The sequence below is a fragment of the Vipera ursinii genome, assembly GCF_947247035.1.
Source record: "Vipera ursinii genome assembly, chromosome: 10".
In the NCBI taxonomy this organism is placed as follows: Eukaryota; Metazoa; Chordata; class Lepidosauria; order Squamata; family Viperidae; genus Vipera; species Vipera ursinii.
Genome location: NC_139520.1, coordinates 20,864,721 through 20,935,151, shown reverse-complemented (window position 1 = coordinate 20,935,151; position 70,431 = coordinate 20,864,721). Strand labels below are relative to the sequence as shown.

The 70,431-nt window shown below is 44.7% G+C and overlaps 4 protein-coding genes across 8 annotated transcripts in view; 3 read left to right on the top strand and 1 right to left on the bottom strand.

The window, feature by feature from the left end:
* Nucleotides 1-7,566, top strand: part of FOXF1 (forkhead box F1) — a gene marked incomplete at its 5' end in the record, with an annotated part of 8,745 nt that extends 1,179 nt beyond the window's left edge. Inside the window, one exon of the mRNA XM_083370813.1 lies at nt 7,160-7,566. Coding sequence (XP_083226939.1) covers nt 7,160-7,317 — 158 coding nt within the window. The 3' untranslated portion in view covers nt 7,318-7,566. The remainder of the gene's footprint in view (nt 1-7,159) is intronic.
* Nucleotides 7,567-16,308: 8,742 nt separating this feature from the next.
* MTHFSD (methenyltetrahydrofolate synthetase domain containing) lies at nt 16,309-49,287 on the bottom strand. 5 transcript variants are annotated; one of them, XM_083370554.1, is made up of 10 exons: nt 48,455-48,540; nt 28,863-28,940; nt 25,617-25,895; nt 24,758-24,861; nt 23,786-23,899; nt 22,741-22,854; nt 21,613-21,703; nt 21,211-21,323; nt 20,042-20,167; nt 16,309-18,627 (listed from the first exon to the last, which is right to left on the bottom strand). In XM_083370554.1, the coding sequence occupies exons 3-10, from the start codon at nt 25,693-25,695 to the stop codon at nt 18,130-18,132; spliced, it is 1,239 nt and encodes a 412-aa protein (XP_083226680.1). In that variant the 5' UTR covers nt 25,696-25,895; nt 28,863-28,940; nt 48,455-48,540; the 3' UTR covers nt 16,309-18,129. The 5 variants fall into 5 exon arrangements, with proteins under 5 accessions (XP_083226680.1, XP_083226678.1, XP_083226682.1 ...); XM_083370552.1 differs by lacking the exon at nt 23,786-23,899 and adding an exon at nt 23,645-23,758; XM_083370556.1 differs by having other exon boundaries at nt 24,758-24,858.
* On the top strand, nt 29,504-33,539 carry FOXC2 (forkhead box C2). Its single transcript, XM_083370881.1, has one exon. The coding sequence runs from the start codon at nt 30,269-30,271 to the stop codon at nt 31,907-31,909; it is 1,641 nt and encodes a 546-aa protein (XP_083227007.1). The 5' UTR covers nt 29,504-30,268; the 3' UTR covers nt 31,910-33,539.
* On the top strand, nt 48,053-50,221 carry FOXL1 (forkhead box L1; the record flags this gene model as incomplete). Its single annotated transcript, XM_083370570.1, has 1 exon — nt 48,053-50,221. The coding sequence occupies one exon, from the start codon at nt 48,053-48,055 to the stop codon at nt 49,202-49,204; it is 1,152 nt and encodes a 383-aa protein (XP_083226696.1). The 3' UTR covers nt 49,205-50,221.
* Between the last annotated feature and the right edge of the window lie 20,210 nt (nt 50,222-70,431).

The window sequence follows — 70,431 nt, the reverse complement described above, 5'->3', positions numbered from 1 at the left end:
CTGCTCAGAATCATCTTTCTTTCTTTCTTTCTTTCTTTCTTTCTTTCTTTCTTTCTTTCTTTCTTTCTTTCTTTCTTTCTTTCTTTCTTTCTTTCTTTCTTTCTTTCTTTCTTTCTTTCTTTCTTTCTTTCTTTCTTTCTTTCTTTCTTTCTTTCTTTCTTTCTTTCTTCCTTCCTTCCTTCCTTTCCTTTCCTTTCCTTTCCTTTCCTTTCCTTTCCTTTCCTTTCCTTTCCTTTCCTTTCCTTTCCTTTCCTGAGACGGGCGGGCGGGCCCAAGCTTTGGAGGGGGGGGGGGGGAAAGCGGGTTCAAGGCTCCGGGAAAGTGGGAAGCCAGCGGCCCGAAGAGCGAGGCGATTTCACCGCCGAGCTGAAGGCAAAGCGAGTCGTGGGGTGGGGGGTGGGGGGGTCTAGCGAGCGGGCGGTGGGAGAAAGAAAAAGAGAAGGGACGCGGGTGGTCGTGCGAGGAGTCTCGCAGGCCCGAGGAGGTTGGGGGGGGGGGCGCGAGGCTAGGAAGGCGAGAACCGCTCCGAGCAATTCCGGGTTGTGCCTCTCTTAGGGAATAGCTCTGGCCGCGGGGCAGCAACCTTAATTACTGCTGGCGCGGATCCCTTCCCTGCCTTTCCCCAGCCGTGGGCCAAAAGGTTGCCGTCTCTTCCGCGTGGGAAGAGGGGAAAAATGGCCAGTGAGGCCTCCGCGAGAGGGTGACGGGATGGGGGGATTCCTAGAAGGACGCCTCGTCTCGGAGGGGCCTCATGAAAAAGCGACTCTTTAGAAACGAAGTTGAAGGGGGGAGAAGAAAGAGGGTCGCGGGGGGGGGGGAAAGGGGAAATCGGTGAGGTGGTCTTCAGTCAACTGAGGTGCGGGTCAATCCGACGGCGCCAGGAAGGGAAGGGCTGTCAGCTCCCTGCCTGCAGCTCCTGAATTCCCCGGCTTTCCCGAAATTGCTCAATTAATGCTGTTTTTCTCTCGAAGAAATCCGGCACCAAACGCAAAGGGAGCCCCGAAACACGAGAATCTGCCGCAGCAAAGCGCAAATATGTAGGATAGGAATCCCTTTTGCCCCCTCCCCCAATTCCTTAACCTTAGAACTGACCCGCTCCCCTCCCATTCAAGGGGCTAAAATCTAGGAAGAGGAAGATGGAAAAGAATTTAATCGCCTCTTTCTCCGTCCTGGCAACTGGGGTTCGCTGCAATATTTCTTAGAAACCGTAGATACGGGAGGGTAATTGTGTGGGGGGTCCTGGTAGAAAGAAAGAAAGACTGAAATCCCGACAGGCTTCCATTTGGTTTTAATATTTTCTGCCACCTAAATTTGATGCAAATGTAATTTGGACAGAAATGATTATTTTGATTCGTCGCACAGTCAGCCAGATGTTTAGACTGGATTTATCCACCTATCGTGTATCTAGCATTGTTACCATATGGATGTATTATTATTATTATTATTATTATTATTATTATTATTATTATTATTATTATTATTATTATTATTATTATTATTATTATTATTATTATTATTTTCAATTCGATCCACAGTCTGGGAGAACTGGTAAAAACTCAACAGCTGAAATTCTAATCAAAAGACCAAAGAGCTATTAAGGTAGCGTCTGAGTATATAGGCAATTCTGAGTAGGGTAGGGTGTTGTTGTGTTTTTTTGCAAAGTCAGAATATTCAGGTCTGATAAGTTCAAAATTTCCATATATCTAGGCAGCTCTTTGGGTACTGTTCTAAAGGCTCCTATTACTGATGATATTGTTGTTACTTTTATTATTAAAGATTTAATCAATTCAATTCACAGCCTGGGACAGGTAAAAACTTAACAGTTTAAGTCCTAATCAAGGATCCAAGAACTGTTGTTGTTATTGTTGTTATTATTGTTATCCACCTATGTAGTTTGATTATTATGCCTGGCATTTTTATGCATCTGTTGAGCATTATTATTATTATTACGGTTGGTTGCAGTCAGCCAGATGCTTATTATTATGCTTATTATCCCAGATCAATCCACTGCAAAATGAAGGCCTTGGGGATTAATAATTGAGAATTCATTCTTTCCCCTTCATTATCTTGTTCTGATGGTCAAATAAACAAGAGCGGTTTAAAAGGTGAAAATAAGTTCCTTTAGAAATAGGATGGGAACTTACATTTTAACTCTCCTTAAAGTTTTGGGAAGACAACCAGTTTTAGCAATCACTATCCCAGATGCTAAGAAAGCATGACTAACTTTCTTGTTTTTGCTTAAACTGGTGATCTATCTTCTTATGCTGATTTTATCTATTGGGAGGTTATTGATGGAGAGAAGACTCTGTAGGTACAAAATGACACTGTAAATCATTTTTATTTTATTTTAATTTTTTTCATCATTTCCCTATCATGCTTCATAATTTTGTGTGTGAAATATACATGCACAGTTTGCTGGGAATATGTGCTGTTGCATTTTCCCAACACAATTAACCTACTTGCAGGATTAACTTGTTTTCTGGATTCACACAACACAGGAAGCTCCGCGGAACAAAACCAAAATAACCTATTGAAGGTCAGCAAAATGTATTATGTCATCTGAAGGCAGCTGCTCAGTTTTTCCCTAGCCAGGTTAAGCCTGTCTTATGAATGCAACTGAGCAGAGTTGGGACGCCTGAAATTTTTTGAGCTGGCGATCAGAACTTTTTGGGGGGAGGGAGGGGGGAATGTGCCATTCCGCTTTGGGCACCTATTTTAAAAGATTCAGGAACATCAAAACTCTTCATTTTGTCGCCAGCCGTTTTCTTGACTTGCAGAGCAAAAATGACCGTAGGAATAATATTCCTCTCCTTTGCAAAGTCACAATTAAGGCTGACCAAGCCTATCGACCAAGGTGCCGGTTTTTCTCTGCTTATCGATGGCTGAAATGAACTTTTCCGACCCGCGTCTTTAATTTTCCTCTTCATGAAATCGAGCTGAGCTTTTTACAAATGCGCTCGCCCCGTTAAATGTGTGTTGTTCATATAATGATAATAATAATAATAATAATAATAATAATAATAATAATAATAATAATAATAATAATAATAATAATCCCTTCCCAGCTGGCGATCATTGTTAGAGCCACCTTGAAAAATAGCTGTAGAAATCGGCTGTTTCAAGGTGGGTCTCTCCTGAGGCATGCCCCCTCTGAGAAATCTGGAGAATCTTGATCCCTCTTGGGTAGACGGAAAGTCTTGCTTTCCCCCTGACAAGTTTGTTTGTTGGCCAGGGGTGCCGTGGGAGTTGTGACTTTTTCCTTCATCCTCAAACCTTCCTTATCCCCCACTCTGACTGAATCTGGATTAATCAGCCCCTGTGTTCCTGCAAACTTGGCTGGTTCCAGAAAGGATGGAGATTAAGAGTAGGTGGGTGGGGTGGGGGGGGCTTTCTACTATTATGGGTGTGTGTGTGTGTGTGTGGGCAAATTCACTCAATTTCTGAGCAGAGAGACACCAGGAACTTCACAAGGTCCAAGAATTGGTGGGCCGGTGAAGATTAGAGCGTTTTCCAAGAAAGAAAGTGAAATGCCTTCTCTTCCATCTCTGGGTGGGGGAGAGAGAGATAATCCAGGTAAGACCTCAATACAGCTCAAGTGGTGTGAAGGGCGCTTTGAAACTGACCAGGCCTTCCAGCCTGAAACTGACAAGCGTTTGGGGAAAAGCCGCGAGGCCTAAAAAGGCGCGGAGCCTGGCGTGATTTTGATTCCCAATCCCCTTTCAATTCCTCGTGGGTGGGGCAGCCCAACACACACACACACACAGACACAGACACAAACACACACACGGCAAGGGCGCATTGAAAACTCGCCTCGCCCGCTTGGAGCACGCGAGGCTCGCTTCGCGTATCTCTTTAGAATCGCGGCGGAACGCGAGTGGGAGAAGCGCGCAAAGTCGAAAGGAAACCGTTTTGCGACTGGGGGGGCCGCAACGGCCGCCTCGGGGAGCGCTGGGTGCGCAGAGAGGGTTCTCCCCCTCCCGCAGCCAGCGCAGCATCCTCCGCTTCTTAAACCGGACCTGGGATTTCAGACAAGAGAGAATCCAGCGCGTGCCAACCTTGCGCGGAATCTTGCCTTGCCGAAGTCAGAACCCGGCGCGAAAGGATCTCCAACTCCGTCAGGCTGGTTTACCCAGTTGGAAGAAATGGGCTGCAGTTATGTAATTATAAATTGGGAAAGTGTGGGTAGATTGCGCAGGGGTACAACAAGATCCAGGACAAACGGGGCTATCCCGGTGGCTTCTGCTTTTGTGCTGACCTGCAGACAACAAAGAATGAAGGCTATTGCTAAGCACATTGGTTTGTGCTTAAATTGTAAGCCGCCCTGAGTCTTCGGAGAAGGGCGGGATATAAATGGAATTAAAATAAAATAAATAAATAAACAACACACATGGATACCTGCCCTTTGGGTCTTGTCCTGATCAGTGCACGCTTGAGGATCTCATGGCAGCGACGGAAGGTTGCTAGTTTCTGGGCGTGGTCAGTTTAATTTGCGCACAGTTTGTTTTGCATTTTTTTGTTTTTTGTTTTTTTTTTACATTTTCAATTTTATGCTGTATAGTACGCCTTATTTTAATTGTGATGCTTCTGACGTGAACCAGCCGACCAACAAACACCGGTGGGAAGGGAAAGGCGCCTTAATGAGGGATGGAAGAAGTTAAAAAAACACGCCTCAGCGTTACTGAGGGGCAATTATTCCAGGTAGCCCCCCCCCCATTCTGCTCTCCCGTCTGTCTGTCAGGATGAAGGTGTGGTGGGTCTTTGCGCCCCTTAAGTGGAGCGATCAGTTAATCCCACCAATCTTGGGATTTCGTCCAGGCTATTAACAAAAGGACACCAATCAAGCAGAATGGCTTAAAGGGGGGAAAACTGAGGAGAGAGAAAAAGAGAAACTTAAAAAAATATATATTTTTGGGGGGGGAGAGAAATGATCGCCAGCACTACAATTTCTTAAGGCTTCTCTCTCCGCCATCTTAGCAATGTATTGGTTTGGATACTCTAAAGAGGTGTGAAAGGAAACTGGAGTTTGATTTAAAAAAAAATCCACTTTGGGCGTAGGAGGCTCTTGGAAATGTCAAAGAGATAGAATAAATGCGTGTAACATTTTCACTTACCAAATTAAAAAAAATCAATACAATTTTCTAGTTTGGAAAAAGCTCTACTAGATTCTTTCTTCAATGATTTTTTTAAAAGAAAATGGAGAAACACTTTTCCAAACAGAAATGGGAATGGATGCAAAAAAAAACCTACTGTTGCTACTTTTAAAAAAAAGCACTTTGGCAGTAATGTGTGATTGGGCATAGTTTTACCTTATCAAATAACTCTAAAAAGCAAATAAATAAACCCAGTTAAAGCTCTGCTACTATCTCAGAGACCCCCTCTGAAGCCGGCTGCATACTCGCTCTGTTCCTATAAGGCACCCTGCAAAGTGCTATCTTGAAATATTATTTAAAATAATTTAATTTGTCAAGTTGCTGGCTCGCATGCTTCAATTCTTTTGGCAGGCAGGCAGACCTGGAGGTGCTTCTTTAGTTAAAACAAGACGGGATTTGTTTCTTTGTAAAGGGCAAGGTGTAGGACGGATAATGAGCAGGCCTATCTTGTACATGTCTACTTAGAACGAAGCCCCACTAAATTGGGTGGGACAAACTCCCTAACAAACTAATATCTCATTCCTCCTTCAACGTGAAAAATAGTCTAGAAAAAGTTCCGAGTGGGAAGAATTACTTGGAACACCAATGTTCCAGCTTGATTTCTACTGGGGTTTAAATATTTCCAAAAACTGCCAACAGCTGCGGATCTGTAAACAACTGGGCTAGAAATTATTTTATGGCTTACGCTGATTTTGCAGCCTCAACCATGCAAAGGTTGGGAAGGGTGTAGATCTCCTGTCCTCCAGAGAACAAGGGGCAAGATTGATCTCTGCTTTTAATAAAATGTCTGTTTGCGATCCAAGATTGGCAAAGCTTTGTTTACATTCATTGCAGCTCTTTGGTAGGGCACAGAAATCATATAGCCATTAGAACAATTTTTTTAAAAAAAAAATCAGGGGGTTGTTTTTTGAGTGAGCTGGAGGGAAGAGAGTCCCTCCCCCCCTTCGTCAAGAAAGCTAAAGCGATGCACACAAGTTAGCACCCCACCCCCTCCAAATTTTCTCTTTCCTTGGCCAGTCAGGAAACAGACAGTCCCATCCCATCCTGCAATTTGCAATTGGACAAAATTCCTATTCTGAACAAGTGGGAATTTCCTTAAGCCAAATGCAGATACACAGAGAGAGAGAGGGGGGGGGGAGGGAGGGAGGGAGGGAGAGAGAGAGCCAAACTCAATAATTTAATCTAATTGGGTTTAGTAGTTGGAACAATTTTCCATCCAGGAACAGAAGTGGGATCAGTTGACACGGGAAGATAAAATGAATAATGATCTTGCCAGAGATCCAGAGTTGATTAATTAATTTAGTTCATTTACCTTCTGTCTTTTGATTCCCAATGAAACCAGTCGTATAGTTTTTCACCTAAGAGACTTGCAAAAAAAATTTCTGTTTTCATGCTTCCACCTGCATTTTGGTGGGGGAAAAAAAGAGATTTGGTTTGCTTTTTTTTCTTTCTTTCCCAAATGGACTGTGAGTTTATGAGCAGTTTGCGATAGGGTATTAAATTCTACTGTCCAAGGAAAGGGAACATTTCAACAATTTGAGGCGATGAAACCTCTGGTGGCCCTGGGATTGTGCTGCCATAGCTGGTTTAAGCGTGGTTGACTCAAAGGTCTTTGTTGGGTTTGCAATCACTAACTAATCAACAACCCGGTTGGGTCAAAATGTGGGTAGTATTTTATAGTTCCATGTATTATAGCCAGAAAACCATCTATCTGATGCATTCAGTTGACATTAATAATTGGATAAAGCCTTTTATTAGGAGTAACTATAATTTAATGGTTACATTCAATGATCTTTTCCATCTGTATTTTTTCTAACCATAGGCCAAAACTGTTGGGTGCTTTTTATTCTCCTTCCTTCCTTCCTTCCTTCCTTCCTTCCTTCCTTCCTTCCTTCCTTCCTTCCTTCCTTCCTTCTTTTTTATGCTGAACCAGGAAGCCCCCAGGGTGATGCCATTTTTCTCTTTCTCTCCCCACAGCTATTTCAACCTTTTCTCTGCTTTGCTTTTAGGAATCCGGTACCATTCCCAGTCCCCCAGTATGTGTGATCGGAAAGAATTCGTCTTCTCCATCAACGCCATGGCATCCTCTTCCATGCATTCTGGAGGCAGCGGCTCCTACTACCACCAGCAAGTCACGTATCAAGACATCAAACCTTGTGTGATGTGACAATGAGGCCGGGGAGTCCAGCTTACCTGGGGGAAGAGAGAATCCCGAGGGATCTCCTCATGAAAACTACGTAGGACTTCCTGTTGCCCTTCTTCATCGGGAGCCCTAAGACCTCCCCAGAAGTTAGTCTGTTAGCTGTTCATGAGGTATATAAATATTCAAGACACCAATGGAAGGAACTGTCCGTCTTTCGGCAAAGGTGGAAAAGCTATGTATTTTGTGTGCCTTTTGGGGTGGGCCCCCAAAATGCGCAGCATCCCTTCTTTCATCTCGGGAGGACCCGAAGGCCCCCAGCCATGAGACCTACACTCATTTCCGACAACCACTTTCAGATTCCTTCTTCCAGGGTCCAAATCCAATCTCTTTCCAAAGATATATCCTGCCCCCTCCCCACTCCAGCATGTAATGTTCCATTTTAATGAGCCTGGATGAGAACGGATTTTAGATGTGGAGGGACAGAAATCCACCTTATGAAAAAGGAACAATCTCCATGAGAGCAACTGACAAGGCTTCTTTCCGGAGTTCTTCATTTGGCAAATGTTGGCCTGTCTTTGCGGCTCCCCCCACCCCCCTGCTTGGCACTAAGGAGAAAATATATGCCCTTGCCATGTCTTTGAAGCCCTCATTCAGAGCAACAGAGAAATGAATCCCCAAATAACTCTTGAGGCCTTCCTTCCAAAATTGTGTGTTGTTTCCAACGGTTTTTTCTCTATCTGAAGGGTTGGTGAGCTCTGAGCCAGACACACAAGCCCTCAGACAGACCACAGCCTCACAAAGGAATGGTCGGGGACCGCCTTGGACAATGGCCTGATGTTTCCAAGACTCACTTTCCTTCTGGCTATGCCCAGCCTATCTTAAATATTCAGTACAAAATTACAAAAGAAAAGCACTTTGAGAAAATAAAGGTTGAAAAATGGGAATAAAAAAGATTAACAAGGCTCAGACGCTTATTTATTCAAACTTTTTTTTAATAAACCCCAACCACAGCCTTGACCGAGCAGTATTAGAAGGGTTAACATGTCGACAATATTTGCTGTAGAAATGGTATGGATGAGAAAGACTGTGTGACTGTCAGTGGGTATGTATGTTTAAAGTAATCATGGCAAATATCCAACAGCTGTAGGGCACCATTGCCCCTGTGTTTTATAGACATGAAGGATGCTTTTTTTGGGGGGGGGAAAGGTCAGTTTGTTGGGGGGTTTTTTGCCTGAGAATAGAGCTTAGAAGATACACCGATTTTAAATTTTATTCTGCACTGTATAAAAAAATGTAATTATGGCAGAAGGGGCCTAGACCCCCTATTTTTGTGTACATTCTTTTTTTTAAAAAAAATGGAATGCAAATATTTTTTTAAATGTGTAGTATTCGTACCCCTTCGGACCCAAATTGTATAAACTGTAAATAAATCAGCGTGACATAGTCATCTGCGTAATGGCATGTTAAGAATAAAGGTCAAAGGAGAAGAAGTCCTTTATCCTGGGACATTCTCCTGGGACATCGTATTTTCTATATCGGCCTTCATTCACGGGGGGGGGGGGGAAGATCCATTCTCCATCCAAGGTCTTTCACAGGAATCCAGTCTAATTCTATCTTGCGTGCATTGTCCATTGTAAGACTAACTAAGGGAAGACTAAAACCAAGCTACAGACTACAAAAAGGCTGTTAGGTGAATGAAGTTGCTATTTCCCCCCCTAGATTAAGTTAACGCAAGGGTCTTCAAACTTGGCAATTTTAAGACTTGTGGACTTCAACTCCCAGAATTCCTCAGCCAACCCTTTCAAAGCTTCTTTCCTGGATTTCCCCTTTCCCCCCATCAATAAGTGGATCTATACATTTTAAAGTGGAGAGGGTATGAAAACTAGAAGGTCTATCTAAGGGCCTTTGGAGATAAGCTGTTCTGGAAGCAGTTTTGACTCCTTGCCTCATTCAGAGTGACAACGGGTTGAGTTTCACCTATAAATGCAAGGGCTGAGGTGGAAGGATGGATAGAATAACTTCAGGAAGGAATTGGGGTGGGTTGGGTGGGAGGGAAGGAGGGGAAAACCCCCACAAACCCTACCCTTCTGTAGATAATGCAGCAGAACGCTTTCTGAGTAGAATTATCTTGCAGGACGGAATAATTAGTTTATGCCCTTTCTCAGTTGTTCCGAAAAAGTGGTACAGTCCAGAATATTATCATATTGTGTTTGCTCTGTGTCCATCACAACTACCATCTTTAGCCTTGAAGTATGTCATATTTCAGCACCTGTAATTCGTTCTTCCTAGGATGATAGTAAGAAGGGCCACGTAGACCGAGAATTGTTAAACGTCAACACACCCAGTGTGTGCTGCACTTTGCAATTGGGGTTAGGACTGGTGGTTGATCAGACCATATTGGGGTCTTGAAATGAAGGATCCGGGTGGAAAATGTCTCCTTGGTGTTTTTCATGTTAAAAAAAAATGCTATAAGTAAGAAATTGTCTGCTGCCTTAATAGCCAATTTCTCGGTGTCCAGCATAGACATCAAAACTAACAAACTAACAGCTGGGTCATCTGGAAAATGTTTCATGCAAAATTGTAATCACTCCAGGGAATGTGATTATAATTTCCCGGGTAATTTTTAGACCCTGACTTGAATTTTCAGCTTTTTTTTTACCTAATAGCACTGAATGTTGGTTGTTGTCTCTGGTAAGAGAAACGTTTTAATTTTATTCTCCCTAAACCAGGGAGAAAAATTAACTGTGATACTTTATTTCCAGAAGTCTAGCAAGAGGTACATTTATAAAGAAAATTAAGTGGCTAATTTAGTGTCTCAATTTAGAATGTATGTATTTTACAATGGTTGTTGTGGCAGCTGTTTAAGTCATTAAGGGAACCCCTGGTTTGCTTTGGGCGTGGTGTTGCAGAAAACATCAGACGTGGCACTTTTCAGCAAAACTGTCGTGAAACAGTCATGTGACCTTGGGATGTTGCAAACAGCTGTAAATGCAGCTGTTTATTAGGTTGGTCCTAAGTCGAGAACCACCTGCATGGGAACTGCATGGCAACAATTTGGAAAAGAGCAGAGTCTGGTGCACATATATATGATATAAGTCTCCAAATGTAAAGATACGGCACGGTCAATCCTTATTTAAAAAGCAGATGAATCTATTTTAAAACATGGACCACACATGTTTTAAAATGGCCGATGTGTTCTTTTGACAGGAGTCGGGTTTTGCTTTCATGAAAGCCTGGAGCCCAGGGGCAGCGGGGTGGGTGGGTGGGTGGGGTGGTTGTTTGCATTCCAATTAACCCGGCCTCACTGATTTGAGTCACTTTCACTGACCAAAGATAAGCTTTGCTTTAGGGCTTGCTGAAGAGTAAGCCCTAATGCCAGTTGCCCTGAATTCAGTCTGCAAACAATTCATCCCCTTGAATTCAGTCTGCAAACAAACTTTCACCAGATTTCATTATGCCTTTGACGCCTGTGTCTTTCTTCTTGAACGCAAGCAAGCATAAACCAGGTTCAGGTTAGCTCAAATGCGGGGATTTGGTGTGCTATTTTAGCCCAGATGTGTGATGCCCAACTGATAAAAGACAGGAAATGACCACTTGGCTGAGGTAAACATGAAAGAGGGCCCTAAAGACAAACCAGTGGTTTATTTCCAGGGACGCCTGTTTCTCTAGCCGGACAGCTTGTTCTTTGAAGAAAGTAACTCTTTTTCTTTGAATTGAGTGGAAGTAATTGATCAGTCCTCAATCCTCTTGGCCAGGAAGAATCAAATCATCCAGGTGTGTCCTAAGGATATGTAGTTAAGAAACTCAAGATGGTGCCCACAAGTGTGTGATGGACGCTCTGGTCATTTTTACGGGCTTTGTGATGTCCATGAAAAACAGACAGAGCTTCAACTGTGGTGGCCACCTCAACCTATTTTGACCCCATCCCGTGGACACGTCTGAACAGGACAGATACGTAAAAGGAGAAGTTAAGAGTCTCATTTGCCTCTCAGGTAGCCTTGCATTTATTTATCTGTTTTTGGATTGTATCTACTGGCAATTTATTAGATTCTTGGCCTGGCTTCACCAAATCAACTGGCTCCCAATATCTTTGCATCTCTGAGTGGTGTGTGGTTCTTTAATTAATGGAAGGTTGATTGTGCCTTCCAATTTCAGAGCAAGCTAAAACATGCAGTTCACAGCAACTAGATTTCAAGGTGGTGTTTTTCAAACTGGACTCCTTCAACATGTATAGACCTCGGTTTCCAGAATTCTCCAGCCAGCTTGCTTTGAACTTACCACAAACCATGATTCTAAATACTGGCTTCCACAAACAGAATTGAGAACTTCTCTAGCTTTGAATGACACATTAAGCTTTAATTACTGAGCCAGGATAGGGTGCTGAAAGGATCTCCCTTGTTGGGAGGTCTTCTAGGGCTATTTCAGAATTGGTTTTGTTTTTCCCAGCACCAAAAAAATTGGGGTCATGGCTAGTTCCCCAAATCTGGGACTATTTGAATTTTAAACATGGTGTTGAAAATCAGCTAGAATTACAGCAGAGAAATGACTTTTTTTTTTTAAAAAAAAGGCTGCTCATTTGCTTCTATTTAGCCTTCTCCAGTTGTTTTTTTTTTAATGATGCAAAAGCAGGAAGTAATATTTATAAAGTCAAGATTCTCAAAGATCTGTTTTTTGGGAAAAAGTTATTCCAAAAGGGATTAAATATAGCTAGAGTTGATTCTAATTCAGTATTATTTCCTTCTTTCCCTAAAACATAGGATTTTTTTAAAATGCCAAAATAGCTATGAAGGAAACGTAGTGACGCTGGAAGACTTCTTTACAGAGTAAACTAATAACTATCTTAAAAAGCTATTAAGTGTAACTGAAGCAAGTAACAGCTATTTGTTTGGCTAGAAATAACTTTTTTTTCTTATCTAAGAAATAAATCAATGGGTAAAAATAATGCCAGAACATAGAAACAACTTGACATTTTTGTGCAGTTCTTATTCATTTAAAAGAAATTGTTTATAATATTCTTTCTACTTATGTCGCCTACTTCACGTTCTTCCCAGGCCTCAATATTCACATAATTGTGGTTTGCAATATTACCGAGATGCAGAAGATGCTAATTATATACTGATACACTGTAAGGATTTTCAAATTTTTACACATTTGCTGCTTTTATCCCTTTTATCTTTTATCCCTTTGTTTTTACAACTGCAGAAGCTGCCAAAACATGGCAAGTAAAAAGAAATTAAATTGCCACTGAAACACCAAAAAGAATATAATTCCCCTTGCTTCTTATTTGGCACGGTTTGCATCTTTCTAATATTATCCCTGGTTTATATAATACATTTCAGTAATTTTTAGGAAATATTTTGAATAGACTTTTGCATTAAAACTGTAATTTGCTAGCATAAAATTAGTAACAATTACTTTTTTTCTGATTCATTTTTTTTTCTTTTTTTTTCTTTTTTCTTTTCCTGATTTCTGGACCCACCACACTCTGAATATCTCTAGAGATCAACTCATTTTCCCCCCCTCAAGCTGATTATTCTAGACCATGGAGAATTTTTTTTTCTGCTCAGTTTACAGAGCAAAAATCAATAGAATCCACTGAAGCAAGTAGTAGCTCAAATTCTTCAATGTGAGCCTGTCTGGACTTGCTGCATTTGGGGATAATATGAATTCTAGATTCTTGATTTTTAATATCTCCAGAGTTATCAAGCTGAAAAACAAATACTAATAAAATAAAAACGTTTTCCTCAAAGTGAGCTGGCAATGATGCAGAGCAGTGCGAATGTTTCTAAGTCTTTTTTGGGGGTCACAGAGTAGCAGACACTTTTATTTTATTTTATTTTAAAAAATATTCTTCTCTCTCCCTTCCCAAAATAAGGCTTGTCAATCAAACTACAGGAAAAAAAAAGCTGGTGCTAAAAGCAGGAGAGGTGCCTATTTGCAGAGCAATGAGGTTATAAATCCCCTTCTGCGCTTGCAAGAAATTGGTGTTAAATTGTTTGTGTCTGTCGCCTCTCCAACTGAAATACCCACCTCCGCATCTTCCAACGTGGAAAAATTCAACTCTCAATTCTTCCTTTCAAACAAGAGATTGAAACTACATTCGGGCTGCCAGACCTTTTTAATGCCTTTCTTAAATATCTAAAAAACGGAAGAGTCTTCCAAGTAATGTGCATTCCTTTGTGATGTTAAAATTGTCTTCCTAATTTCTCTTTGGTGTAAAGGCTCTTTTCATAAAATGGTAAACCCAAGAAGTGAATTTCAAAAATCCAACAGGGAGCCAAGATGCATGGAAAATTCCCAACTCTTTGCTGCTATCTAGTGGTTGTCTGGATTTCTTCAAACCGAATCTGAAAGCCATGGAGGCAACGTTGAGTAGGGTTTCCCAGTAACCACACAGTGGCACGTCCATGCCATCTTGCCAGCTTGATGGAAAATGTTTGTCATTTTGTCAGTTAATGGGATTTTTTTTTACCCCCTTAAATGTACCAGCCTAGCCAAAAGTTTCGGGATTTGTTTTGTGCTGTTCCGTCCAAACTCTAAACAGGCCTGACCCTAATCTTAAAACTTAGTCTAAAAAGGCAGTTTCTTCTTGCCCATTTTGTGCCCCTTTCAAGAAGAAATTCAAATTGAGGCCTGAAGAATTTGTATTTAAACTGTATTTAAGGGATGTCTCAAAGAGGGTAGGAGAGATCCTTTTCTGTAATATACAGAAAACACTAGACCAATTAATTAATTCAGTTGATTACTGGAGATCTACCTCAATCCATCAAGAAGGCTAACAGCAGCAAAGAAAGACAAAATGGAAAAAAGAAAAAGAAAAGCAGCTTCTATGCAATCAAAATCCTGATTAAACTCTACAGTATTACGATAAAATTCCCCAGTGGCTTTATAATACTTTCAAACTGATTGCTTTTCATATACCGGGTTTTTTTTTTTGCTTTCATCATGTAATGTTTTGGTGCTGTTCTGCATAGGTTCAACAGCACCAAAAATCCACAGTGGCAAGCCGTTTATCTGCAGGAAGCGTATAAACATAATTTAATACCAGAGATGTTTTTTTTCCCTGTGAACATGTCCTCCAAACGCCGAGATTCAATGAACCATCAAAATTAATGGCTTCTGAGCTGCAGCCACTAAGCCTTTTTCCCTTGACTTCAACTCCATCGCTCAGATTTATCCATAGCTCAGTCAGCCGAAGGCCAAAAGCAACAGTGGAGAAATATTTCATATAATCACTTTTGGAACTTCTAAAAAAATGCAATCCCATCCCACCTGAAACTTTATTTCTGCGGTAGCGAGAGTCCCCATCTCTGTGTCAGGAGAGTATTTAACACTGAAACAATCTCATAAATAGGCAGCCACTGTGTTCTTCTGCAAAGAATCTGCAAACACCCAAAGAATTGCTGACTTCATTTCCCCCCCCTTCAACCCAAATTCAACCGTGATGATTTTTGTAGGCTTGTAAATGTATCTGTTGGCACCCTAGAGATTATCCCAGGGCCTCTTCAGCATTAGCAAGAGAATTCTAACATTCCCCTAGAAAACGGGATCAGCCCCATTCAGTCTCTGCTTGGCCTTCTCCGTTTGGTCTTCTCAGGCCCAGCTGACTTTGGAGATGTTGAGCATCAGGGTCATAAGGAAGTCAGACTGATATAAGGTCTCCTGCTTGAGCTGCGGGTTGGACTAGAAGACCTACAAAGTCCCTTCCCACTCTGCTATTCTGTATTCTGGTCAAAAAGTAGGGATGTCTATGATCCAACTTTTTCTTCAGGAAGTTCTCCAGATGATTGTACACCAGGGATATATTCTCACCTTAATTACTCAGTGTCGAGAAAAATAACCAAGGCCAAAAAGAGATAACTTGTAAGAATGGGAAGACAATGGTAACCCTTGTGGGAAGGCCATTCAATGATATCACATCTGGTTAGTGGCATCTGCTTTCCTGTAGGTGGTGTTTCATGGACCCATTGTGCCACCTGCTGGACAAGCGATCTCCAACCCAGTTTTATGGGAAGTTTTGTTTCTACTAAGTGGAGCTTTTAGGGAGAGAAAATCCTATTTAGGTTGAGTAATCTGAAGTTTTAGAACAGCAGATGCTGGATCTGTTTCTCAGCCACATCATTCGAGTAAGTGAAGATCTGGGCTGATTTCCGGGCACTTAATATTCCGAGTCGCACTTGGAAAAGGAAATGTTGAAAATAGCTCCTGGCTCTTGAAACATGACAGTGGAAAGGCAGGCTGGGAATCTAAGGATCAGAATGCAAGTGACACCTGGGTGAACAGGATCTAATAATGCTTCCCCAGAGATTTGCAAGGAACCAGCAGTTTAGTATGTACAATAGGACTCTCATCCCTTGTTTATATGCAGCAGCAAAGAATAGCCCCATAGCTCAATAGCCTGAATTGTAGTTTCCTTTTGGAGCTGATAAATTTTGCTTTGCTTAAAACGGTCCAAAATGATAGAAGTCTGGAAAGCGAATCACCTTTAGAGATTCTAATAGTTAAATTAATTCTGAAGGAGGCTCCTTCCTTCCTCCCCCTCCCTCCCTTCCCCTTCCTTCCTTCCTCCCCTTTTCTCATTTTCCTTCCTTCTTCTTCCCTCTCTCTGTCCCTCCATCCATCCACCTACACTGATTTTCCTCCCTCTGCTTTGGGAGCACACCAGGCAGCTGGTGCAGGTCCACTTCTTAAAATGTTGGGTAGTCAAACCATTGACTGGGGTTAGATACTGCATTAAGCCTTCACATGTTTGCCTTGATTTTACTTTATAAAGTAAATTAACACACACACATGTGTGTTATTAACACACACACATGTGTGTGTTAATAAGACTCAGAACTGCGGTTTGTGCTACACAGCTCGTGAATGCTGTGTGAATGCAGGCACTTGTAGCTTGTGCAAGAAACCGTGCTTACAAACTATAGCTCAAGGCCACAAAGTCTCTACAGCACTTCTCCGTTGCAAATCTTGATAAGTCTTGTTTGTGAATGACACCTTATTCTATCTGGCAGGCATAATCTAAGAGAGGGAAGGAAATAGGTTTTTCCCTGTTTTTCCTATAGTGTTGATGGCTTTTCAATCCTGGCAAGGTGCTACCATCATTGCCTCAAACTCTGGCTTTCTTTTGGTAAGGAAAGGAAAGAAATCAGCGGAGGAAAGAACAGAGTAGAACAATCTGCCAGTTTTCTTTCTTTCTTTCTTTTTAAACAGTAACATTCTACAACCTTGGGAAGGTTTATTTTAATGCTTTCTGAAAGGCCCACCTCTCTCGAGGCACAATAATATACTTAAAGTACACTTAGTAGCACACCCTGGAGGTATGAAAAAGATTTCCAACTCTCTCCGATTTTAAAGTAAAGAAACATTTCATTGCTTATTTTGACTTCCTGCCTGAGATCAGCTGCGAAAGAGCTTCTGTTGAGAAAGAAGGGCAGCCAAACTCAACTTTTTGTTCCAACAAAGCAAACACACACACACACACACACACAAACTCTAAAAGTGCTTTGCTTTTGTTTTGCAATAAGCATTTGTCAGTACTTTCTAAATTTAGTCTTTCTGTCAACAATCTCCTGTAGAGAAAGTAGCGACTGAGGCTTGAGACTCACTGGTCAAGAGGGCAGTGGAGTATCCAACAGCCCACTCCAGTTCGGATGCCCTCCAGGAACAAACTGCGGGATTAGAGACCTCACCACCTGAAGGGCACCTGGTTGAAGAAGGGCAAGGTCATGTTTACCGGGAGGAGAAAAAAAAACATTCTCTGTAAGACTCGCCCTTCCTTCTGATTTTCCAAACTATTCTGTAGTGAACAAAGATGTAGGCAAGTTTTTTTTTTTGTGGGGTGCTTGGTGCTCTCTGAACTTGGTTGTTTTCTTGCAGACATTTCATGACCCAACTAGGTAATGTCATCAGTGCTAGAAAGGAATGGAGGGTATGGAGTGGAGGAGGAGGAAGAGGAGGAAGGGGGGAGGAGGAGGAGGGACAAGGAGGAAGAGGGGGAGGAGGATAAAGTGTGGAATCCTTGGTACTTTCTGAGCTGGGTGGTTTTCTTGCAGACATTTCATTACCCAAATAGGTAATATCTTGAAGATGATACCTAGTTGGGTCATGAAACATCTCCAAGAAAACCACCAAGCTCAGAGAGCATCAAGGACTCCACAGTTCAACCCTGAGCTATAAATATTCTCTTCTGTTGGCAAACAAAGAACTCTTTGCTTGGTAAATATCAACTCAGTAGCTCTTGCCTTTCGATAGGCTATAGTAGGGATCCGAGGTGGAGAGTGCCACCACAAGAGTTGATAGGCATTACTCAGAGTTGTGCTATGCAAAGAAACAGACACTTTGCAGAAAGGAGAGACCAGCCAAAGGTCAAAGAGGATCTTTCCTTCTGCAACCCAACAGAGTGTATTAACATCTCCGAGTCTTGATGCAAACCCAGTTTGGGTACCTTCTCACATTATGAAGACCACGGATAACAAAACATCAAATCAGGATTGCTTTGTGATGCATGTGTGTGTGAGGACAAATACAAATTACAGCCCTTTAAATTTTGCTGCATGCCTTTCTCCAGCAAACGTGTCCCCTCGTGAAGGAGGTTGGGAGCTTCAGTTGAACTCTATCCAGAAGATTACAGGTGTTGCCCTAATCTGCTCTACAACTTCACCACACCTTCTCCACCGAATGGTGTGAAAAAGTCAAAAGACCAAGAAAACCGCCGTCATATAAATAATCAAACCGTCCAGCCTCATCTCTGGTAAACCGCCCCACCAAAGGCTCAACTCTTGGAATGGCTGCCATTTTGCTATCCAACTGGCATCTGTTTCAGCAGGTCCTTCTCCACTAACGGGGTCTAGGTGCCATTTTGCCTGGCTGTCTCCTGGCCCATTCCACCTGCAGAGAACGCCCTTGGAGAGTCAAGCCTTGCAAAGCTGTGATGGCCTCTTCAGCCATGGATTGATCACCGTAGCTGAGGAATGCTTGGTGATGTGCGCCTTGCCAGGAGAGCCTTGCTGGAGTCACATGGTGCTTTTGGAGGGACTCCTTTAAGTCACTCACTCTGGTTCCAGAGGAGATGTTCCCCACGTACACGGTGGCAGGAACACTGAGGTGGCCTCTTTCATCTGATAAAGCCTCTTCTTCTCGCCTTGGCTGGTCCAAGCTGGTCTCCGCCTGTGACCAACTGCCTTCGGGAAAATTCTTATTGGCTACTCTCGGTGTCTTTCTAGTGGTCAAAGTATCAGGCCCTTCATCTTTGAGGAGAACAGTTTTGCCTTCCAGCTTCTCTCTGCCATGAAGAATCCTGAGGACTGGGATTTTCCTCAGAGTTTCCTGGCTGATCTAAAACGAATAGAAACAAAAAATTAAGCAAATTACAGGGTAACGACTATAGCTACCACCTGATTTTTCCAGGAGCATCATGAGGGCATCAAAAGAGGCTTAAGATAAGACCAATTAATCTGAAGAACAAGGTGCTGCCCGGAAGTGTTGTATATATGTGTGTGAGCTTGACCAATTGCCCTGTTGAAATTCCAGCATCCTTACATAGAATGGAGCAACATCTGTCTGTCTGTCTGTCTGTCTGTCTGTCTGTCTGTCTGTCTATCTATCTATCTATCTATCTATCTATCTATCTATCTATCTATCTATCTATTTCCATCCATCCATCCATCATCATCCCTATCTCTCTATCTCTATCTGTCTCTATTTGTCTGCCTCTCTCTCTGTGCTCACCTCTCTCTCTCTCTCTCTTATCTACCAATCAAATTTACCTACTGAAGCTGTCTTGTCTCTCCTAAAGGGGACTAATTTATCCTAATCCTTAAACCCAACTAGCATGTGAAGAAGTTAAGTACCTCTGAATGTGAAGAAGTTAAGCACCTCTGCAGCTGTGAAACCCTACACCGGGTAATAAAAACAAAGAAGGGAACGGTCCTTTTCGAAAAATGTAAGCCCTCCCAGGGCTGCGTATGTTGACAATTCTTCTGATGTAGTATTCTTCTTCCTGTAGTATTTGCCATCACAATCAAAGCCCCTGTATTTTCCCCCCTCCTTTTTCCTCCTTCCTGTCTTCTCTGCTGGGGTGCTGGTGGAGCTTCACAAGAGACTCTCCTCCTGGTCCAGATCCCTACTAAAGAGGTAGCAGTGCTGGGATCAAAAAGGACTTCTTCAATCCAGGAAACAGATGGGAGCGCCTGGAGGGAGATCTTTGCCCTCCGGCAGAATGGAAGCTTTCATCTCCTTTCCCCTGATAAGTGAAGATCGGTCAGATAAGCAGGCTCAGGCTGCAGACCAATCTTGTCTGCCAGGGTGTCAAAATCGGCACCAAGATGAAAGTGTCTCTGGAGCCTCGGCCAGAAGCTGGCAGATTTCTCTTGCAGAAGCCAGGGAGCCCAAAACAGCCAAGCAAAGGTTTATGGAGATTGAATTCCAACACTAGAGAGGTGTGTGTGTGTGTGTGTGTGAGAGAGAGAGAGAGAGAGAGAAGAAAGAAAGAAGAAGGAAGGAAGAAGAAGAACAAGAAGAAGAGGAAGAGGAGGAGGAGGAGGAGGGGGAGATGGAAGGGAGACAGGAATGTCCATGGCTGAGCACAGTAGCACCCAAGGCCATCCTTGATAGAAACAGGAAAGAAGGAATTAAAGTCACTTAGAAAATTTAGCTAGGTTGGTGTTTGTCAACCCTGACAACTTGAAGAGGAGTGGACTTCAACTCCCAGAATTCTTCAGCCAGCCATAGAGTTGCACAGGAAACCTACCTTATGCCACATGATTCCCCAGGGTTTCGGCCGCTTGCATTCTGTCTTGATGATCCTTGTTGGGGTAAGGATATAATCCACAGTTAGATCATGGTCATCTAGAAGCTCTTCTGGAATATCCACTACCTAGAAGAGATGCCAAAGTGTAGGATAATCACACGGGGGTCCCTTAGTACCTTCAAAGGACAATTTTTCACTTAATCAAAACATTTCCCTCACCCCATTTCTGCAATCTGGGGTCTCTCCAGAAATATGAACTTCAGTCCTGGAGTTTCTCAGCCAGTCTGGCCATTTCCAAAACTTTGGAAGTTAATTTTCATGGGTCAGCCTGAGAAGGTGTCCAAGTTGGAGAAGGCTGATATGAAGTCCTAATGATCAGCACCAGAACCTTGACTTGGGCCCAGGAATTTTGGACAGTAGATGAAGCTGTCCTAGGCAGAACCAGACTGGAGTCCTGCTTGCCTCAGAATGATTTACCTTGATTAGGAGAAAGTTCTCTGGCATGGCAAGCAAAGAACATGGGATCTTCTGAAACAAACCGTGTGGCACGTTCTACTTAAATGAGCACCATTCCTTTACTAGAGCTGGTGAAGCTTGACATAGTACTGGAATCCTGAGCTCAGATCACTCTTTATATTGCGTAAAATTAGTGTGTCGGTGGTATTCTGGAAGCCCTTGAGAAGTGGGTCTCAGGACTGTTCTCTGTCACTGAACAAGGTGAGCTGGATCACCACTTCTTTTCATGAGTAACGTTTATCCTAGATCCGTCTCAAAGATGCTTTTTCACGAGGCAACTGGACTTTCTTGTTTTTCCTCTGAAGACGTTTCACTTCTCAGCCAAGAAGCTTCTTCAGCTCTGAGGGCATTGCTAAATGTCTACGTTTCTTCGATGAGAAGCGAAAGCTCTTCAGAGAAAAACAAGCAAGAAGTCCAGTTGCCTCGTGAAAAAGCATCTTTGGGATAACTACGACCTGGATGACTGAGAATCTCCATAGACATCTTGGATCCGTGTTTCTCAACCTCGGCAGCTTTAAAAAGGGAAGACTTCAACTCCCAGAATTCGGCAGTTGAAACCCATCCGTCAGAAGTTTCTGAGGAAGGGCAACTTTGCCTTAAATCTCTCTCTCCCTCCTCCCAAAAGTATTTAGCTCCCTGGCCCTAACCATTACCTGGCAGTCATGGACCGTTGTGATGACCACTGTCCTCTGCCCAATTGCTCCCATAGAAACCATCATGGCATATTCCATGTCCGCAAAGCCTTCTCCTTTCCCGATCCGCCAGCCTACAGCAAGAAAAGGGAGCACCCGTCTAAAGCAGGAATTCGAACGCCCAGTTACAGCAGGGCCAAAAGGAAGGAGCGGTCCCTTCCTTGTCCCCCAACTGGGCTGAAGCCCTCCTGAGATGCAAAGAGGTCACTGAATCTCATGAAACCCCCGCTGAAATTGTTCTCCGAGGATCTGGGAGAGCCCGTCATTTTGCTGGGAGAGGCCAGAAGAGTCTCAAACGTTAGCAGGAACCAAGCTAAAGAAACAAAGCCTGCACGGAAATGAGAAGGCTTGACAGCCACCAACCTTTCTCAGAGACAGCCACAGATCCCACCACAATCAGGTCCACGTGGACTTTTGCATCTAGCCCTACTGGGACACTGTAATCTCTGACACCCTAAAAAAAAAAAGAGAGGGGTGGGGGAAACAAAGACAAGACAGGATAATCAGGAGAAGGAATGTACTTCTGAAATCTCCCCTTCCTACATCTACATCAGGGGTGTCCAGCCTTGGCAAAGTTAAGACCTGTGGACTTCCACAGACCTGCTGGCCAGCGGAATTCTGGGAGTTGAAGTCCACAAGTCTTAACGTTGCTAAGGTTGGACACCCCTGCTCTACATGGACATTAACCATTCATGCATTCGAATAGGTAGGGACCATCCCTAGACTTCACGTCACTTGAAAACATCTGTCAGCAACTAAGACGCTCGGATTGTCTAGGTTAATTTTTGGCTACGATTGATTAGGCAGAAGACAGATCTAGGCTGTCATTTCAACAGCAGCCCTCTCCTTGTAGGGTATCAGTGCAATCTAACTCCAAGCAAATAGGCATGGGCCTTTTCCAGAAGCTGATCTGATGTCCTCTCATCAGTTCTACAATTGGGAAGATTTCACGGGACTCTGTATTTCCAGAGACTTTTTCCCTTGTAGATCCAGGGAAGTAGAAACTCTTCCTCATGTCCTCCTACAGTGTCCTTTTTAAAAAAAATGATGCTCCAAGACATGCTCTGATCTCCTCAAACGTCTCTAAATTTGAGGGCGATACTTATACATTTTACCCTCGTTATTTTTTAAGGGATACCAAGCCCAGGCTCACATGTCAGCTGTCCAAGTACTTTCACCAAGTTATACAACTGTGCAAAACTTTTAATCAGATACGTCATCTTATTGTCCTTTTTTTTTCTTTCTTTCCCAAGAACGAATTGAGTCAAACTATCTTTTTATTATTATTATTATTATTATTATTATTATTATTATTATTATTATTATTATTATTATTATTTCTAAAGTGGGCAGACTGCAATAAATGTGTTTGATTTGTCATTTCAACACGAGAGGGCGCCAAAGTGCAGCGTTGAAGTGGACAGATCAAACAGGGGACCTTCTAACTCAGCCACATGACGCAATCCGGCCTCACTTCTTTGTGATACTTACTTGGGAGGTGGCACATTTTCTTAGGGTCTCCTTAGTGGCCCCAGGAGGAGGCACGATTCTGTTGAACAGCCCTGTACGCAAACGGGGGGTGGGCACCAGGAGGGTTTTCCTGGCCTGCAAGAAGAGGAAATAAGTCCATGGACCAGCCTTCCAAGTATAATTGTGCGTTGCTTTCTAAACTGAATTGTTTGAATTTCTTACAGACGTTTCGTTGCCTAGCTAGGTAACATCACCAGTCCTAACACTGATAATGATGCCTAGTTAGGGAATGAAACATCTGCAAGAAAACAACAAAACAGACAGCGCCAAAGGCCCACAGTCATTGTCGTTGTCGTCATCCTCCTCCTCCTTTGTGCAAACTCCACTCCCTACTAGCACTGATGATGTTCCCTAGTTGGGTAGTGAAACATCTGCAAAAAAACAACAAAACAGACAGCACCAAAAGCCCAGAGTTCTCCTCCTCCTCCTCCTCCTCCCACCCCATTCCCTTCTAGCACTGACGATATTCCCTAGTTGGGTCATGAGACGTCTGCAAGAAAACAAGCAAGCTCAAAGAACACCCTGGACCCTGCAGTTTAACCCTGACTTACTCTCCCCCACTTAAGACTCAACACACACACACACACACACACCCCAAAAATGATAAAACAAGTCAAATGGAAGCGTTTGCTGACATCATTCATGATGGACTTATGGAAGACATTAGCACAAAATGGGATGGTGAGGGCAATTTTGAAGACCAGAAGAAAGGCACAAGCAGAATTTATGGAAAAGGAGAATATTCAGTGATGACGATGACTATTCTATTCTATTAGAGCTTCGTAAGGTAGGGATGGCTTAGGGATCTTTGAGTGCAGACTATCTCTGGTTGGGTTTCCTTGAAGAGCCATGAAAACCAGTTTACCTGGACCACCGACAAGCGGATCCCCTCGAGAGGTTTGTCCGGATCCACCTTCACTTCCCTGGCTTGATCAAATCCATCCCAGCTTTTGATAGACAGACCTGTTTGGAAAGATCCCTGCAAAGGAAAACATGACCTACTCACTTCCAGGGCTAAAAAGCGGATGTCCTTCTGGGGAGAGTCAGGGTTGGCTTTAACTGTCTTGGCACTTTGGAATTCCCCCAAATCTGGAATTTGCACTGAGGCAAGAGAGGCACCCTGTTGAGTAAGACATCAGTGAGGGACCCAGACAACTATGGCAACTGTCTTCTGTCTAGTTTCTTTCTAGAAGAGACTGGACAACCCTTTGTCTGAAATGGTACAGGGTTTCCTGCCTGAGCAGGGGGTTGGACTAGAAGACCTCCAAGGTCCCTTCCATCTATTCTATTCCATTCCATTCCATTCCATTCCATTCCATTCCATTCCATTCTATTATTCTATTCTATTCTATTCTATTCTATTCTATTCTATTCTATTCTATTCTATTCTATTCTATTCTATTCTATTCTATTCTATTCTATTCTATTCTATTCTATTCTATTCCATTCCATTCCATTCCATTCCATTCCATTCCATTCCATTCCATATTCCATTCCATTCCATTCCATTCCATTCCATTCTATTCTATTCTATTCTATTCTATTCTATTCTATTCTATTCTATTCTATTCTATTCTATTCTATTCTATTCTATTCTATTCTATTGTGTTTGTTTGTCTGTGTAAGTAACACAAAGACCAAGTAGGGTTTACTGTAATGCCACTTTGAATGTAACAATTGAATTGCTTGAATTAATGAATTGCAATATGAAAATCCATTCATTGTTACCATGGCTGCACCCATGATTTTAGTAATTTCCAAGATTAAAAAGTACAGTTTGGGTAGCTTTGAGAATTTAATGAGAACCTTTTGAGTGCAAAGTATTTGGGTCCTCTCATTAACTGGAAGCACTCTGTGTGTCTTGATTATAAGAACTAAAAGAGTATTCTGGAATTTAACTTTATGCCTTTAAATATATTATTTAATATGAATCATTAAATGTTCTTGTGGATGCAGAAGTGGGGAAGGAGAGAAATACCTTGAAATTGGGAATCCGATGGTGGACCGGTCTTGGAAAATCAGCCAGGTTATGGGCTTCCATGTAATCCCAGATTTTGTTTCGGATGTCCCATTTGGAAACTCCTCATGGGGGGAAGAAGAAGAAGAGAGCCCCCTAAGTTTTTCCAGTCCTTTAGCTTTCAGGCTAAGCTAAGCTGTAAATTGCATATTTATCTATATTTATTTATATTTATCTATTTTACTTATGTTACATTACATCACATCACATTATGTTATGTTATTTATCCATATTAATCTATTGCACCTTACAAATATTTTTTTTCTCCCAGGAATGTCAAGGTTTTTTTTCTCCTGTGGCTGGGGATGATGGGACATATAATCCACCTTTCTTAGGAAGGCACCACTTTAGTAAAGGATGGCCAACTCCTTCCATGATGCAGCAATTAATGCATTGTTTCTCAACCTTGGCCGCTTGGAGATGTGTGGACTTCAACTCCCAGAATTCCACAGGTCACCTTCTGCCCCATGCTGGCTGGGGAATTCTGGGAGTTGAAGTCCAGACGTTTTCTAGTTGCCAAGGTTTTTAAGAAGAGACTGGACAATCGCTTGTCTCAAATGATACGAGCAGGGGGCTGGACTAGAAGACCTCCAAGTCCCTTCCAGCTCTATTCCGATTCTGATTCTGAATTAATGGGAGCCACCTCACGCAGGGACCCATCAGCTAAGTACGTTTCTGACGCGATAGCAGGCTAGCTCGTGAGAATGCGCCCAGATGCGGGCAGAGAGGAGGCTCAGTCCCCGAGTCTTCTGCCAGCCGAGCTAAAGGTCGGCTCCTCTCCTTTGCCTCCCTTCTCTTCCCATAACATCCTTCCTCTTACCGGAGCTCCCCCCTCGCTCCATGTTCCTCGTCGGGGGCCACCTCCAGGGCGAGATCAAAGCCTCGGAAGCCAGTGACATTGTAGCCGAGCGCTTCCTCCGTCAGTTACATTGTAGCGCCGCCCCTGAGCTCCCACGGCCACGTGTTTGCTCTGACTATGGCAGCCGAGGGGGGACAAGCCATCGAGCGTCTCCTGCCGGTCAGTCTCCCCCCAGGACGGCTGGGCAGGATCGAAGAGTCGCCTCGCTGTAGGATCAGCATCCTTTCCGCCTGCGAACCGCTAGATTTTCGGGAAAGGAGATACTGCAAAGTTTAAATCCTTCCTTCCTTCCTTCCTTCCTTCCTTCCTTCCTTCCTTCCTTCCTTCCTTCCTTCCTTCCTTCCTTCCTTCCTTCCTTCCTTCCTTCCTTCCTTCCTATTTCAACTTCCTTCCCCTCATCTCATCTCTTCTCTTCTCTTCTCTTCTCTTCTCTTCTCTTCTCTTCTCTTCTCTTCTCTTCTCTCCTTCCTTCCTTCCTTCCTTCCTTCCTTCCTTCCTTCCTTCCTTCCTTCCTTCCTTCCTTCCTTCCTTCCTTCCTTCCTTCCTTCCTTCCTTCCTTCCTTCCTTCCTTCTTCCATGCTTCTTCTCTGGGAGTAGGGGATCTTCCCCATTTCAAAGTTAGCCCCGAATACTTTTATTTTTTGGGTGAGGGGGGACAAATTACTCCGACTTCTCCCTCCTCTCTTCCTAACATCTTGCAAGTGGAGTCCTCTTTTGTAACATTTTGGAATGTCCGTCTTGGGCAACTCTCAACGCGTGTCTGTCGGAAGCTTTGCTCCGTACAGACGCCAACACGCCTCATAGCTGTTTGCTATTTGTATTCTCTCTCTCTCTCTCTCTCTCTCTCTCTCTCTCTCCCTCCCTCCCTCCCTCCCTCCCTCTCTCTCTCTCTCTCTCTCTCTCTCTCTCTCCCCGTGTGTGTGTGTGTGTGTGTGTACTGTCACAGTCCGTACACGAGGTGTCGCCGCCTTCAAAGAGACTAAACTTTTTCCCCCAAAAAAGGCGTACAATTCATTCTTTTGACCTCTAGAGGGCAGTAAACGCCAGGGAGTGATGATTGCTGACAATCGCGGCGGCTCCGCTGGCAGTATTAACTATTACTCTGAATTACCTATTTTCAGGGGTTTTGTGGGCAAAGCGGCGCGGTTGTCCTCGCCCATAAAAACCCTTGAGGTCTCTGCATTCTTGAAACAATTCCACAGGGCAGTGGATGGAAAGGAAGCGAGGTGCGTGAAGATGCTAAATGGCGTTGACCAACAGCAACGTTTTTTTGATCCTGGAAGGAGCGGACAGTTTGCGCCTGCCCTTTGGCAAACTCGCTCGCGCGTGGAAAGGGTCAAATATCTTTTATGCACAAGACAAGTGGTGTCATTTAGGATCAATAATTATGTGAGCGCATGTGACTGTAGGAATTTTATTTTAAAAGACAAAAGGTTGGGATTTTTTTTAAAAAAAAATTCGTGTAATTTAAGAGAAAGCAATAAATATCTTTTTTATTTTAGGTAATTTAATACAAATGTCCTTTCCAGAAAATTAGCCATCAGGAATGCAGGTAGTAGAGCATGTAAGATCATTTATTCTTCAAGAGTAGAAAACTTACTTTGTCCTTTGAAAAATTCCATAAGGTCTTTTACAGGACGTGATTATGATAACGATTAATGCATAATTAGATCCTCCCCCCCTCATTTCTGCCTGTCCTTTCTAGTTCATTTCCCAATTATTTCCTTCATATTTTTGACCAATATTTAATTAGACATTGGAAGGCTGGATTAATCCTTATCATCATTAAATAGAGCAGAACAAAGGAAAGCTTTTAAGAATACTGCAAACATAACCTTTTCTTGACTTAATTTAACATTACTAATTTATTTAACTTTTTTCATCTCTTTGCTCTGTCTTTTCACAGAAAGACGCCTCCTTGCCCCCCCCCCGGGAAAAAAATTAAGGGAGAAAAATCGAAAAAGGGATTTCGATTTTGTAAAGGGATTTTCCAATCATTTTAGCAAGCTTCCTTTTAGTTTAAATAATTGGCCCTCAAGTTTCCTGCATTTGAAAATACAAATATTCCTCTGAGTTCTTCCTCTAAAGAAGTCACTTTTTCCGAAGCTGGTTTTTTTTCTTTGTAACTTTCATACTGAAGTGCTGTAGTTTCCCAGCTTCACTTCCCCAAATACAAACGACTCTGAAGTCCTGAGTAAAAAAAAATCCTTCCTTTTATTAGAAATAAATACATTTTTTAAAAAGGCACAGACCACTTTAAATTTGTTTTCATTTTAGAAGCTTGCGCTTAGCGTGGATTAAAACCACCGCTTCAAAAATTGGGAAACCCCTCAGAAAACAAGCGGGCATCGCCTCCACCCGTTTCATCCTGTCGTCCTTTGAAAATTTTGCAATGGGACACAATCCGTGCGAGAAAAGTCCACACAATCACAGAAGCAATTACTTCCAAATCTACCTAGCTGCTTAGGAACGTCCTGCCGAGCTAAGGTCGTTGCTAAAAGAGTCAGGAAAAGTTCTGGGTGCGAAAAAAGTTTGCAAAACTATAGGAAAGAATTTGGAATAGTTCCCCTCCCCAAAAAAATATTTGGTCCAATTTCTCCTGACTTCGCCCTTTAAAAAAAAAAAAGGACGCGCAAGAGATGGTAAAACACCTTTTTAGCGGTCGTCGCTTTCCCCTACCACCGATTCCGTTTGCTACCCAAACGAACGGAATTCTTGCCAACTCGAAAAAGGCACAAAAATCACACCGGGTTAATTATCCGGCCCTGAGAGTCTTTAATGGAATAATCAAGGGGTGGAGGGCCGCCCCGGGGTGGGGGGGAAGCCGGGGAAGGAAGGTGGGGAAAAGGCGATGAGGAGGAGATGGAGGCCAAATTTAGCAAATAATATTCAACTCCGTTATCTGTGCAAGGCTGGATTAAGCCTGTTTGCCTCCTTGGGAAGAAAAATCAGCGCATTTCATTCCAGGCGCGATCCTTTGCGCAGAATTCTTTCTCTCCCCCCCCCCCCACACACAGAGACACTCTTTTCTGAGGAGCCCTCCCCAATCCCTTAATTCCAGGTATTTAGGACGGAGGTGTTAATTGAGTTTAGAACCGAAGTGCTAAATAAGCTTCTTTCGGAATTCTTCACCCCACCGAGCTGATTCGGCGGAGCGAGGTTCCCCGCGGGGGGAGGCGGCCCTAGCCGCTCGCTTCTCTCCCGCACCTTTCAGAACCGGGGCTGCCTGCGGAGGACGGTCGGGGTCCGGATGGAGAACCGGCGGGCTGGTCTTTGAAACCGAATCTGCTTCAAAAAACAAAGAAAAAATAACCGGCGCTTTCAGGAAAACTTTCGCGCTACCAGAACTCGGGTGGCCGGTGGCAGGAATAGAAGAGATTAGAGTGGAAGGGACCTTAGAGGTCTTCTAGTCCAGCCCCCCCCCGCTCGAGCAGGAGAACCTATCCCATTTCAGACCAGGGACGGTCCGATCTCTTCTTAAATTCTGCCGATTCCCCTCCGCCTGGCGCCTCGCGGCTGAGATTCCACCCACGATCGGGCACGGTTAATCGTTACGGTGGTTAAGGAGGGTGATGGTGGTTTAAGAAGGGTGACACTTTGGGGCAGGGAGGGGGAAGGATCGCCCCCCTCCCCTCCCCAGACTCAGCCGGCCGCTGCCTTCTCGCCCGTCCTTCGCCTCTTTCTCGCCCGTAAGAGCGCCGAGGGGTCCGGCCAGGCCTGCCCAAGCCCCGCGCCTAACCCCGGGGTGCTCCCCGGAATCCCGGTGTCCTCACGGCGCCTTCCTCCGCCTCGCCCATTGGCCGAGCCGGACCCCGAGCCGGCTGCCATTGGACGGCGGCGGAGGGAGGGGCCAGCGAGGAGTCAAAACTGGCCTGGCCCAAGAGAACTTTGGAAAACTTTTCCCCGGCCTCTGGACGCCGGACTTCGCTTCGCGCGGGCTTCGCGCTGCCCAGGCTCCGGAGAGGCGCGCGCGCCCGTTTATTTTGATTCGGGCCGCTTGTTTTTGTTTACACGCGCTTCACTTTTCGCCCGGAAGGGGACGGGGACGGCCAAGTCAAAGCGTCGGGCACCGAGACGGCGCAGCCAGCGCGCTGCCTCCGTCTTCCTTCTCCTCGGTCTGCTATTTTAAGTTTTATTTCTCTGCAAGATTTTTTCCCCTTCTTGTCTTCTTTCCCCCTCGCCTTGACGGCAGCGCGAGCAGATTAGGTATTTCGGACCTGCAGGGGGGTTTCTATTTACACCCCCCTCCCCTCATTCCCTCCATCATTTTCTTCAGGAACACATTCGCCCTCCTCCTCCTGCACTCGGACGACGGGTGGAGGGTGGGAGGAGGCGAGCGAGCGAGCGAGGAGCAGAGATCGGAGCTTTCCGACCCCTTCGCAGAAGATCGAAAGATGAAGCAAGCGGGCTCAGCTCGGCGGGCCTCTTAACCGCGAGCCGAGGAGGAACGGCTGAGGAGAGGCTTCGGCGGAGGAGTCTGTGGAAAGGCCCGGAGGGTCTCCGGAGCAGGGCGCCCCGTTGGCCCAGGGGCCGGCTCCCTCTCTACGCCCTTCCTTTTTTGGGGGGAGGGCGGCGGCGGGAGACCTCCTCGCCCTCCCGGAGCTGGGACAGCCATGCAGGCTCGCTACTCCGTCTCGGATCCCAACGCTCTGGGAGTGGTACCCTATTTGAGCGAGCAGAATTACTACCGGACGGCGGGCACCTATGGGGGCATGGCCGGCTCGCTGGGGGTCTACGCCGGCCACCCGGAGCAGTACGCGGCCGGCCTGGGACGCTCCTACGGGCCCTACTCGGGTCACCAGCCGGTCCAGGCCCCGAAGGACCTGGTTAAGCCGCCCTACAGCTACATCGCGCTGATCACCATGGCCATCCAGAACGCGCCGGAGAAGAAGATCACCTTGAACGGCATCTACCAGTTCATCATGGAGCGCTTCCCCTTCTACCGGGAGAACAAGCAGGGCTGGCAGAACTCCATCCGCCACAACCTCTCGCTCAACGAGTGCTTCGTCAAGGTGCCGCGCGACGACAAGAAGCCCGGCAAGGGCAGCTACTGGACGCTGGACCCCGATTCCTACAACATGTTCGAGAACGGCTCCTTCCTGCGCCGCCGGAGGCGCTTCAAGAAGAAAGACGTCTCGAAGGACAAGGAGGAGAGCCTGCGGGAGAAACACCTCAAGGAGCCGGTCAAGGCCGCTGCCGAGCTGGCCAAGGAGCAGCAGCCGCCGCCGCCGGCCTCGGCGCCCGTCCCGGCCTCGGCCGTGGCCCCCTCCGAGAAGAAGGTGGTCATCAAGAGCGAGGCCTCCTCGCCCGAGCTGCCCGTCATCACCAAGGTGGAGACGCTCAGCCCGGCCAGCGGCAGCGCCCTGCAGGACAGCCCGCGCAGCGTGGCCTCCACGCGCTCGCTCTCCACCGAGGGCTCCTTGCCCGGCGAGCCCCACCAGCCCCACGCGCACCCGCACCACCACCACGCCGCCGCCGCCAACGGGTTGCCGGGCTTCAGCGTGGAGAACATCATGACTCTGCGGACTTCGCCCGGCGACGACTTGAGCCCCGTGGGCAGGGCGCCGCCTGGCCTCTGCGCCTCCTCCTCCTCCTCCTCCTCCTCCTTGCCTCTGGGCTACGGCCCGGCGCCCGCCTCGTCCCTCTACAGCCAGGCCTGCAGCCAGGGGGGCTTGGGCGAGGCCGGGGGGGGCAGCTACCAATGCAGCATGCGCGCCATGAGCCTCTACACGGGCGAGCGCAACGCACATCTCTGCGGCGCCGGGGCGCTGGAAGAGGCCGCGGCTTCGCTGTCCGAGCCCCCGCCGCAAGTGGCCAACGGCGCCCCCTCGCCCCTGGCCGGCCTGAACCTGGCGCCAGGGGGCCAGCAGCAGCCGCAGCCGCCCGAGACCTCCCTGCCTCCCGGCCACCACCACCATCAGCCTGGACACCACCACCACCATCATCCGCTCCCGCACCACCAGGCCCCGGGCCAAGCCGCCGCAGCCGCCGCCGCCGCCGCCGCCGCCGCCTGGTATCTGAATCACGCCTCGGAGATCAGCCAGCCGCTCCCCAGCCACGCCTTCGGCGCCCAGCAGCAGAGCTTCCCCAACGTGCGGGAAATGTTCAACACCCACCGGCTGGGATTAGAGACCTCGACGGCGCTGAACGAGCAACAGGTGAGCCCCAACTCCACCTGCGAACTTTCCTACCGGGCTCCGCCCTCCATTTACCGCCACTCCGCCCCTTATTCCTACGACTGCGCTAAGTACTGAGCTGCCTCCCGGTTAAGCAGACAGAGAGAGAGAGAGAGAGAGAGAGAGAGAGAGAGAGAGAGAGAGAGAGGCAGAGGAGAGCCGGGAAAGTGGGGGCCTGCCCCCCCCCGACACGGCAGGCGGACTAGAAGGAAAACTAGGCCTCTATTTTTAAAAAAAGTAGTTGGAGAAAGGCAACCAAATTGACTCTGGTGGTTTTGGTTTTTTGTTGTTTTTTTTTGCTGTTGTTTTGTTTTTAAAAACAGATTTACAGACTTGGGCAAAAAGAAAGAAAGGACAAAAAGAAAAGAAAAGACAAGAGAAATCGCCCCCTCCCCTTTCCCGTCCGAAGTCAATAAAGGACCCGAAAATTCGATATTTTTTTTTCCCAACTCATCTTTCCAGTCCGGGGGAGGAAAAATAATAATAAAAGCAAAAGAAAGTAAAACAGCCAACGCTAGAAACGAAAAAAGGACAGCGGTGACGTGGGCTGGGGGTTTTCTTGACCAGAAATACTAACGATAATAATAATAGATGAGTCAAAATGGATATTAAATATGTTGGCGATGAGGGGGCAATATAAAATCGATTCCACAAGGACAGCTTATACAGTTTTGAAAAGGAGAAAATAATAATGGATACGCTATATAAATATAAAATGTATATGTCTCGGTATGGTTGGTTTTGTTTTAACGAGGGGATTAGTCCATTTATAATGTTGTAAATATGTGTGGTGTTTGAATTGGGCTTCCATGCAGGGCCATTAATATAATATTTAAAGTTGAGGTCACTGGATTATTCGTCTCTCAGCCCCCCCACCTCCCCTACAGCTGCCAAATGAATTATACTTTTCTTATTTCTTTAGTTTTATGTACAAACTTGCATTTTAAAAAAAATCCCCTTCTTTTTAAAGTTAGTCTTTTTTATATGAATAATTTATTTTTCCCTTGTTGAATATTTCCTGCCCCACAAAAGTGGAATAATAAAAAGAGGAAACCAAATACTTTTTTTTAAAAAAAAGTGGGGAAAGAAAGAACAGAGGTGAGCTTTATTTTATTTTTCTTGTAAAATAGAGTCCCGTTTCCATTTTATTTTTATTGTTTTTGAACCTTTCCTCACATCGCTTTAATTTTATGTGGTCTTCAATTGTTGTATTCATTCCTTTGGACAAATAAGAATAATAAACCCGTGCTGTTTATTTCTCCTTTGAAACAAAAGCGCATCTTGTGTCAATTTTTGCCATTTCCTGATAAATTTCTACTCTCCAGTCTGGAAAGCTGCAGTTTGGGGGCATTGCAGACCAGATCCTGTGTGGGGAAGAAATCTCTGTTATCGGGTTCGCGGGGGGGGGGGGGATGGGGTGGGGGTGGCTGGCTGGCTGGGTGTCAGTGGACTTTCAGAGTTTTAGGTTAGGCTTAGGCCAGGCCCACCGAAATATTTAAACCCGACCTTCTAATCTAGGCTGCCGTTCTGAATCTCAAACAAGCCGCTTCCTCTGTAGGGGCTCGATTCGGTGTTAGGGACCTCCGTTAAACGTACAAAAGTTTCATCTCGACAGAGCCAGGCCAGATGACGCCGCGGAGATTTAGGGAAGGGGTCCCCGGCCCCGAGAAGGGCATCTGGGCCTGCGGCGGGCTTAGAGTAAGGGAGAAGCGGCAGGTAGCCGCTTCCAACCTCCGTGGGGAACCCCTTTCGCGCGTGGATCGGAAATCTCGCCTTCCCCGCGGCAGCCGCGGCTGAGGAGACCTGTCCCGGTTGGGGGACTTCTCTGCCAATAAGGCCCAGCCGGGAAGGTCCATAATCCGCTATGCCGGAAAGCTGGAAGGACGCGGGACCAGAGCCGCTCCGAATCTGGGGAGAAGTTAGACTAGATTAGTCTTTAAAAACAACATACATACATACATACATACATACATACATACATACATACATACATACATACATACATACATACAGGCGCTGCTTACCTGCCCCTCCTCAGTCTACGGGCCTCGGGATTGTAAAGGTTTAATTTATCCCTTTAACCAGGCTTTTTTTCCGAAGTGTTTCGGAGTGTGAATTAAGCCGGGGTTTGGGAAAGGAATTCGGAGCTGGTGGAAACGGAAGGGTCCCCGGTCTTTTCTCCGCGTCCGCTCGACTCCCAGCCCCGCCCGGGGAACAAGGCTCAAGCTAGCCGGTTTTTGCATTTATTTCTTTTTTTACGCGGGGGGAGAAATTAGCAAAGAATTGGAGAGAAAGAGAAAAAGGCCGGGCGGGCGGGCGGACCGAAGCGCGGGCTCTTTACTTCCAGAAAACTCGCCCAGGCAGGTCCTCGGAACCGTCCCAGGTCAAAACCGATTTCGCTTCGGATCCTTGCCTATTTGCAATTCCTGCGGGCGGTTTGACTTTTGGCCAGAGACTCGGTTCGTAAATAAGCCTTCCTTTCCTTTCCTTTCCTTTCCTTTCCTTTCCTTTCCTTTCCTTTCCTTTCCTTTCCTTTCCTTTCCTTTCCTTTCCTTTCCTTTCCTTTCCTTTCCTTTCTTTCTTTCTTTCTTTCTTTCTTTCTTTCTTTCTTTCTTTCTTTCTTTCTTTCTTTCTTTCTTTCTTTCTCTTTTAAGAAAGAGAGCGAAAGAAAGAAAGAAAGAAAGAAAGAAAGAAAGAAAGAAAGAAAGAAAGAAAGAAAGATCTACAAACTGGAAAAGATAGGGGAGGGCAGGGACTGTCATAACTTTCCTGAGTCGCCTTCAGACCAATCTTAGATCTGTCACCAAGATCTTAGAGCTATCACTCAAAAGTAAATTGCCCTCCACTTAATTAAATGGACAACTGCAGTTTTTTTTTTTTGGTTTTAACTAAGAAGGTAAACTGGATGACAATTTGGGTCTTCTGTTCTGCAGGAAGGCGAATGTTTAATGGGTGAACATCCAAATAAAAGAGACATTTATTTTCCTTGAAAAATATTTCTTTTGTTTCTGATACTATAACAAGCAACGAAACGACCCATTTAATATGGCTCTTTATACAAAAGATATGGTTTGAAAATGAACATAGAACACAGAATAAAAGGGCTGGTAGGGACCCTGGAGGTCTTCAAGTCCACCCCCCTGCCCAAGGAGGGAGACTTTTATATGGGTTGGGACAAGGGGCTGCCCAATTTCTTCTTAAAATCCTCCATGGATGGAGCACCCAGAACTCCGGGAGAAGAAGTCGATCCATTCATTAATTGTTCTTCTAACCCTCAGGAAATTTATCCTTAGTTCTGCGCTGGATCTCTCCTTTATAAGCTTCCATCTGTTGCTTCTTGCCCTGCCTTTCGGTGCTTTGGAGAAACGATGCCTGCCTTTATTTTTGATTTTGGTGTTCAGCAGTGTAGGTAAATTGAACACCAACTGAGCCAAAGCAAATCAGTTAACCTGTTGCTCTGCTTGGCTTGCTTTCTTCCATCAAAGCACGATCTCATGACCTTTTCATTTTTTTGGGGGGGGGGGCGAGAAATTCTCTGGAAGAAGATGCGCTTTCTCAGATAGCATCTAAAGTCTCTTGAGGTCCTCTTCGCCGTGACGGCTGCTCTTTTGTGTCCAGGTGCAGTTAAAGTGCCTGGGGAAAAAACAAGCGGCCTCTTCAAAACATCCCAGAATAACCTCCATCGGCACAGGTAGAAAACCGGATTTCTGGCTGTTTGATAGGACAGGACTGTAGCAAACTCACCATAGCTGGGAACTCTCCTAACAGAAGCCTTTGCGTTTCAGCAGCCTTGAACTGCTGGAGAAAGAAAGCAGATTTCCATCCACCTGGCCTATTCTGAGCGGCTCCCCTTGGTGTATTTTTAATTACAGGTAGTCGTCAATTTACAATAGTTCATTTAGTGACCATTTATAATTACAATGGCACCAGAAAAAGTGACTTATGACCATTTTTCACACTTACGACCCTTGCCGCATCCCCAGGGTCATGTGATCAAAATCCAGCCAAGTGGTCTATATTTATGACGGTCACAGTGTGTGTGGGGGGGAGGGGGTGTCACGTGATCCCCCTCTTGTGACCTTCTGACCCTCAAAGTCAATGGGGAATCCAGATTCACTTAACAAACGTGTTACTAACTTAACATCAACTTAACCACTGTGACAAGAAGAGTCATAACATGGGGCAAACTCACTTAAGAAATGTTTCACTTAGCAACATGAAGTGTGGGCTCAACTGTAGTCCTAAGTCAAGGACGTCCTGTATAAGCACAAACTTACTCTAGAGAGTTTTGGAGGGCCTGGAATTCAAGTCAAGACTGGCCTCGTGGCTGGCTTGCTGGGTTTATGGGCTGTGGATCCCTGGACGTAAGGATGGACTTAGGTTAGAGGAGGCAGTGCTGGTCTTGGTGCCCAGAGTTAAGCTAAATCTTTCTTCTTTAATTCTTCCACTCATTTCCCCCCCCTTCTCCTTGGGAGTGTGTGTGTGTGTGTAGGGTATGTGTGTGTGTGTATGGCAGGACTGGTGCTTTTAATTTCTCTCGTTCTTTTGATGTTGAAAAGAATGTGCATGGACTGCAAAGCAAATGTGCATTCATGGACAATAATTTTGAGCTGGCGTAGGGTGTGTGTGTGTCTCTGAATGCCGGTGGATTTGAGGGGAGAATGCTTTGGGGTCACTGAATGCATCCACTTATTTATGAGATGAAAATCCCACCTTTCATAAAATAGTTCAAGGGGGCAGGCATAACTTGGCTTCTTATTCCCCCCCCCCCCCTTCTCCAAGACCCAGGACTCTGCAAAGTAGGTTGGTCTTTGACAAAGGAACTAATTCAAAGTCAACCAGAAAGCTCCCTGGCTGAATGTGGATTATGCACTAACCAATACACATTACTGCCTCTCTTTTAGAAGCCCCTTTGGATTCTGGGGTATGACACCACTAGGTTGTGCTGCCTTAGCTTTGATTGGGACTTAGGCTGGCCGAGGTTGGACAGATCTTCTGGTGGAATTGATAAGTTAAACAAGCTGGCTTCAAGTTATCTACTCATTTGGTGTGTGAAGTAAAGCAGAGAAAGAAAGGAGGAGAGGAATTAAGGAAGGTAGGAAGGAAGGAGAAAGGAAAGGAAAGGAATCCAGCCTTGATTAGTTTTTTTAATACGAAACAGTATTTTGGGCATTCTGCTTTTTTGGAAATAATTTTCAGTTAACTCTTAAATTCCATATTTTGGAGGGTCCAGGTTAACGATCAGAAAGTCATTGTGGTCAGAAAAAAAGTTTAGTTCTGCGATGGAGAGGACCAAAATCTCACACTAATTTCATGTTATTCGGGTTTTCCAAAGACATGTCCTGCTTTTTTTTAACCGTCCCATTTTTGCAGGCGCTGGCATCACAGTATCACCTATAAAGCCCATCTATCTCAATGGCCTTTCGTTTGGTTGATAGGATCGTGCTACCCTTTAGGAGTGACCTGCCTTGAGGTGGCTTGATTTTAAAATTGCAGAATGGCCTTTTTCATCATTTTGTGAACCCTGATTCACAAGCATTCCCCGAAGGAAACAAACACTGGAGCTTACTGGTGAATTTCACTCTTTTTTCCTCTCTGCTGGCTTTTTTTCATGAGTCAAACTCTTTCCTGAATGTGTTCAGCTAACCTCTGATCACCAAGAAGAAATTCACACATCACGCTTAGCCCACTAGGCGTAAACCTGAACTTATGACCACAACAGGGATCACAATTTCCATCACTAAGCAAGTTGGCTGTTAAGTGAGTTGAACCCAATTTTACAACCTTGTTTGCTAGGATTGTTAAGAGAATCCAACTTCCTGCATTGATTTTGCTTGTCCGAAGCTGGCTGGGAAGCTCTCAAAATGACAAACAAAGGACCCCAGGATCTTGCAACTCACTCCATCAGTACACGTTGGTTGCCAAGGGCCCACATTTTTATCACCTGACCCGTCCTCCCAAGGATGCTGCGATGGTCGTAAGTGTGAGGATTGACCATAAGTCACCTTTTTCAGTGCCGTTATAACTTTGAGTGATTGCTAAATGGATGGTTGGAAGTCAGGAGCTACCCTTTATTTCCTGGATTCACACTGCCCAGAGGATCAGAAATTAACCAACATCCCAAGCAATGCACACAAAACGGCAGAGGTGGCAACTTACCAAATTTAGCCCCCTGTGGAAATGAGGCTGTTTGGTCTTTCCTTGGTTTAATAACCTTCTTCTCTCTCGATTCTCCTTTCCTTCTTCTTCTGGCTTTGGATCTTGCTGCTTGGTATCAGACTTAGGGAATCTTTGTAGATACCTTGTTTGTTAACTGCCCTTGGCCCTGTGATCTGGTGTTCAGGCGATTCTGGTTTGATAAATGAGCGTGTGTGAAAGGCAGATGTGGGGACAGCTGCAAAGGGACTCTGATCTGTTGGAAGGAGACTTGGACCAAACCAGAGATAGGCAGTGCCAGTTGGTGGCTTGGCGGCCACACATGCACTTGTGTAAAATGCACAGTTGTGTCCAGGCACGCAATCCTGGTCTGCGCCCTTTTCTCAAGCGCAGCCGTTTCCAAAGGTGGGTTTGGAAATGGCACAAGGAAAGAACATCCTGGAGACCACAGAAGGATGCCATCCAACACCACGTGTGTGGTCTGTGGCTTACCCAGTCACTGACTAGACCTCAAATCTGTTTATTTGTTAATTTAGAAAACCTATATGCCACCCACTCCAACAGCTCTGGATGGTTTGCAGGATACAGTAATAATATCTATTCATATCCACTAAAAAAACCCATAGAAATGTAACTGACCATTAATGACAATGATTAAGGTATGTCTCTTTTGAGTTGGTCGCATCCATGCCATTTTTTTGGCAGTGGAAAAGTTCTCATTGCTTGCTTAAAACACACACACACACACACACACACACACACACACACACACACTTTCCGATCAAGGCAACAGCCCTGGAATTTCTTGGTGGTGTCTCATTCCTAAACAAGCCACCTCTGACCCAAATTAGCTAATATGTCCAATCAGCCCAACCCACCTCACAGGGTTGTTGTTCTGGGGAAAATAGGAGGAGAAGGAAGGAGTATTAGGTATGTTCGCTACCTTGAGTTATTTATAAAAATAATATAGGCAAGATAAATAAAATAGTAAATAAAATTGCAGCCCAAGCACTTTAAAGAAGAGAATCATGATCTCTCTCTCTCTCTTTCTCTCTCTCTCTCTCTCTCTCACACACACACACAGAGAGAGAATATTTGTGCATTTATCACATGAGAGCACAAATCTTTCTTCAGTCGCCTAAGTGCACCTGGAAGTTGAAGTCCACCCATCTTAAAGCTGCTGAGCTTGAGAAGCACTGCTCTGTTAGAAGAACTATTAAGCCACGACTGATCATCATTTAAGCATTGGCATAGCGTTAGACCCAAAGACATTTTCGCTTCGGCTTCCATTGTAAACTGTAGAACCCCTGAGACGGGCAGAGCAATCTGAGCCCAGGTGACAGGCGCAACATTACCTGACGCCACTTTTGAAAATCAGGGTTGGCGACATTGGGGGATGTTTGCAAAATACGAAGGCCCTTTTATCCCCTTTAAAGTCTTCCGGGTCTTTCTGCCAATGTGAAAGAGTCAGAAAACGGGGGTCCCTTTCTGCGGCTTTGAGCTGCTAGGTAGTTGGTGGATAAATCAGACCTTGGCTGATCTTTTGCCGCAGGCTCTTAAGACACCCAAGGATGGGCTTAATTTTAAACGGAATGTCCTTCTTAAGCTTAGACCCCAGCAGGAGGAGGAGGAGGAGGAGAAGCAGCAGTTAAGAACAGGATCAGGAGAGGCTGAAATTCCAATCTCAGCCCAGCTCCAAACCCGCTTTTAAGCAGGGCAGGCAAACAGTTAAGGCTGGGTTCACACGACCCACTCGCCTCGATTCTCTAGCCAGAGTCTCGCGCGTAGGAGCAGATTTCTCCCGGGGAGCTGTTCTCCTTCCCCCCGCCCCCCCCAAAACCACCTTATTCCTTGAGCGGAGATCAAGGACTGGACGTAAGGAGGCGGTCAAGCAAACCACGACTTAATCAAGATGTTAAAAGTGAGCAGGGGGTTGGACTAGAGGACCTCCGAGGTCCCTTCCAGCTCTATTCTGATTGTCATTGAAGTATAGGCGGCGGGGAGGGGGAAGCGGGGGGCAGCGAAGCAGCTCCGGACTCTCTTTTCAGCCACGAAACGATCCGGCCCATCGGACGAAATTTCGGAGATGGAGAAGAAGATTCTCCCCAGGGGCCAATCAAGAGCTCGCAGGCTTCTGATTGGTGCTTCTAAAAATACCGTATATCTCTGAAGCGCGGGGCCGCCGCGCGTTGGGGTTTGAGACCTCTCCTTTCCTTCCAACGTGGCTGCTTTCCTTGGCTGGTTCCGGAGTCGGAATGCGATTCTTTTTGCCTCTGATAATGCGGATTATGATTTCAACCTGTTGGGTCTGGACGTCGCTTGTTGCTTGTGGCTTTGGTTGAAACGTTTCCGAGAAGGAAGGAGAGCGGGCCGATGTCCAGCCCAAGGTTCCTCTCGCGAAAGGATAGGAGAGAGAGCGGGGTCGGTCCTTCCCTTTCACCGCTCCGAATCCTGCCGCCCCGCTCTCCTTTTCAAAATCCGAATTGGTCTTGAGGCGCCGAATTGACATTGGAGGCGGCGGCGGGGGGGCACTCGGACCACCGGCTGCCTAGCGGAGCCTCTTTCCATCCCATTTTCTGCTGCCTCCTGGCTCGGCCGCGGCTTCAGCTCAATACCGGGGAGTCTTCACCCCAAAAGGGGATCCCCATCGTTTAATTCGAAGACGCGGGTCAGAAAGAGCGCGGAATGGGATCCGCCGCGCTTGGTTTTTCACTGGGGGGGGGAGAGAAACGATCTCCCTTTTTTTCCAGAGAGAAACGTGTTTTCAAAGGCTCGGTAAGGCTTCCTTTCTCTTGCCTCCCCAGAATAGAATAGGATGGGATGGGATGGAGTGGAGTGGAGAGTAAAGCGTAGAGAACACAGTGTAGAATAGAGAATGGAATGGAATGGGAATGGGAATGGATATGGGATAGAATAGAATAGAATAGAATAGAATAGAATAGAATAGAATAGAATAGAATAGAATAGAATAGAATAGAATAGAATAGAATATGGAATGGAATAGAATAGAATAGAATAGAATAGAATAGAATAGAATAGAATAGAATAGAATAGAATAGAATAGAATAGAATAGAATAGAATAGAATAGAATAGAATAGAATATGGAATGGAATAGAAGAGAATAGAATAGAATATGGAATGGAATAGAACAGAACAGAACAGAACAGAACAGAATAGAATAGAATAGAATAGAATAGAATAGAATAGAATAGAATAGAATAGAATAGAATAGAAAATATGGAATGGAATGGGAATGGATATGGGATAGAATAGAATGGAATGGAATGGAACAGAATAGAATATATGGAATGGAATGGAATGGAATAGAATAGAAAATATGGAATAGAATAGAATAGAATAGAATAGAATAGAATAGAATAGAATAGAATGGAAAATATGGAATGGAATGGGAATGGATATGGGATAGAATAGAATGGAATGGAATGGAATGGAATAGAAAATATGGAATGGAATGGGAATGGATATGGGATAGAATGGAATGGAATAGAATAGAATAGAATAGAATAGAATAGAATAGAATAGAATAGAATAGAATAGAATAGAATAGAATAGAATAGAATAGAATAGAATAGAATAGAATGGAAAATATGGAATGGAATGGGAATGGATATGGGATAGAATAGAATAGAATGGAATGGAATAGAATAGAATATATGGAATGGAATAGAATAGAATAGAAAATATGGAATAGAATAGAATAGAGTAGAGTAGTGTAGTGTAGAATAGAATAGAATAATAGAATAGAATAGAATAGAATAGAATAGAATAGAATAGAATAGAATAGAATAGAATAGAATGGAAAATATGGAATGGAATGGGAATGGATATGGGATAGAATAGAATAGAATGGAATGGAATAGAATAGAATATATGGAATGGAATAGAATAGAAAATATGGAATAGAATAGAATAGAGTAGAGTAGTGTAGTGTAGAATAGAATAGAATAATAGAATAGAATAGAATAGAATAGAATAGAATAGAATAGAATAGAATAGAATAGAATAGAAAATATGGAATGGAATGGGAATGGATATGGGATAGAATAGAATAGAATGGAATGGAATAGAATAGAATATATGGAATGGAATGGAATAGAATAGAAAATATGGAATAGAATAGAAAAGAGTAGAGTAGTGTAGAGTAGAATAGAATAGAATAATAGAATAGAATAGAATAGAATAGAATAGAATAGAATAGAATAGAATAGAATAGAATAGAATAGAATAGAATAGAATAGAATTCTTTATTGGCCAGGTGTGGTTGGACACATAAAGAATTTGTCTCCGGTGCAGAAGCTCTCAGTATACATACAAGCAGCAGGTGATAAATCATGATCATGATCATCATAAAAATACATTCATCATAAATAATAAGACACAACACAACACAGCCCTGGGGGGGGGGTCACGTGATCCCCTCCTGACAAGCAAAGTCAATGGGGGAAGCCGAAAAGTGGAAAAGTCGTACAATGGGGCAAAACTCACTTAGCAAACTTCTCACTCAGTGACGTGACTTGACTGACTGAGACGACTTGTGTTAAGTGAATCACTGCAGCGGTTAAATTAATAATTAGCATTAATTACTAATTAGTAGTAATTAGTAAGTGAGTCTGATTTTCCTGTGTACTTTGCTGGTCAGAAGGTTGCAAAAGGGGGATCGCCTGAAACCCCAGGCCACTGCAACCGTCACAAATGTGAGTCAGTTGTCAAGCAGCCGTCATAAGTCATTTTTCCCGGTGCCCTTGTCACTTTGAACGGCCACTAAGCAAAGCGTTGTGTGTGGAAGTTTCATTCAACAGTTGCAGCTGATGGGCCTCTCTTTCAAATGTGGCACTTTAGGGAAGGGCTGAGAGGAAAGTGCTGGGTGTGGATTCTTGCCAAGGAAAGAGAGAAGCCACTTTGCCCACTAGGACAGACCAAACATCTGAGGGCAGATATCTGCCGTTATTTAATTTATGATTGCACTTTTATCACTCCCAGCGAATTCTTTGCCTCTGAGCCCAACAGACCAGCTTTCTTAACTCTGGCTCTTGATGCGACGGACATGAAATGTCATTTCCATTTAAGGAAGCCAGAAAATGTAAGGTGTTGCGGTGCTTTGCTCTGCTCGGTGAGCCTACCAAGAGTCTCCTACTTGTAGTGGCATGCAAGCTTGATCAGATAACGAATGTATTTTGCCTAGCTCCTCTAAGGGGAAACATTGTTTTGGATTTCAGCCCCTTTTAGCAAAGTACCTGGGAATTTTCTGTAGATTTAGCTCAGGGGCTTTCAGACCAAAGAGGAGAATGTTTTTGGAGTTTCAAAGGGACTAGTAACTTGATGATTTCAGTAGAGGGGAGTTTGGGATGTCCTATTTTACACCTTTCTCAAGTTAGGGCAGGGCTTGAGAGGAGGTGACAGAGAAGGGGAAGGCAGAAAGGAGCAGAAAGCGAATGGAGGCCTGGTCAAATCCTTTGTCCCTCCCTGACCATCAAACTCACACAGACACACAGTCACAGTCACAGTCACAGTCACAGACACAGACACACACACACACACACACACACAAACGTGTGCACACACCTTTTTTTTCTGAACTCCAACCATCTTTGAAGTAACCTATGACGCCAGTAAACAAAAACAGAGATAAATATCAGACCCACCAAACGTTTATACAAAAGCTAACCATCCCCGAAGCTTTATATAATCACCATCCAGCTGTGTGCTCTTGTAAAGTTGTTGTAAATCCCCCTTTTTTTCTTGTAAACAGGAAAGTACATAATGTAAAGCAACAGGCTGGAGATCACAAATACTCAGGCTCTTGAAGGGGGGACGGCAGCGGAAAAGGCGTTGCTAATTGTTCCCTTTCTAATGACATTTGGGGGGGCTCCCCATCCCTGAATAACCCCGGAATGGAGGTAATTAAAAATAAAAATAAAAATAATCTGTCCTCAGATGCCATCAAAGGATACCTTCCCCTTTTCCCCACACAAAAGGTTTGGATTATAGCAAGAGGCTGAATGTCAAACACATACCAGAACACTTTGCCTGAGTTTGCTTTGCAAGGAGAAGAGGAGGCTGGGTAGAAAAAAAACTGCCTGCTGGGTGGCCAAGATGGAACCAGACAAGGCCACGTGGCTTCTTCTGGTTAGGAGAGGCTATTCAGAATCAGAATCAGAACTGAGCTGGAAGGGGCCTTGGAGGTCTTCTAGTCCAGCCCCCTGCTCAAGCAGGAGATCTAGACCTAGACCATTTCAGACAAGTGACTGTCCAGTCTCTTAAACCCCAGTGATGAAGCACTCACAACGTCCAAAGGCAAAGCTGTTCCACTGGTTAACTGCCCTCCCTGTTAGGAAGTTTCTCCTTAGTTCCAGGTTGCTTCGCTCCTTGATTATTTTCCATCCATTGTTTCTTGTCCTGGTGTTTTGGAGAATGAATTGTCCCCCTCCTCTTTGTTTGCCTTCAGCACCGATAGCAATCAAGACTCCCCTTGAAGAAAACTTACTGATTGGATTTTAATGTTGTGTTCAAAGCAATGGTTTTTTTTTCTCACCAGACCAGGGGTGTCCACCCTTGGCAACTTGAAGACCTGTGGACTTCAACTCCCAGCAACGCTGGCTGGAGAATTCCGGGAGTTGAAGTCCACAGGTTTTCAAGTTGGAACACCCCTGCACTAGACCAAATTTAGCTTTTCAACAACCTGAGGAGGCCGTTAGACTGAGGACTCCCTCGAAGCTGGGTGAGAATATGAAGATGGAGATCTTTCATTGCCCATCCGCTGGTTGCCTTGAAATGTTGTCGACCACAAGGCCCACCACCCGTTCATTCCAATGGATTCTCACTTGACGCCCAAGCTGAAGCTGACTTTCCCAGCTGAGTGCAACGTTTTCAGAATTGTCCCTCGTTCTTCAGTGGAACTTGTGATAGAGGTTAAACCTGAGTTTACAATCTCACGAGCTGGCCAAATTGAGAGGAGGAGGAGGAGGAGGAGGAGGAATATGGTCCCAACATGCTTTCTCCCAAAATGAAAAATGGATGGGCTGGGGAATTCTGGGAGTTGAAGTCCACACATCTGAAAGTGGCCAAGCTTGAGAAACATTGCCTTTCCCTGAGGACTTTGGCGTTCATGAAGGTAGGGATATGGGGAGCCTTTCCCAGAAAGATCTCTAAAGTTTGCTGTTGCTGTGTCTTTTCTCTTGCAGCCATTGAACGTGAAAGTAATTCACTCTTGGGACAGTGATGGCATTCAATGCAAAAATTAAACAAACATGACCTTATATTCAGGTTGTTTCTAATGCTGCTCATTCGATTCTTTACTAGTTTTGGAGCTAGCAAATTTTGGTTTTGTTTCTCCAAAGCCAGGGAGTGCACCTGTCTGGGGAAAAAATTGAATTTTTTTGGGGGGGGGAAAATCAGACTCAGCTCCATTTGAACCCCAAAACAGAACTGTGCCGTAGAATCACCATTTTGGATTAGTCCATACACCTGATGAAGTGGTGACCCACGAAAAGTAACAAAACAGTAACAAAACAGGTTACTTTTTGCAGGAATTTTGCAAATTTCCATCTGTGTGGCTTGAATATAAACCTGCCTTTGGCTACTAGAAAGAATTGCCTGTTCAAAACAGGACACTTCCCACGTGTTTGCAACTGATACACTCCAGATGCCAGCTGGGTGACTGTGTGTCTGTGTGTGTGTGTGGAGAGAGAGAGAGAGAGAGAGAGAGAGAGAGAGAGAGAGAGAGAGAGAGGGAGGGAGGGAGGGAGGGAGGGAGGGAGGGAGGGAGGGAGGGAGAGAGAGAGAGAGAGAGAGAGAGAGAGAGAGAGTTTGGTCTAGTGGTTAAGGCACCAGGCTGGAAAGTGAGACGCCATGAGTACTTTGGGCAATCACCAGGAGATGGTGAATTCTAGTCCTGCCTTAGCCATGAAAATTAACTGAGTGACTTTGGTTCCCTCCCTTCCTCCCTCCCTCTCGTTCCACCTCATTGGGTTGTTTTAGCGAAAATAGGAGAAGGAAGGAGTATTAGGTATATTTGCTGCCTTGAGTTACTTATACAGTAATAAAGGTGCAATAAAATTCTAATTATATAGTAATCTAAAACAGTGAGAAGGGGAGATCCAAGAATAAGACCAAAATGAGAATATCCCATTGGCAAATTTAGAAGCAAAGTTGGCAAACAGGAATGGTGGAAATTGACTTGCTTGGAACTGGACCCAGAGCAGACAGTGCCTTTGTGTGAATGAGTGCTGACACCTCTGGAGTGGGTACCAGTGAAAACATTTGGTGGGGTTTCTCCCCCCTCATAGAAATAAACAAAGCTAAGTAATGAACTAACTGCAAGCCTTGGGGGGACGACAAACAAGCAAATGACCAAAAGCTCCATCAGAATAAGCCAATCACAATTTCATTCCAGTTTAAAGGCATCCATCCAACTGCTAATTCAATAAGCGAGATGTGTTAGCAATTAACCCAGTTTATCCTGGTCAGGGAGGGGAATAAGAAATGGGAGAGAGGGTGGGTTGGATCTAGCCACCATCCCCTGAAATGAACGGACTGAGACCGTAGGGCAGGTGGGCAAAAAAAAAAAATCCTTCCAAACAAGGAAATTGGGCATCCTTGGGATACAGCTGTGGCACCCACGAGGACTTCCACCGGCCAAGACAGGTGGCCGAAGAAGGTACCACTGTGGCCTGACGGAGAATGGAAGCACCTGGCGCTGAGGCAGGTATTCTTTGGGGAGGGGTTGCAAGGGAAGGCTTTTCAGACAGCGCAGGGCTGTTGGGTGATGCTTGGAATGGAAGATTCCGAGATTGCCTTGGGTGTCTTCAAGAGGTTTGGTTTGCGGTACCAGCTTCTCCTGCCCTTTACCATCAGGGTCCGTGTGTGAGTGTGTGTGTGTGTGTGTGTGTGTGTGTGTGTGTAGATTGACCAAAACTTTGTTGCTGGGAGGGAGGGAGGGAGGGAGGAAGGGGAAAGAGCAGGATGGAGGGAGGGAGGGAGAGAAGAAGGAAGGAAATGGGAAGGAAGGAAGGAAGGAAGGAAGGAAGGAAGGAAGGAAGGAAGGAGAAGGCAGGAGGGAGGGAGGGAGAGAAGAAGGAAGGAAATGGGAAGGAAGGAAGGAAGGAAGGAGAAGGCAGGGTGGAGGGAGGGAGAGAAGAAGGAAGGAAATGGGAAGGAAGGAAGGAAGGAGAAGGCAGGAGGGAGGGAGGGAAGAAGGAAATGGGGAGGGAGGGAGGGAGGGAGGAAGGAAGGAGAAGGCAGGGTGGAGGGAGGGAGAGAAGAAGGAAGGAAATGGGAAGGAAGGAAGGAAGGAGAAGGCAGGAGGGAGGGAGGGAAGAAGGAAATGGGGAGGGAGGGAGGGAGGACCTTCTCAGCCGCGCCCTCGACTCCCTCGTTCCCTTCCAGCCTCGCAGGGCGGCGGGGCGCTGGAAGGACCCAGCCAGGGGGCGGGGCGCGCGGCAGGGTCGGGGGGAGGACCCGGCCGAGGAGGCGGGTTGGACGTGAGATTTTCAAACATCAGATCGGTGCGTTTATATATTGGGTGCCCGGAAATTTTTCCAAATAAACACAGCTTGATTCGACTTGGGTGGTCAGACTTATCAACAGACTAATGCTATAAACAAATGAAGGGGCGCAAGCGGGGGAGGGCCCCCCTCGGCCGAGCCACGTGGAAGGGCTGCAGCCTTCGCAGGGAAACGTTAATTAATGTGGGTGGGCTGCGGCGCGCTCCGCGGCTGTTTATCGCAGCCCGTTTCTTTTCCAGCCCTAAGTCAACACAGCATCGCAAACTTACAACAAGCGTCGCACGTTTCCTCCCCCCCTTCCTCCTCTTCTTCTTCTTCTTCTTCTTCCTCCTCTTTTTTTTCTCCTTCGTTTTTTTTCCCTCCCCACTTCTGGGGAAAAAAAGCGCGCGATGCAGCTGGGGCAGAAGGAGAGCAGGCGCGCCAGAGGCCAGGACGCGCCGTCGCCAGCGGGCCCAGCGCAGGCAGCTCCGGCCAGGCCTGGGGAGATCCCCCCTTTCCTCGGCCCTCGCTCCCGCGCGCCGGAGTGACTCCGGATCTGCCATGAGCCAGCTTTACCCCGGCCAGCTGCCCGCCCCGATGGTTTACCTCTACGGGGCCGAGCGGGGAGCCTTGTCGGGCGCGCTGGGCTTCGCCCCGGCGGCGAGGGTGCTGCCCAGGCAGGAGTCCCCGCAGAAGCCGCCCTACAGCTACATCGCCCTGATCGCCATGGCCATCCAGCAGGCGCCGGAGCAGAAGGTGACGCTCAACGGCATCTACCAGTTCATCATGGAGCGCTTCCCCTTCTACCACGACAACAAGCAGGGCTGGCAGAACTCCATCCGCCACAACCTCTCGCTCAACGAGTGCTTCGTCAAGGTGCCCCGGGAGAAGGGCCGCCCGGGCAAGGGCAGCTACTGGACGCTGGATCCCCGCTGCACCGACATGTTCGAGCACGGCAATTACCGGCGGAGGAAGAGAAAAGTCCGCGGCGACCCCCAGGCAGCGGAGGAGGCCGGGCTCGACCAGGAGGGCGCCCCCGGGGAAGCCCCCAAGAAGCGCCTCTCGAACCCCCCCGGCGGCCAGCAGCAGCGCCCCCGCCTCCCCCTCCGGCCCGGCGCAGAGGAGGAGCTGAAGCCGAGCCCGCGCGGCCCGGAGCAGGGGGAGGAGGAGGAGGAAGAGGAGGAGGAGGAAGGCGGAGAAGAGAGCCGGCTGGCGGTCACGGCGGCGGGAGGGCCGGCCCCGGGCCCGTCCGAACCGCCCCTCCGGGGGTCCCCAGCTGGCCTCTCCCCGCCGCGCCCCGAGGAGCGAGCGCCCAGCCTTGGAGAAGGTCCCGCCGCGCGCTTCTGGGCGCCCTCGGCCGCCAGGCTTCTCCAGAACCCCGAGGCGGCCCCGAGGGCTGCGGCGCTGGCTGCCAACCGGGCCGACCCGCTCAGACCCCTGCGGGGCTCGGCCAAGCCCCGCAGCTTCAGCATCGAGAGCATCCTGGCGCGGAAGGTCCTGGCGGCGCCGGCCAAAGGCGAGCCCAGCGCGGCCGTCTCCAAACTGGACCAGCTGGTGGGCAGCGGCGGGCCTGGCGAGAGCAGCGAAGCGCGCCCGGCTTTCAACGCCTCGCTGATGCTGGATTCCCACTTCCCCGGCCGCTTCTACCAGCTGGGCATCCCCTTCCTTTCCTACCTGCCGCTCCGCTTCTCGGAGACGGTCTTCCCCTTCTAGAGCGGCTGCAGCTCCGGGCGCGCCTCGCCTCGGCCGCGTGAGACACCCGGCCCGCCTAGCGAAGGTCCGTCTTCCCGGGAGTCGGCTGGAAGCGGTGGGGTTCCCACGTGCAAGCCCAACCCGTCGCTTCCCAAGTTCCCCCCACCCCCCTTGATCTTCGAGGCTTGAAGCACCGTCCAGTCGGCCCTGAATTTCGTAGTGACTCTGCTTGGGTTCGAAGGAGGCGACCCAAGGCGTGCTCAACGGCTTTGCGGATGGCGCCGCCAAATAAGCAGCTTCCAGGCTTCTGGCTTTGCCGCGGGAGACGGGAAGACAGTTTCCACGAGTAAATTATAAACTGTGGGAGAACGATCCCGAATTTTCTAGGACGTTTGGAGCAGCTACAGCTTTCCCCATTTTTCGCCGTCCTATCTATGCATTGCTTTTTCATCTTTGCCTGCGGCCTCTGACATTTGGAACGGGCCCGACTGGATGATCTCTGGAATAAATAAAAAATAAGCGCTTAAATGCTACGGCTCTGGAAAGGAGGGCGGGTTTGTTCGCAATGGAAACCTTTTACAGATGTGGAAGAAGTCCCTATTTTACATATAGTACAAATCGTGAGGAAGGACATTTTTTTTTCTGCAGAAGCTCAAAGTTTGGGACTCCTGGGGGTGAACTTTTCACACCATTTCTCCCTTCCCCCAACAGCTTTTGATTTGCAATCCGGATCAACAATGTGCTTTTGCTTAGAGAGAAAACATCTGCACCCCCCCCCCCCACGTGCATTTTTGCAAAGGCTGTCTCTGCTCTTTATTATGTCCCTCCTGGTTTATGTCCCTTGTTATACCCATTAATTAAGCCACTGACCACATTAATGGACTTGCAGTTCGGAGGGTAGCTTTACAATAATAGCAAGCAAGCCATGCTCTTTTTTTAAAAAAAATATATTTTATCTTAACCTACATAAAAAGCAATATTTTATTCTTGCTCTAAAAAGAGGCTTTTTTGTATATGAGTTGACCTATGTCTTTTACCTTTAAAAACAATGCAATAAAGACCTATTTTCACAAAGGTTTGGTCTGCAAGAAAAACCTACACCAATAAACTCTTTTGCTTATCTTTTGCCATTTTAGATAATTTCTTGAATCGGGAAATGGGAGGGGGATAGAGACAAAGGTCCACTGGAGAAAATGGGGATGGGTAGGGAATAACAAAGGGCAAAATTAGGCAAGGGTAATGCTGGGATAACGCAAATGTGGGTCCCCACACACAGGCAGCAAGGAGCTCGCCAGCTCTGTTTTCAGGATGCCACTTTGCACTGCTTCAGGCTGATAGTCCTCATGGTTTTAGGAGGGCTTGGTCACTTGGCTCCTGGAGGACTCACAGCCTAGGAAAGATGAAAGGATTGCCACTCAGGGAGCAATGTATTCCATATTGAAAGGCAAAGTCTTTTACAAATTAGTCTTGATTAGCTTAGGTGACCAGCTGGGTTGAGCTCTTCCGTTTTCTTGGCAACAGAGTGGAAGTTTGTCGGTCCACTGCCAACTTTTTCCAGGACGTTTTTCTCAACGTTTCAGTTTAACCTTGGCTGTCTTTCCATACGGTCTGTATGGACCAGCCAATGTTTCATGGCAGGATTTGCAAAACTCCCTCCGGATGGCATTTTCACTCTCCTTCTTAGTCAACCCACGGGTGGCAAGGAGAACCTAGTTTGTCTTGACCATCTAGCTTTGCCCTCCTCCTGGAAGAGTCCTGTGAAAGTTTGGTTTGCCACGAAGTGTGAAAGCCACAAACACACAACAGCTAAAATGCACTCAGAGTTCCTTCTGGCAGATGGATGGGCATATAAATAGGTTGGATAAATAAACTTAATCTGAAGATGGCCTCCTAACCAAAACTCAGTCCCATCCATCCATCCATCCATCCATCCATCCATCCGTCTGCTTAAAGTGCTCAACTTCATATACATATGCCTAGGCCCAGTTTGGCTCTTTTTTTCCAGTTCCAGAGGCTTCCACATCCAATGTAGTCTTGTAACTCCTAGCTCAGACCTTCAAAGTAGTTTTCATGAACGACTGGAGAACTCCTGTGATGTGAATTTATTAAGCTCACAACCTAATCCTATATTGGCCATATTTATCTCCAAAAAGAGAAACTGCCAACATCTAAATATTCCTCCTCCTCCTCCTCCTCCTCCTCCTCCTCCTCCTCCTCCTCCTCCTCCTCCTCCTCCTCCTCCCTTCCTCTGCCTCCATCTCTGGACCTCCCCTTTTGGAGGTCCATGGCTCCACTACCTCTGATTAGCCGAGAACAAGAAAGCTCAAAAGAGCACGTTAAGATGTGAGGTGCTCCCGCACTCATGGCTTCTTCCTGGGCCATCCAGCCCCTTCTCTGTCCTTTTGACAGCTGGCCACGGTCTGATGACATTAAAAGTTGTTGTGAATTGCTAGGAAGGGAGCAGCCTAACCGTAGGCCGTCTTTTATGAAGTTTTCCCATCTGCTGCCTGATGATAGGGCAGTCCTGAAAAAAATGATGCTACTTCAAGGATCATCCATCACTCCTTCCATAGCCTACGGTGAAGGGCATGAGTCAGAGGTTGAGCCTGCGTCCTGCTTGCCCACCCACCATGCAGGCAAAGGGGAGATCCCGGGGGACACATCTGTGTATGGAGGAACAGCTGGATTTGCAACCCAATCTCACCTTTCCTTCCTGCCATTCTCTGTATATAGACCTCCTGCCTTAGCAACAGAGGCCATCTGCTTCTGCTACTTTCCCCCATATTACAGGTGAGTAGGAGCACTTTCTTCCTGGACATTTGGCACTCACAGCAAAGAAATAGGGCCAGGTGGGAGTGTTGGATCCAGTCCAATTTCTAGAAGACAGTTGACTGATAGCTGATCTTTGAGTAGAGACTGAGGTGGCATTTTCAGAGAGAAATGGGAGGGTGGGACATTTATTGGGGATGCATGCAATAGCTGGAGTTGCCAGAAAGTTGTACACACTCTAAAAAAAAGCAGAAGAAAATATAGATGGGTTACCCACAACTCTAAGCAGTGGAAACTTGCTCTCGCTGTCTCTCGCTGTCTCTCTTTCTCTGTCTGTCTGTCTGTCTGTCTGTCTGTCTCTCTCTCTCTCTCTCTCTCTCTCTCTGTGTTCTCTCTCTCTCTCTCTCTCTCTCTGTGTGTGTGTGTGTGTTATAATGTTTGGTTTGGTTACTGTGGTCACAAGGCCACTGGAAGTTTATTGTTGTTGGATATTTGTCTTGGTGATATTTCTGTTTATTTACTAATATGCAGATTGAGCTGATCAGAAGCAAAGCTGGGCTAGCCCAGCTGAAGCTTAGGAGACTACAAGACTCTAAGGACTCCACATGTCCATTTTCTAAATGTCTTCTCCAAGCTCCTGGTGGATTAGGTGCCGTCAAGTGGCTGTTGACTCTTAGCAACCAGACAGACAGACCTTCTTCAGATGATCTTTTATTCAACCAAGATCACCCTTGTCTCATTTCTAGAGGACCTTCTTATGAGTGATTCTAGTGTCATGGAGGAGAACAGCTTAGTAGGTTCAAGGAGTCCCTTAGCTTCGTTCTTAAAAGTTATGGCAGCAGAGGGGCAGAGTCAAGAGGTTCTGGGTGTTGCAGTACTGGACAGCCTTTGTCTGCAACGGGAAAGGCTCTCCTGCTTGAGCAAGGGGATGGACTAGAAGACCTCCCAAGGTTCCTTCCAAGTCTTGCTATGTTAAAGTTAACTGTTAAAGTTAAGTCCCGTGAAAAGGTACCCCGCATACTTTGACAATGTAAGATTTGACAAGTATCTCCCCCAGAATTGAATTTGCTTCCTTTGTGGGGAGAAAAAAACAAAACACCTCCCTCTTTAGAGTGAAAATCTGTAGCCTTAACTCTTCTCCTTTCTCTGAGCAGATGAAAAATGTAAATGAAAGAAACTGTCTTCCTCTCCAAAGAAAAGGACCATCCCCTCGTTTCTTTCTCCAGGCATGTGGGTTTCCCCCCCCCCTTTCCAATCTTTTTTTAGCAGAGAATGTTTAAGACTATAGTATCAGATTTGTGCAAATAAGCCAGGAATGAGACACAAACCCACCTTCCCCTTGAGAACCTACTGGTTGTTAGTCAGGCAGGTCGTTTGATCTCATCCTAAAGAGCAAAAGAGATCACTGGTGAGTAACAAATGTTGCCTAAAGGAAAATCACATTGCAGCTTGTTTCCCCTCCGCCTGTGGTCTCGACTCTTCCTGCTAGTCAACATTGTTCCCTCGTCTCCAGGGCTTCATCCAGGGATATTGCTCAATGCTTTGCCATCAACCAGATCCTTCCATGGACCTCAAGGCGTGGGGTGCGTGTGTGTGTTGCGGAGAGGTTGGAAAAAGTCGGTGCTCTGAGACTTGGGGAATTACAGATCTACTTTAAATGTAATTTAAAATATAATTTGCTACCTCTTAGGTTTTCTGCCTTCCTTGGATTAGAATACTGGGTAATGTGTGATGTTGCCGGAACTCAAAATGAGGATGTATTATTTTATTTACATCACTGGAATATGTTTGCAAAATTGCATATTCTTATGGTTAGTATCCTTTCCTTCCTTCCTTCCTTCCTTCCTTCCTTCCTTCCTTCCTTCCTTCCTTCCCTCCCTCCCTCCCCCCCTTCCCTTTTCCTCTGCAAAAAATGAGTTTTGTCTTGAGAAGAAGAAAAACGGCATGTTCTTTATTTATACTTTTATACCTTAATGCACATAAAGAATTAAAAATGCACAGGCCGAATGCTACCTTAAAGTGTTTTAATTCTGGCTTTCCCACAATAAGCACCCCTAGACACATGCTGGGATCTTTTTAAAAATAAAATCTCAGCTGTTTCTTTGGTCTATGAATGTGCTCCACTTTTCAAATGAAGCAGCTGCACCCCCACTGAAGACAAAGGACAGTCGGCAGTGGAGAAGCTTTAGACATGTGCAACAGAAGCAAGAAAGACAAGATGTGTGTGTGTGTGTGTGTGTGTGTCTCACCACCACAATGGCATCCTCGCTTGTCAGATGTGAAGTGTTGGGTGCTGATTGGGGTGGATTTTGCCTGATTATGAGTTCCCACACTTGGGTAACCTATCAGCCTACAAAGAAGGTGAATTGATGTATCCCAGGAGTCTTCAAACTTGGCCCTTTTATGACTTGTGGACTTCAACTCCCAGAATTCCTCAGCAAGGGACGCTGGCTGAGGAATTCTGGGAGCTGAAGTCCACAAGTCATAAAAGGGCCAAGTTTGAAGACTCCTGATGTATCAGAAGGTTAGAGTTGGGTCTAGAATTGTGGAGATCCTGGTTTCCATCTGACCATGGAAGTCTTCGGTTGACTTGGTTAATTGCATTGGCTCCTTGGTTAATCGCAACCATCCCAATCATCTCCAGAATTTTCCTGAGGATAAAGCTGGGTAAAGAGAATGAACTCAGAGTGAAGTGGAAGAGAGGTGGAATATGAAGGTTAGGAAATGAACAAGGCTGAGCAGAGACTTCAATAATTTGTATCTGTGATCATTGGATTAGGAAAGGATTGGAGAATGAAAATGGTCCAGTCCCTTATTGGTCTTTAAGACCATCATAATAGGGAAGCAGAGTTATTATCTAGAGAATGGGTCTTCAAACATGGCAACTTTAAGACTTGTGGGCTTCAGCTCCCAGAATTCCCCAGCCAGCTATCTAAGCTTGACAGCAAAATTTGATAGAGAGAATCCTTTCCTTTCACCGGGATAAGATTAAAGTCCTGTGGATTTTTCTGGCATATATTCTGTCCTTCCCATCCGATTACAGACCATCGAGGCAAGTGCAAGGAATAAAGAAACGTTGTGAATAACATCCAGGCAGACACAGTTGACTTTTAATCCAGCTTCAATGCCCATTCAGCAAAGCAGAAAGAATGTTTGTTTAAAAGATCATTGCTAAATTTAGCATGAGCTCACTCAGCCTAAATCTAAACGACATTTTTAGAGTGCACATTGCAAATCAGGAATGCATGGAGAAATAAATAAACTTTCCCACATTTCTGGAAACCAGGTCAAAAAATATATATATTCTTTTTTTGTTTTGTGCAAGATACTTTAAATTATATTTTTTTTGCATACACCAGGAAAGATGGTGGAGAAAGTTGGCCTCAGATTGGCAGAACCAAGTTTGAAAGATTCAATAATATGAAAACGGCATTTTAATGTTCTGAACATTAAAACACATGAAGCAATTATATAGCTTACTAGTAATTTCGTGGTTTAGCAAAGTACTATGCTTGTTTAATTTCTAAATCTATATTGTTGGTCTGTAAGTCTGCATTTATTCAGACAAGTGCAATATACAGGTCTATACAGGTGAAATATGCAGGTAAATGCAGGTCAAATATGCAAGTCTATACAGATGACATACAGGTGAAATGTATAGGTATGTAGAAGTGAAATATGTATGTCTATACAGATGAAAGATACAGGTCTATGCAGGTAAAATATACAGGTATGTGGAGGTGAAATGAACAGATCTATACAGGTGAAATATACAGGTCTGTACAGGTGGAATATACAGGTATGTGCAGGTGAAATATACAGGTGTATGCATGTAAAGTATACAGGTACATACAGGTGAAATTACAGATATGTGCAGATAAAATAGATAGGTCTATACAGGTGAAAATAACAACAACAACAACAACAACAACAACAACAACAACAACAATAATAATAATAATAATAATAATAATAATAATAATAATAATAAGTTGGAAGGGACCTTGGAGGTCATCTAGTCCAACCCCCTGCTCAGGCAGGAAACCCTATACCATTTCAGACAAATGGCTGAAGTGTACAATATATACAGGTGAAGCGTACAGGTGTGTGGAGGTGAAAAATACAGGTCTAGACAGATGAAAGGTACAAGTCTATATAGGTAAAATATACAGGTCTATGCAGGTAAAATATACAGGTATAGCACTGTGTGGGCTTCAACTTTACAGCACCTTATTCTATTTTATAGAATAAGCACTTTCCTTTTTTAAAAAAAGAAGTCTTGAATTTTGCATAACAAAAAATATTGTGTTCAGTTCCATATTTCCAGATTCTAAACTCACACAGATGCCTGGTTCTGTCATGTCTGAGTTCCACTCCTCAGGCTGTATCCCAATCTGGAAAAACGGGTGACTCCATCGGACGGCTTTTGTGAATCCAAGAGAGAGATTCCACCCAAGTCCTTCAAAATCCGAACAACAGAGTTTCCAGAGTCCCAGCTCCCAACCGTTCACCCTACTGTGTGCAATCAGCAAGGCTGGAGCCCTCTCATTATTTTTTTTTTAACATTTCCATCTGTTGAGATTAAGGAGAAAAAGACAAAGACTTTCAACTGATTTCATGTCAGGCAACCATAGGTTTCAAAGCTCCCCCCCCCTCTTTTTTTTTTCATGTCACCACAAATGCTCCAGAACTTGCATGGAGATCAAGCAGCTACTCCGGAGACGTATTTATACGAAATCCTTCGTCAATAAAAACTTCAAAAGGAAAATCACTTTGCCCTTTGTGGAGAGAGAGCCAAAGAAAACGAGTGTGGAGATTGGCTTTGAAAGAAGTGAAAGGAGAAAGAGAGAAAGCACACGATGTTTCGTTTTGAAAAATGCTGATTTCCATGAAGGGAGGGGGAGGGGTGGATGGGGGAGAGAGAAGGGAACTGGCAACGTGAATGGAGCTGAGTAATTCCATTCCCATTGGAGAGAGAGAGTAAACTGTTAAACCTAGGTATTATTCTGGCCCCCAATGGATAGAATGGAATGGAATAGAAATAAGAATAGGAGTAGGAGTAGGAGTAGGAGTAGGAGTAGGAATAGAATAGAATAGAATAGAATAGAATAGAATAGAATAGAATAGAATAGAATAGAATAGAATAGGAATAGAATAGAATAGAATAGAATAGAATAGAATAGAATAGAATAGAATAGAATAGAATAGAATAGAATAGAATAGAATAGAATAGAATAGAATAGAAAATATGGAATGGAATGGAACGGAATATTCTTTATAGGCAGGTGTGATTGGACACACAATAATTTCTCTCCAGCGCAGAAGCTCACAGTGTACATACAAACAACAAAGTAATAAACCGGGACTCCTCAATTTACAACCACAATTGAGCCCCAAATTTCTGTTGCTAAATGAGACAGTTTTAAAAGTGAGCTTTGCTCCACTTTATGACCTTTCTTGCCACCATTGTTAAGTGAACCCCTGCAGTTTTAAAGTTAGGGACACGGCTGTTAAGTGAATCTGGCTTCCCCATTCTGACTTGGCTGGTCAGAAGTCTGCAAAAAGTGATCACATGACCACTCGGGAGACTGCAAGCATCATAAGTGTGAGCCAGTGGCTAAGGGTCTGCCCTTTGGTCACGTGACCACGGGGATGCTCGCAACGGCCGTAAATATGAAAAACGACCATAAAGCCACTTTTCCCAGGGCTGTTGTAACTTTGAACGGTCACTTAAGTAAACTTTGTAAGTCGAGGACTACCCGCCATCAAAAGAGAAGGCACTGCTAGAAATGATGAGTAGCAATGCAGCCACGCTACAGGGGCAAATGTCCGTCCCCCATCTGAGACCTTGACAGGTGGGATGGGAAAGGTGTAGGGGTGTTCCTACAATGTTCTCCTTCTTTCTCAGCTCACTTGGAAGGGAGGAAGCCAGGCTGAAGCCTGCAACGGAAGCCTCTTCGCAAGCATGCATAAATTTGGTCCTCATAACCAAACCACACATTTGCATCCTTCTAAGTCAAACCAAGGTTCCTTCCAGCGCTGCCCGGTTGGAGTTGTGGGCTTGTCCACCTAATTTACTTGAGGTCAGCCTGGAAGCGGTTTGCTGATCCCTGCTTCTGGAGGCTGTTTTGACTTCCCAGGTTCTCCAGGACTCACTCTGGTGGTTTTCCGTAGCCTCTTGAGTTCCCTTCTGAGTCCAGACAAGCCAGCCCATTATGAGACACTTAGAACTTTCTGTGACAAGAGCTGTTGTGTCCTTTTAATTGCACACACAAGTGCTCTTCGATCCTTGGGGCCTGTGCACGGAGCAGTGAGCATGTTTTCCCAAGAAGAGGCACCTTTGAGCTCCGTAGGACTTATCTGAGAATATAAATCCACTGAGTAGACTAGTATTTCTCAACCTTGGCCATTTAAGCTGTGTGGAACTCCCGGAATTCCCCAGTCAGTGTGGTTGGCTGGGGAATTCTGGGAGCTGAAGTCCGCACTGCTTAAAGAGGGTGAGGTTGATAAACACTGTAATAGGCATAGTATGATTCTAACCAACCAATGAAGCAACCAAGCAAATGTTCAAGAGTTGACGTCTTCAGTTTTCTTTACAAATCCTGAGGACTGGAAGCTTACATTTCAGGCAGACAAAGGAAGAGGAGACAACATTATAATAAATGCTAGCCTTGTGAGGTCTTACAGATGACATAGAGTGCTCTGTTCATCAGGCCAAAGCTTAAATGGAAACAGAGAAGGAGCCCCTGTAAATGGTTTTCCTTTTTCACTACACCACGGTTTCTACAAATATACTGCGACATATGTCACAAAGAAGTGGAGGTGACAATGAAGACAGCAATTAAATTTAAGGAATTAAGTTAGTAAATTGGAGATGGTAGGTAGAGGTTTGCGTGATTGATGTTTCCCTCTTACAAAACAGTTCCCTGAATGCAGAAAGCTAGACATGCAGGTAAGCTGTCGAACAGCTTAATCCCTGATATGCTAGCTTTCTAGGTGCAGGGATAAATCTTTTTATCATGCCCTAGAGATTTCCATCCTTGTGAGAGAGATACACCCACCCATGTCATCTGAATCACTATGAGCGGAATCTGAAATATTAGAGCCCAGCCTTTGACTATTGGGATAGGAACCAAGTATAAATCTTTCATTTTTCTCAGCCAATCTGTGTCAAACTGGATAAAACATTTATTTTCTTTCTACTTTGTACATTTCTTCTTCTTTTTTTTCTTTAAGGCAAACTGCTGGTTAGGCAAGATTTCCATAATGGATCTCCTGTTTTGCTGCTGGTGATCAAACCGCAAGTTAAACATTTGCTGGGCTTAGCTGAAGTCACCCAGGAGGTCACTTAAAGGTTTGAAAGCTCAAAACACACACATGAGAAAGAAAATACGGGCCTCTGTTTGGCTTCTAATCTTCCCTGATCTGCTCTTTAGAACATTTCCATTGGCAGGAATCCATCCTGGCCCTGAAGGATGTGCTCAGAAGAAAAAGCTCCCATGTTTTAGGGCAGGAGTGTCCAACTTCGCCAGTTTTAAGACCTGTGGACTTCCACTCCCAGAATTCCATCTGCTGGCTGGCTGGGGAATTCTGGGAGTTGAAGTCCAAAGGGCTTAAAGTACTACTGGATAAGGAATGGGATTCTTCTAGGACAGGGGTCTTCATACTTGGCCCTTCTATGACTTGTGGACTTCAACTTCCAGAATTCTGGGAGTTGAAGTGCCCAAGTCATAAAAGGACCAAGTTTGAAGACCTCTGCTCAAGATTGTTGAATTCAAGAATGACAAATGTTAATGTCTTCAGGACAAGGAAGATGCCTTGTTGGAGACCCACTCATCCTGCAGGACATCAAATTACCCACAATGTCCATTGCACCTTGCTCCCTGTGGCACTGTGGGAAATGCAACATGGCGAATACATCCTTCCCAGATTCCCTGGCTAGATGACCTCATAGTCAAGCTGCTCGGTAGATGGAGGATTGGGAAATATCACAGATGGTTTTCTAATATTTCTTCTTCTCCCTTAAGCTCCTGGAAAGGCAGCATGGAAGTATTAATATTAGCCATAATTTAAAAAAATAAAATAAAATTAGCCAATATATTTGCTCACACAAGAGCTTGGGTAGATAGTTTAGCTGAACATTGTGGACAGGGTCAAAGGTCATCCTTTGCAGCACTCCTTGCAATAACCTAATCTGGACATTATTAAGAGATGGATGAATGCAACCGACTCAAGCTTATCTGTAAAGAATTGTAGCTGGCGGAGCAAGCAAGGTTTTTTGAGTGCTGGGAATGCCGTGATAACAACCACAACTTTCTTGCAGAAAGATGCTTGGCTCCACCCCAGGAAAAGAGTAAGATCAGAGGATTAATTTATTGCAGAGTTCGTCTGGAATGCATTTCTGAGAAAGGAGCAGAGATCTGCAGCGAATTAACCCAATCTGAACCCAAATTGGGGTTATCTGGTGCTGTTGCTTCGAACTTGAGGAGGTGCTTGGCCAGATGTAGCTATTGGGTGGATGTGATCCTTAGGTGGGGCGTCAAATGCAAAGTTAGCTACCAGGTTAATATCCCAGGGAATGCTGGGAGAATGTTGGTAGTCCTGGAACAGGAGGCTTCTTAAGACATTCGAGTTCAGGGCCATCCCTTGAGTTGGAAGGGTCCTTGGAGATCTTCTAGTCCAACGCCCTGTTTAATCAAGTAGCAGACCCATACTAGGGGTGTCCAACCTTAGAACTTTAAGACTTGTGGACTTCAACTCCCAGAATTTCCTACCCAGCATAGCTGGATGGGGAATTCTGGGAGTTGAAGTCCACAAGTCTTAAAGTTCCAAGGTTGGACATTCTTATCCTATATCATTCTAAACAAATGGCTGTCCAATCTCATCTGGAAGACCTCCTTGACCAGCCACAACTTCTGAAGGCAGTGTTCTCACTGTCAAGTTGATCCCAACACCATTCCAGTGACATGGAAAAATAGACTCCCATCTTTCCTTAACTATGTTCAGGTTGGCTCTCCCAAAGGCGGGTGTTGTCAAAACTGGATCAGATTCTCAGGAATTTAGACCTTTATTGACCATACTACCCTATTGATTAGGTATCCATAGAGGCTTGTTGGGATCCCTTTTCTGGGGAAAGCTGAATTTAGAAAGTTTGCAAAACACGATTTTCAGAAATGATTAATTTACTTTTCCTTCATGATTTCTCCATCTTTAAATATATATATATATGTACACATATATATATGTATATATATATATGTACACACACACACACACACACACATATATATATATATATTTGTGTAAATTACTAACAAAGAATTAAGGGAGACTAAGATGCATTTCTGACTCTTTAGTCTTCATCAGTCAGTCATACCCTTCTGAGATTCAAACCTGGGCTGATTGCATATTAGGCAGTATTTTTACCTATATATATATCTGTGGCGTTATGCAGAAGCCTCATTTTATTACAGAACAATTTGCAAAGGAAGACGAAGACAAAGAAGAAATACTGTATTTACCGAAAAAGAAAGGCAGTCGGAATTTCAGATGACAGAATATTATGGAAAGGAAAAAAACCTTCTTTAATTTCAGTTACCATATTTTTGGTGAATTTAAGATGACCTTTCCCTTAAAACGTATTTGGGCAAAAACTCTAAATCTTTTTTTGACTAAATACAGGAAGGGAAGCTATTATGTCAATATTTTCTTTAACATTTAATGTAAATCCAAGCCTGGCAAACTTTCTTCTGTCCAGTTAGCAGTGTGCCTCCCCCCCCCCTTTTTAAAAACCACAGAATATTGATTTTAGGGAACTGCCAGAATGATATTAGTCATATTCCCAAAGTGGAATTTCTGAATTATATGGGAACAAGAATTGATTTCAAAAACCCCTTAGAAGAACAGAGCTTGGTAATTAGTATTTATTGTATTACTAAATACTGAATAAATATTCAGTCAATTAAAAATATTGTTGCCATAAAAACATGGTGGACGTTCTTTTCGGGGCAGGATAGCCAATATTTTTTTTAATCCGAATGCAAAAAGATGGAATTTCATGCTTAAAAATGGTGCTGGTTGCTGTTTTTAAAAAACCACCCTATCGGGTGTCTTGGGAAGAAAATTTCTGATGTTGGGATCAGAGACAGGGTGAGCTGGATGGCTAAATTTTTTTGAACCCAAATGCAAAGATGGAAGCTGACTGAAGGATGATGTTACAAAGGCCACCAGAGATGGCTTTAGGTCAACCTTCTGATTTTCTGTTTGCTCCTGGGTTTTATGGTGGTGGTATGTTGTTGTTGTTATTTTTAAATAAAAAAACATATTCAGCTATTTTAAGGCTTGCTCTACTTTTGAAATGGCAGGGCACCTGTTGGCTGATGTTTAACAATTGTTTAACAATTGGGGTTTGGAGAAGATTCTCATGGGACATAATATTGAGAAATGGGAGAAACTAAACTTCGGCTACCTCTACAGCCCCATATGCCCCAGTGCTGTCTGCTCATTAATTTGACAAGCCAACAACAGAGTGAAGAATATGAGCTGACGGACCCTGGAGAACAGATAGTCCTTAACTTACAACAGTTCGCTTAGTGACTATTTGAAGTTACAACAGCACGGAGAAAAGTAACTTATGACCATTTTCAGACTGACGACTGATGCTGTGTCTCCAAAGCCATGTGATTTACATTTGGATGCTTGGCAACAGAATAGAATAGAATTCTTTATTGGCCAAGTGTGATTGGACACACAAGGAATTTGTCTCCGGTTCATAAGCTCTCAGTGTACATACAAGCCACAAGTGATAAATCACGATTGTAATCATAAAAAATATCGTAGATCATAAGACACAACACTCAAGGATAGGATACTAAATAAGCAATCCACATAAATCATACTAGGATACTAAATAAAGCCATTAATACAACTGACTCATATTTATGACGGTTGCAGTGTCCCGGGGGGCCCTGCGTGATTCCCCTTTTGTGACCTTCTGACAAACAAAGTCAACGGGGAATCCAGATTCACTTTACAACCGGGTTCCTATCTTAACAACTGCAGTGGTTCACTTAACAACCGTGGCAAGAAAAAAAATAGCAAAATGGGGCAAAACTCACTTAACACCTTTCTCCCTTATCCGCATAGGTTTTGGGCTCAAATTGTGGTGGTATGTTTGAGGACACGGTGCAAAATTCCAAGGCAGAAGTTAAAAATCCATCCAATGTTAATGTTTCAGTGGGTAAGGGCCACCACGGTATGAATCCTTGCATTATGCAACTCCTTATTCCCTGGATGGCTAGCAAGGGGAATTTAAAGAGAAGTTACAGGAGTACTGTACTGTAGCTTTCAAAATCAGCAGTCTCGGAAGCAAAAGGTCTCAGCACAGCAGCAAACCGAACAGGACCGTTTTATTTGCCTTCCAGAAACGTAAGATTCCCCAAACCCCTCATTAGTTCTGACTAGCTCATTAAGGGAAGACAAATGGTTCACTTTAGAGATTGTTTGCAAGCGGCTGACTTGGACGGCGTTAATTCGTCTGAGCAATTTTGCAGCAAGGTCATGTGTGACAAAGTGATTACCAAAGCCAAAGGCTGCCTGTTATGAAGTGCTTTTGACTTTAAGAAGCTGTTAAATGGATTCCTCGTATTGCCCTAGATTTCTCTCAAGGGCCAGCCTGATATTTGGCACTGATAAGAGGGCCTTTTGTTTCTGTTTTTTCATTTTAAACAAATTTTTCCCAGCATCCTCCGATGCTCCTAGAAAAAGAAAGGGTGGGGGGAAAGGTTCATGTACGGATCAGTATCCACAATCTTTTTGCAAACTTTTAAAAGGCCGCTCGTTTTGTACGTTCAGTTTTTGATATAGGGTAAGCTAGGCTATATGTGGGGTTTATAATGCATGCTCAGTGATCAGCTAGCTCGATGTATATTTATGCACAATTCATTACTTTCTCCAGGGAAATTAGATTTATAGAAACCTGTATAATAGAAGTAGGTAATCCATAACCTTTTGGCTGTAGAAAATCCCCCAGGTCAAATTCAGCACTTATTTTCTTGGACAAAGGAAAACAGATGTATTAAACCCCAGGTATGATTTTAAATCCATTTTATTTTTAAAAGCCCCCCCCCCCCACACACAACCTTTCACTGTATATTTTAGAAATCTTGATTCTGCTCAAAGAAGGAAGGCGATCCTTTGTAGGTATCTATTCACACCCATGACAATAACCCTCTTTCTCTTGCAAGAAGCACCACTGAATTTGGCAGTCTCAATGGTTTCCATCCCCCTACCCCCCTCAATCTGCTCCCCCACCCCAAGATAAAACTTGAAATAGTTTTATATGGGCAGCCTTTGAAGTCAGCCCTTCTCTTTTTATCTGATTGGACTTCCTCTCTTAGTCCTCCTTGACTTCTGTTGCGCAATCCCAAAGGGCTGGGAATTTGCATATCTGAAGGAAGAAATATCCAGTAATAATAATGAAAAGTTAGGGTTGTTTAGATTCCATCCAAGGTGGTGCATTTTCTGAAGCAAAAAAAATACAATATTTTTTTTTTTAAAAAAGCAGAATGGGGTAATGGCAAGTTTTCTTGTGTGAATGAGCAAGATTTAGAAAGAAGATATTGGCCTACAGTATTCCATGTTTGATTTCATTATTCACTTTGTAAAATATAGGCATCCCTTGAGTTATGACCGCAGCTGGAGCCAGGATTTGCATTGTCAAGGAAGGCAATTGTTATGGCTGGGAAAAATCACAACTGCAATCCATGTTCCGTAAGCCACTGTTTTCAGAGTCTCTGTATGTTTGAACAACTTACTAAACAAATAGGTTGTAAGTTACCTGTATTGCAAGGTTCCCTTCTGCACCTCTCCAGAACAGATATAAAATGATTGGGTTAAGCTAGATCATTGTTAGAGGATTCTTGAAGTCCATAATTTTTCTCCAGTAAGCATCGTGTCTAGACATGTATTGGGGCTGAAAATCCATGATATAAATTATTTTGTCTTGGACACAAATGTTGTCCAAGGGCACTTGCCTTGTCTTGGACACAAATGTTGTCCAAGGGCACTTGCCTTCACCGAAGTAGAGATGGGTAGCCTAGTTAGATCCATGGCTGAGGGTTGAACACAACTTTGGCTTGTAAAGAATTGCACAAAGCACGTCTATGGGTTCTCCATGTTGACGCATAAACGAAATGCTGGCGTGAAAAAGCTTCTGGTCAATTGTGATATTTGTCCTTTTAAGGGTTGTGCCCCAAACATCTACGACATACACATTTTCCCTTGCAAACATCTCTTGCCCTGACTCTCCTAACTCCATAACCCTGAAGGGACCTTTTGACAGGCATTAATTCTGAAAACAAATGGTGGGCTTGCAAAAACTTTTTAAAGCAGTGAAAAGCCCAAGAAGGAAGAGTCGGAAGAAAGAGGGCTGGGCTGCAGAATGTTTTAATTGTGAGTTGGAAACTTTATAAGCAAAACAGAAGAAAGCTTGTGTTTAATCACGAACTTGACCAGAACAATAATTATGATAAATCCTTTGTCAGCTCAAAACCCCTTTTGGAGGTAAAGAGGAAATCAGTGCAGGTTTTCGAGACAATTGCTGGGGAGAAATGCTTTCCAGCTTTTCTGACATATGGAATTCTACGTGGTTTGTAATCAGATGCTCTCCAAATCACACTTGTTCAATTGCTAAACTTCTTGGCAGTTTAACATAAACAAACCTTGACTTCATTAAATTGCTTTATTTTGTAAAGAAAAAAAAGAGGCTCTCTAATTAGTTGCAACAGCTGAAGGTTTAGAATTTAAACACATCAAGAGCCGGGTTTTTCCAAAGGTATGAAAACCCCTCTGAACTGACCATTAAACATTTTGCGCGGCTGGGTGGATGCGATGTAGAAATAACGAGAGATATTTTGCAACCTATCTTTGCCCGGATCTGGTAAATATCACCCTGTGGGATCTTGTAAACAAAGCAAGGAGCACAAATCAACAAACACCTGTTTATTTTTAAAAATGAAAAGACTTTGGTGTGACAATATTGGAAACAGGAGAAGGAATACTTCCAACCGTTGAAGAATTCTCCCCTCGTGTTCCTTCTTATGTAAAAAACAAAAGCAAAACCCCCCAAACCCAATGACATAAGGATCCTCTGACTTGGGCAACTTTCCAGCTTAATTTGTACCATGTTTCCACCCACCTGGAAGCAATTTTTAGTGCACAAGTCTCCAGAACATGTGAAGTCATATGTGGGAGTGGATAACCCACACATCCCAGTTCTTAAACATGTACAGAAAGCCCAGGATCATATGTAGGTTCTTTATAAGATGAATCAGTGCTTTTTTTGTAAGAAAAAAGGTGCCGGAACGGACATCTTGTTTATCATTTATTTTAAAAATTATATATTCAGTCCTTAACATAAATTTACCTTTCACACGTAGTACACACATGCACACACATAAGTTGGGTAACGAAACATAAGGGTTGCCACCCGCTGTAACCACTCAGCGCATGACCACACGACCAATCACAAGCCGAGCAGTGCCACAAGCCGAGCAGCATCATCACAAACAGTGCGGACGAAATACACAAGTATCGGACTGCCGGCAATGGGGAAAAAGTTCCGATACATCACACGATGTCACGTGATATCGTGAGTTTGAAATGTCTGGCCTAAAGCAATATTTATTAATTGTGGCCTCTAGAGTTGAAATCCACCTATCTTAAAGAACCAAGACTGAGAAACATGGATGAGAGGCTGTCTAACTCATTCTTTAAACATTCTTTTGTCCCTGTCTAATGCTGGCATATCACCATTACTACTACTACTGCTACATTCATGTCAGAAGTACCTTAAGGCACTTCTGGGTTGAAAGGATGACATCACTGTTACCCAGGGGATGCCCAAAGAGGCTCTTTTTACCTCCCTGATTTTCCCACCTAGATGGTACCTCTTTATCTACTTGCATTGCATCCCTACTGAAAGACAGAAAAACTTCATTCAAAATAGGTCTGTTGATGATCATGGCATTTGTGCTTGCTGAGGGGAATTCTGGGTGTTGAGGTCCTCCATCTTCAAGCAGCCACAGTTGAAAAAAAAATTTCCTCAAGTGTTCCATAGCACCTGGGTAGATCCCACCTCTGACCCAATGAAGACCTCCATTGTCCATAAAACAGACTCAGCCTAAATTAGGTTGGAAGAAGAATTAATGCAACTTGAAAGCTAAAATAGCTATTTTAAGCATACTCTGACAAGGCTGAGTAGGAGGAATTGGCCATATGGACATGGCGGAACAAAGACGTTGCTAGGATTTGTTCGTGGCAGCATTAAGGACCAGAGAAGGAGAGCCGTTCACGCTACCTAAAGCCAAGTCTTGTTTTCCTCAATGGGTAACAGGCTTTGGTCTGGTCATTAAAGTCCACCTGTCACTTTCCCTTAAACATTTAGCAGATCCTCCTAAATCAACTTGAAAAGTCGGTGTACTTTTCCACTCTTAACCATCATTATGAAACCGCATGGGTGGAAATGGTGTGTGTGTGTGTGTGTTGTGTGGGGGGGGGGAAGGAAAGCTTATGCAGGCCATCTGATTTCCTCGCCCAATACTTCAGGTAGGAGACAAAGGCCGCCTCAGTTCCCCTTCCAAAGACAGGCAGCACCCAGGGCCCCGCTTGGCTGAAACGCTGATCAAAGCCGAGCTGTGAAACGCAGCTATCCCTTTGCTAGTGGTCGTGTTGACTTAAGGCATACTTCCCAAATCCCCTTCTTCCTCCAGAACTTCTGACCACTCGGTTTCTGAAAAGAGAAAGCTTGCATTTCATATCTCCTTGATAGGCCTGGTCTTACCAGGGAGTTAAAACAGGGTTTTCCTGTATTATAATTAAAAGAATCAAACGTATTCATGAAAAGTTGGGACAGGCCCAGATAGGAAACATATGTGGTATCATTTCAGGCTCCTGTAAGAAAAACAGTTAATTAAGTCTGGACCCCGGGAAAGAGGAACCTTTGGTTTTTCCTCCTAGATTCGGTTCCCAATTGCTCACATTAATGCCAGCCTGTTTTAACTCAACCGTTCCCCTCCCTTCCAAGGAGAGAAGCGTTCACGATTTAAATGATGGGGGGGGGGAGAGAAACCACAATATCTCCCAGTGATTCAGCCGTCATTTCAAATCGATCCTGTCACCTGTGCCCTTCAAATGGCACCTTCCAGGTTCATGCTCAAGATGCCTTACTTGATTATTGATTTCACCCATTTTTGGGGTGAGTACCTGGGCTTAACTCAAAAAGGAATCTCACCAAGGATAACGCTGAGCTCGTGAAATTCGAAGCAGGAATTGGGCATGTCTAGCTTAATGAAAAGAAGGACTAGGAGGGACATGGCAGCAGTCTTCCAATATCTGAGGGGCTGCCACAAAGATGAGGGTCCAGCTACTCTCCAAAGCACCTGAAGGCAGGACAAGAAGCAATGGATGGAAACTAATCAAGGAGAGAAGCAACCTGGAACTAAGGAGAAACTTCCTGAAATTAATCAGTGGAACAGCTTGCCTCCAGCAGTTGTGGGTTCTCCATCAGTGGAGGTGTTTAAGAAAAGGCTCAACAGCCATTTATCTGGAATGGAATAGGGTTTCCTGTTTGAGCAGGGCGGGGTTGGACTAGAAGACCTCCAAGGTCCCTTCTACTCTGTTATTCATTGACATGTGGTCCGAATCCACCTACTTACTGTGTAAGGAAGTGAAGAGTTTTCTTGACGATTACAAATTGTTCAAAAGAGGCCACCATTTAGCTGGAGAAGAACCATGTAGTCCACCAGATATATGGCGGGTCTTCCATCCGTTTGAAGCCAGCGATGCTCATGTGCTTCAGTTTGGACTTTCCAACAATGTTCATTTTGGGACAACCGGCTTCTTTCCAGAGACATGAAAATGTGCAAGAGTGTGAGGACATTTCAGCATCGCTTCAAAAACCATTTTTCTTGTCCATCTTTTTTGAGCATGCTTTTTTTAAATGTTTGCAAGAAAGGACCCATTTTTCCCCCTTTCCAAGAGATGTAGTAGTTTTGACATTCCAAGAAATCCCACACACAAAAAGGCAAAAATGCAGAAAATTACACGGGTTTTTCTTCCAGCAATCTTAGTCCTGGGAGATAAGTGATTTTGTATGCTAATGACCCTTTCTCTCAAATTGCTGACATTTTCTTACAATGTACTTAAGTACGGTTTGTTTTGCTTTCTGTCTCCACAACAATTACAATGAGCCCCCCCCTTTTTTTTAAATGGCTGGACTGTTCCTTGCCAAAACTCCATTTCCTCTCATTCCCCCTCTCCATTTTTAATTTTTTTTTAAAAAAAAGACAGAGCAATTTGATCTATTCCTCTGCGGCCTAGGGGAGCATTTTCCAATAGTGTAAAAATGAAAATAAACAACAATGAACTTCTGTGAAGAAGAAAAACCACTTTTTAATTTTGTCCCTGAAGGCAACCAGGGCTTCTGACTTCTTTCTCTTCAAGAGATCAGCACATACAACCCTGGTTGAGACAGCCCTGGGTTGCTACTCAATAAAGGAACAATAGGTGTCTGTAAAAATGGGAGAGAACTGGATGAAGAAGTCCACCTTGAAATGCAATTTTTGCGTTCGCACAACCTGTAAGAGAATATTATGCCAGATTTGAATAAAAGGTTTTGTTCAACAGAGGAAAAAAAGAGGCTTATATAATGGCTAAATGCATTGGCTCGGTGTCAAGTCTAAATCTGAAGATGACATAATGAGATCCACTTGAACCCAGTTCTTTTTTGCCTACACCTAATGGACAGAATCTTGCCAGACTAAAGTTGTAATCTTTTACTCTGTTGGGAATTGTAGGAGATGACCAGGCTGACCCTGAAGGAAGGATCAAATGCATCATCAGTCTCAAGTCCCTTCATGCCTGCAAGAGATCTAAATCCAGCCCTCCTTGAGTTCCACCAACTCTTATCTACCGCCAATTTTCTTTGACTGTTGGTAGTTCAGGTTCTTATAGAGAGCGTAAGCATGAAATAAGCCTGTAATCCTTCACTTCCTGATTTCTTTAACCTGACAGGAATGCGGCTAGCTCAAATCTTTTCCTCCCCACCCTCCATTCAGTTTAGGACTGTGCAAGTCTCTTGTCTTGGTCTTCTCCCTGGAACTGCCAAGCTTCCCATTCTACCTCACGACTTTCATATGACGTTTGGTGAACTTCCAAGTGAGTTGGCTGAAATCTCACAAGATTCCCAGCATGAGCTCATGAGATTTGGACAATCTCATGTGGGATTTCACGAGATCTTGGGTGGGAGCATGGACATCTTCCTTCAGAGGTGTCCACAGGGTGTGGTCACAGAAGTCAAGAGGCAGCCACAATAGGGTGATCCAAACTTTGCCTGTTTTTTAAAAATGTGGATAAAACATGCAATTCATATAAAAACATGGGCTGAACTTTGTTTATACTGTTGCGAAAGCCATTTTGGC

Excerpts from the sequence above, each read along its gene's own strand:
- MTHFSD (XM_083370553.1), bottom strand. The coding sequence starts at position 25,695 with ATGTCACTGGCTTCCGAGGCTTTGATCTCGCCCTGGAGGTGGCCCCCG. Across the intron at positions 21,704-22,740 it reads GAAAATGTGCCACCTCCCAA|GGTGTCAGAGATTACAGTGT; the intron begins GTAAGTATCACA and ends TTTTTTTTTTAG. Across the intron at positions 20,168-21,210 it reads CAACGGTCCATGACTGCCAG|GTAGTGGATATTCCAGAAGA; the intron begins GTAATGGTTAGG and ends CATCTCTTCTAG.
- FOXC2 (XM_083370881.1), top strand. The coding sequence starts at position 30,269 with ATGCAGGCTCGCTACTCCGTCTCGGATCCCAACGCTCTGGGAGTGGTA.